This window comes from Patella vulgata, chromosome 4, assembly GCF_932274485.2.
Source record: "Patella vulgata chromosome 4, xgPatVulg1.2, whole genome shotgun sequence".
NCBI classification, from domain to species: domain Eukaryota; kingdom Metazoa; phylum Mollusca; class Gastropoda; family Patellidae; genus Patella; species Patella vulgata.
Genome location: NC_065882.2, coordinates 80537960 through 80610048, shown reverse-complemented (window position 1 = coordinate 80610048; position 72089 = coordinate 80537960). Strand labels below are relative to the sequence as shown.

The 72089-nt window shown below is 35.5% G+C and overlaps 1 protein-coding gene and 1 long non-coding RNA gene across 6 annotated transcripts; one reads left to right on the top strand and one right to left on the bottom strand.

Annotated features, from left to right (window-relative positions):
* The first annotated feature begins 19642 nt into the window (after positions 1 to 19642).
* On the top strand, positions 19643 to 25369 carry LOC126817126 (uncharacterized). The gene is made up of 3 exons (XR_007678797.2): positions 19643 to 22696; positions 24202 to 24280; positions 24671 to 25369. It is a non-coding gene; the product is annotated as an uncharacterized LOC126817126 (long non-coding RNA).
* Positions 25370 to 33466: 8097 nt separating this feature from the next.
* Positions 33467 to 69999, bottom strand: LOC126817097 (uncharacterized). Of its 5 annotated transcripts, XM_050543905.2 has the most exons (5): positions 69881 to 69999; positions 64865 to 65040; positions 40352 to 42710; positions 39407 to 39556; positions 33467 to 35342 (listed from the first exon to the last, which is right to left on the bottom strand). In XM_050543905.2, exons 3-5 carry the CDS (start codon positions 42675 to 42677, stop codon positions 35311 to 35313), a joined length of 2508 nt encoding a protein of 835 aa, XP_050399862.2. In that variant the 5' UTR covers positions 42678 to 42710; positions 64865 to 65040; positions 69881 to 69999; the 3' UTR covers positions 33467 to 35310. The 5 variants fall into 5 exon arrangements, with proteins under 5 accessions (XP_050399862.2, XP_050399864.2, XP_050399863.2 ...); XM_050543907.2 differs by lacking the exons at positions 64865 to 65040; positions 69881 to 69999 and adding an exon at positions 58797 to 58977; XM_050543906.2 differs by lacking the exons at positions 64865 to 65040; positions 69881 to 69999 and adding an exon at positions 58801 to 58977.
* Positions 70000 to 72089: the final 2090 nt, after the last annotated feature.

The window sequence follows — 72089 nt, the reverse complement described above, 5'->3', positions numbered from 1 at the left end:
TTCTCTGCATTGAAAGTGATTTACTTCATAAAATTGACTTTAAAAAACTAACTGACGAATTTGCAGTCACAAAAGCACGCAAAGTCGTAATCTAGCTAGGCAGTGAATGGGAATATGTAGGCTACTTATAGTAAATACAGTACTGTCAATGTTCTGAATTTGTTTGTATAAATTTTCTGTTGCTAAATTTAACTTAATTCCTTTTGTCAATGAGCCCAACATATCTGTATTTTCAGACCACCTATCAAAATGTGCCTTAGGGCCAGCAGAGCCTTAATCCGGCACTGGTGCAATAACTTGCATACGACGATGCTCCATTCAGAAAGGCAAACCTAAGAGATGACTTTACAGATGTTAACATCAATTGGTAGCCATCCATTCCTCCCAAGCGTTCCGATAAGCTCAAGGCAAAAATCTCATCACAGTGCTGCATCAGTCCTATGTGTAATTGAAAAGTAACATTATTTTCAGAACCTGTTACTAGAAAGCTTTTATATTCTGCTTCACAATTGTCTTCTGCTTTATTTTCAGCCATATCTTCTGAAAACTTGGTTTTCTGCTCAGGTGGCAAGGTTTCTACAAATTTTACAAGAAGAGCTGTATGTAAAGCGAGTGATAATCTTTTTATATATCTACTAGCCTTTTCTATATGCTCAGCTGATAAGAGTTTCTGCCAATCTTGATATTCTTCATCTCGCATGTACTTAAGGATCTCAATCAGGCCAGCATTTTTATAGGCACCCACACAGAGTATCTTTGACTTTCTGAGATGAAGAATTGGAAACTCTGGTATAAATATTCCATAACGGGGATCAGATGCAATTAATTTCATCAAACTTTTACCAATCTTATTATCTGGACCAAACAATATTTTTAATTTTCGATTCCAATTGCTGTATCGGTCAGTTTTTATTAAAATATCATCAAGTATTTCTTTAAGTTTTAAAATATCACGTCCGGTGGACGGTGGTGGGTGTCGGGTTATTGAAGGGGGTGGTTTGTATTGCTCGAATCCATATTTCTCACTTACAAATGTTTACCAGTGTTATTAGGTATAACAGAATCACAATAACTGGAGAAAATTTGATCCAAAACATTATCTTCATCATCCGTTTTTTCATTTTCTTCATCCTTATCAACAGCATTTAAATTCATTTCTTCGTCAGTTTCATCCACATCAGAAAGATCTATGAAATCATTACCAGCAACATAGGGATGAATAAAAGAATTTAATTCTGCATCCTCGTTACTTATTTCAGACTGAAAAATAAGTTTACTTAGAATTAATACTGTACTAATTTGTCAATGGCACTTTTTAAATATCTGACATTATTCTTATAGCTCTGTAACTTAGATTAAAATGAATTTATTCAAAAGGGTGCAAACTAAGGGTTGAGATAAGCTTGTCTAAACTATTTGGTTCTTCGCAACAAGTAACAATACACTATACATGACTAATCATAAGGATTATTAAAATAAATATAGGTATTAATCGAAATATAAGCTTGCTAGACTCTTATTATCACACCTCATTATCAATTGTCAAATTTAAAAGCGACTCTTCTATTTCTTTTGTTAAATCATGATCACCCTTTAAATCATCACGAGTAGTTGAGGGACTTTGGAACCAATCATCTGAAGGAAAAAAGGCACGGTACCTCAAAATGGATAATGTACAATTAAAACAGCGAAATATGTTTTTTAGATACAAAATCTATCCTGATCAGCCAATTATAAACCTATTTTATAGAAGCAAATTGCATTACCTTTTCTGATAGATTTCCAAATCTCTGCAAAACCCCATGTTATCATTCTTTCAAATCGATTATACATCTCATATTCATCTGGTAAAAGATTCAGAAGTTTGGTTTCAGCATCATCTTTGGTAAGTTAACAGAACACAGTTTTTATGGGATACAATCACTAGTTTATTCTAAAAGCACGACGTTTCGACAAGTATCCTCTTATCGTTATCAAGCACAAATGACAATTTAGTAAACTTGTGGACAATATATATGAAATTAATAAGAAACCATCTGCATGGATTAAGAATAACAGTAATACAATTTCACTGTCTCTACATCTCATGAGAAAGGTTAAGTTATTACACACTCTTATATATTTATCTTCAAGTTTACTAATCTGGCGAACACACTTAGTTGCCACATCCCCATATTGACGTTGAACATATTCTTTAAGTGGCATTTAGCGATCAGGGAACAAATTAACAGAACACAGTTTTTATGGGATACAATCACTAGTTTATTCTAAAAGCACGACGTTTCGACAAGTATCCTCTTATCGTTATCAAGCACAAATGACAATTTAGTAAACTTGTGGACAATATATATGAAATTAATAAGAAACCATCTGCATGGATTAAGAATAACAGTAATACAATTTCACTGTCTCTACATCTCATGAGAAAGGTTAAGTTATTACACGCTCTTATATATTTATCTTCAAGTTTACTAATCTGGCGAACACACTTAGTTGCCACATCCCCATATTGACGTTGAACATATTCTTTAAGTGGCATTTAGCGATCAGGGAACAAATTAACAGAACACAGTTTTTATGGGATACAATCACTAGTTTATTCTAAAAGCACGACGTTTCGACAAGTATCCTCTTATCGTTATCAAGCACAAATGACAATTTAGTAAACTTGTGGACAATATATATGAAATTAATAAGAAACCATCTGCATGGATTAAGAATAACAGTAATACAATTTCACTGTCTCTACATCTCATGAGAAAGGTTAAGTTATTACACACTCTTATATATTTATCTTCAAGTTTACTAATCTGGCGAACACACTTAGTTGCCACATCCCCATATTGACGTTGAACATATTCTTTAAGTGGCATTTAGCGATCAAGTAACAAATTACTAATCTGTGTTCGCCAGATTAGTAAACTTGAAGATAAATATATAAGAGTGTGTAATAACTTAACCTTTCTCATGAGATGTAGAGACAGTGAAATTGTATTACTGTTATTCTTAATCCATGCAGATGGTTTCTTATTAATTTCATATATATTGTCCACAAGTTTACTAAATTGTCATTTGTGCTTGATAACGATAAGAGGATACTTGTCGAAACGTCGTGCTTTTAGAATAAACTAGTGATTGTATCCCATAAAAACTGTGTTCTGTTAATTTGTTCCCTGATCGCTAAATGCCACTTAAAGAATATGTTCAACGTCAATATGGGGATGTGGCAACTAAGTGTGTTCGCCAGATTAGTAAACTTGAAGATAAATATATAAGAGTGTGTAATAACTTAACCTTTCTCATGAGATGTAGAGACAGTGAAATTGTATTACTGTTATTCTTAATCCATGCAGATGGTTTCTTATTAATTTCATATATATTGTCCACAAGTTTACTAAATTGTCATTTGTGCTTGATAACGATAAGAGGATACTTGTCGAAACGTCGTGCTTTTAGAATAAACTAGTGATTGTATCCCATAAAAACTGTGTTCTGTTAATTTGTTCCCTGATCGCTAAATGCCACTTAAAGAATATCTTTGGTAAGGTATATATTATTCATGCAACGACAAACTTCTGATCCGTTACATATATTAGCATTATGCCAGGACAAAACTTCAATGCTGTCAACTGGAACTCCACTAACCGTTATAGGTAGCGTACATATTTGCATTGATCTGCTCTCACCAGAATTGGGATCATTGTGATATTTTAACCTAACAAGATTGTCCAATTTCAGTATGACAAGAGATTTTCGTAGAGTCACTGGATATGTTCCAAATCCATGAATCGATTCATATGCCAGAGGATATTGCTTTAGGTACATGTATGTGTTATAATAGCATTTATCTGATGTTGAATGTTTTGTCAGTTGTCTGTCTGCCGTTTTTAAACAAGATGTAGCACCCATTCCAGCTGTCACCGAAAATACAGTTTGGGCTGAGTCAAAATTCATTGACAGCTGGTGGGTATGCTGATCTTGAAGAACTCCAGAGTATTTCCGATTTCGGATATTCATCAAAAAATCATATACTGCATAAAGCTTAAACCATTTTGTTCTGAGATAACCGTCCTTATCATTGCTTCTATTAAAACATTCTTGGTTAATGAAGCTTGTCAGTATTATTTGCATACACAAAGGTGTGTGCAGAGACCATTCTGTAGCTAAATTAAATGTTCTCCAGTGCAGAGGATCCATTAAAATGTCACTAAAGCATTTAGTACAATCTTTTGATTCAGGTTTTTGGGGGATTTCGATATTGGAAAGTTCAATGTATTCGTGACATTTTATATTTTCCAATCTCTTCAGATTCACTTGATCACGCAATTCAAATCTCGATACATTATTCCACTTATCAACATAAGCACTAACAGTTTCTGGCATAAAAAAACATTATGTGGTAACATGAAATATTGTGTTCAATTAAACAACTTTGCACATATATAATTCTACATATACTCAGCCAAATTAAAAACTTGACACTCGGGAATTTTGGGACTAGATTTTTAATATTTGGTTTAAGGCAACTATTTTAGTGTTATGTTGTGCACAGACGACCTTGACATCAACAGAAAGCAAGAATACGTCTCGCCGAAAGTCCTTGACATTGATAACGTTCGTGATGTCACAGTACCCCCAAAATGAAATTCACAGACTTGAAGAACAATCGGAATAAAGTGTTTAGTAACGGTTGTGGCCTCCTCTAGCGTCTCGTACTGCCACACAACGTCTTCTCATGGATCTCAGAACATTAGTAAACACGACCCGAGGAAGACGTCGCCAATGCTCAGCAAGAGCATGTTGAAGGTCCTGCAACGTCAGTGGTGGATTCATTTGCTGACGAACACGTCGACCCAGTTCGTCCCAGATGTGTTCAATAGGATTAAGGTCGGGGCTAAGCGACGGCCAATCCAGGACTTGGACACCGGCATTTCTTAAAAAATTCTGGGTAGCAATTGCTGTATGGGGTCGAGCATTGTCTTGTTAAAATTGGATTAAGGTCGGGGCTAAGCGACGGCCAATCCAGGACTTGGACACCGGCATTTCTTAAAAAATTCTGGGTAGCAATTGCTGTATGGGGTCGAGCATTGTCTTGTTAAAACGTTAGTCCAGGCCCATGTCTCTGCATAAACGGAAGAAGAACAGGTTGCAAAATCTGATCCCTGTACTGGACAGCATTTAAGTTCCCTTGGACAACAACAAGAGGAGAAAGTCCATATGCACAAAAAGAACCCCAAATCGTGACGCTGCCGCCACCAAATCGGTGAAGTTCTCTGACGAATACTTGAGCGTAACGTTCACCTCGTCTGCGGTACACTCGGACCCTGCCATCGGCAAATCTCAAAGTGAATCGAGATTCGTCACTAAAGACAACCGAATTCCACTGTCTTTGAGTAAATCTTATGTGTCTTGTGGCCCACACAAGTCGGTTACGGCGATGAAGAGGTGTCAATATTGGTCCATTATAGGGCCTCCGAGTTCGAAAACCAGCAGCCCGCAAGCGATTTCGAACAGTTTGTGCAGTTACCCTTCCACCAAACATCTCTCTACTTGTGGAGGTTGCAGTGACAAATCTGTTTCTAAGATGACGTAATCGTATTGCTTGATCTTCCTGGAGTGACGTCTCCCGCCCTTCCAGTTTGAAGCACTCTCATTCTAAGATTAATTATTGTCTGGCGTGAACAATTAAAGGCTCTTGCAACAGTGACCACAGACTGACCAGCATAAAGCTTACCAATAGCACGTAGACGTTCTACATTTGAAAGGCGCGGCATTTTCTAACAAAGATGAAAATAACAATTTTAATTTGTTTTTCCAGTTCAAGTTACGTGTGCGTGTTCAGTTTTAGCAAACTTGCATCGATTGACCTCACGAGTTTGTGTTTGCACGTGTTTTTCATCTTTATATGCTGAAAAGTCACGTGATCCACGTGACTTTACAATTTTATGAAATTAAAGGCTTCTTACTACTTACTATCGTTAGAAACACTTTAAAATTTATTTGACTTAAATAAATTGTTGAAATTCATCAGTGTCAAGTTTTTAATTTGGCTGAGTATATATATGTATAGACGGTGGATGCTGGCATGTTGAAAAGCAGTCTACACATACTAACCTATTTGCAATGTCACCAACTTCTTCAAAAATGCTACAGTCTATCAAATGAGGATTATGTAGAAATACTTCTTCCTCTGAAGAAGCTGTAATTTTCCGCTTTTGTCGACTTTCCATGCAGGCTACGGATTCCTTTCTGATTATTTTGGATATGCTAATAACACTCTTCCATTTATTTGACAGATCAGATTCATAATCTGATAATCACCCATTGAAATTTCTACAATAATGGTATTCAAAATGGCATATTCTTATCGATTCCATTGCGTTAAATTTGTCTTTGTAATGTTCTTGGAAAGTAGTAATTGTGTCTGTTTGACCAAGTTCATCAGAAATCACACTAAGATTTGTCAATTGCAATTTACATGAAATTTCCACATACAAATCGTATAAAGAAGTATTATTTTTATGTTGAATACCTTTGTCAATAAGTTTATTGTTTATTTCAACAGATACTTTCTGGCAGAAATTTATGCGATCACTATATGAAAAAATATAGTTTAACATAAATCTTCTTGTCAATTTCCTTCACGTTTTGATCAGTTCTTTTAAATGCACTTAAGACATTGTGTTTCTTCAGTTTAATGTTATCTGTTTTCATACTGTTTGCTTTTAGTAGAAAAAAGAAATCTTCAAAATAAACCCATTCATCTTCAAAGGCAGGTTGAATATTTTCGAAGACAGGCACTTTAAAAACCATTTTATCCTGGGGGAAAAATATAACAATGTTTTAATTATAGTACTATAAACCAGGGCCCTTATTCACGAAAACTTAAACTAAGTTACAACCGAAATTTGAAGAAATACTGCAACTTCATTGGATATATGCAAATTGATTTTACTAGTCAGCCAATCGAATTGCAGTATTTCTTAAAATTTCGATTGTATCTTAGTTTAAGTTTGAGTTCCAATGTTGTAATTATTAGTATAATTTATTCAAGTCAATATCAAAATATAAAATAAAAGTGTAAATATATTATATACGGGTGGTGTAAATAAACAAATATAATCAATTATGGGTGGGTGTAATATGAGAAATATCTGATGTCTGAAATCATTTTAAATATAGACGATCCTTCAACCTTTGCACTGAATCAAGTATTAATTTGATTATTATAAATTCGTACTTTTCAGTTCACTTAAATCTAATATATATATATATAGTCAAATATATTGTTAAATTTGATTTCATCTAGAGAAAACATACATAAATCATGATATAATAATTTGAAGTCGCGGTGGTTAAGTGAGTAAGACGCTGGTTGGCTAGCCTAGAGGTCCCAGACCTTAAACCCCATTTCATTTCCTAATTTGATATTTGACATAAATCGACGAGTATTTTAAATCGCTATTATTTTACTAAACAAGTATTTACTAGATATTTTAAATAAAATAAAACCAAGTACGAACAATCCAAACCATTAGACAAAATTCGAAGTCCTAAACAAACGGTATATTGGCTTAGTAGAATTGTGATATAAATCAATGAAATTAAAAGAAAGGGTTATTTTACTGAAATAGCTAGTATAAAGTAGAAATATACCTTCTATTAAATCATATCACCGATGCTATAATAACTATCTAATCAATATCAAATCTTGTTCTTACACTTACACAATTCATACAATATAAAAACATAAAATCGGATGATAACTTTGTCGTTCAAACAATCACAAGGTTCAGCAAATAACTCTAGAAGTAATTGACGCATATAAATTTGATACAGGTCGGATGATAACTCTTGTCGATTGAGCATTCAAAAGGTCCAAAGTGGAACAAAGGTCGTAACTCTAGAAATAATTAACGGAGATTGTTGAAATTCCACAGGCTTCTTTGTTTCGCCTATTTAAATGATGCAGTGATACCTTTTTCGTTAGGGCGTTCACAAGGTACAACAAAGTGAAACAAGGACCATAACTCCAGGCGATATTAACTGAAATTAAATAGACTGCTTTATCTCACTAATGTAAACAACATATATCAATTACAAAACAATCAGAATATGGAGATAGTCTGTAGAGTGTTGTTACACTATTGGTTCTTCAAGACTAATGTAAACAACATGACATATATCAATTACAAAACAATCAGAATATGGAGATAGTCTGTGGAGTGTTGTTACACTATTGGTTCTTCAGGTTCTCCAAGACACAACTCTTTGTTAGCTCCATATAATACTTTTATTATTCTTCCAAATATATAGGCTAATGGACAAGACTCTTTAAAAATTATGTCTGAGTTAGCGTGTGCTAAGAGAGCTCTAGCTTGGCCGCCCGCTGACCCGGATTGAAAACATATTGTAATAGTCACCAGAACCAGTCGGCCAGCGTATGTGAGCCGTGTGTAGACTTGATCTAGGAATGTTATTATTATAGGCCTTCATTCAGTCGGTCAACGTATGTGAGCCGTGTGTAGACTTGATCCATGGATGTTATTATTATAGGCCTTCATTCAGCCGGCCAACGTATGTGAGCCGTGTGTAGACTTGATCCATGGATGTTATTATTATAGGCCTTCATTCAGTCGGCCAACGTATGTAAGCCGCGTGTAGACTTGATCCAGGAATGTTATTATTATTCTGGATGGTACAACGACAGCAAGCCCAGCAGCGAAGTCAACGACGTACAGTGTGATGTCGATGTTACAGTACCATTACCACGCGTAACGCGAATAGAAACAATAATTACTTACTTTAATTGAAATGATGTCCATTCCTACTTCCGAATTAGCACATATCCTTTATTCATTGTAACAGTTAAAGTCATAAAATGTAAATTGTATGTCCATATTATTAGTAGAACACAGGTTAAACGAAGTAACTTTATCCAACTCATGATTCGTCGTCACCTGTCGTCGTACTCGTACTTCTTCTAGTACTAGGCCTAGTCGTAGAAGGCAAATACACCAAACTTCGCCATTGTTCGGCTGAACAAAATGTTCTGCGCATGTCTCGTTTATGTGAAAAACAAACCATTTTGCGCATGTCTGTTGGAGGAAACTAACACGTGCCATTTTGACCCTTTCTAATTTCTGGTCGCTTTTACTTTTATCTAGGCCTAGATTCAAGCCATTTCTTGGTTGTGACGAAGATTTCTAAACATCTTGGGCCTGTTCTGTTGCACCCGCCTCAATTTTAACCTGAACTGTGTGAAGCCGAAGGGTGAGATTTTACTTTCTTTTACGGTTTCCAAACATACAGATTTTTCCTCCATCTCACTCTATTTTGGACTTTTTACTTCATTCCATTTCTTCTTCTCCTTCTTCCATTTAATTGACCAACTTCCATTTTTTTATGTCACAGTTACTATATTATTAATAACAGAGATTATCTCATTAATCTTATGTCAATTATCATACGTTTTATGCAATTTAAACAGACCATTTTTATTTTATTTTATAAACTTAATAGCTTGTTTCGGAATCCATTATAGCCTATATATTGTGTGTAATTATACGTAGAAATACTGTTTAAACCAATTCATGCTAATTTCAATAAGTCATACAAATTTGAAAACTAATACTAGCAGTACAGTAGCATAACGGAAATCCGAATCCATTATACTTATAATTGCGTGTAATTATGTTATAGAAATAATGTTTAAACCATACAAATTTGAAAATTAATACCAGCAATACAGTAGCAACGGTAATCGGTTATTTCAAATATGATGTATATAAAAGCAGTCAAAATGTTTATCCTACCTTGTACTTGTACAGAAAAAAATATAATAGATTTAACTTATAGACTCAATTTTAACACAAGTAAACAGGTAGGTGATATCTAGGAAAGTGTACCATACTACATGAAAATTATATTACTCAGATCTTACTGACAGTCACAACGTCAACAGGGAATTTGTGTGATTGGATCTGATCGTTATGGGATTGTTGTTGTTGTTAGTTAGTTGTATTTTACGTCCGCTTCCACCGTGGTGATATCGCAGACAAAATTTTTATGGGATTACTAGGCTTGTCATTAATTAACAATAAATGGTGTGATTAAGGTCTTGTATATTGCTACCAGAGTTTTATACTATAAAGTGTGATTTAATTAACTTTGATTAATGTGTATTACTAAGAAAGTTTTACACATTTGTCAACCAATTTAGTGTATTGCATTCAACACTTGTCTAGATCAGGAAGGTTCCTGTATCGATTTGTTACAAAGCGAGCAGACCGTCTTTGTACTATTTCAAGTCTTTTAATGTCATTTTTGTCATGGGGGTCCCAGACGGTACTAGCATATTCAACATTTGGTCGTACGTAGGTCTGGTATGCTTCGGTTTTTACTTTCACAGATCCAATATTAAGATTCCTTCTGAGAAATTCTAATGTCGAGCTTGCCTTATTGGTTATGGTGTTGATGTGCTGCCCAAAATCCATTTCAGAGTTAAATGTGACTCCCAAGATATTTAGCGGAAGTCACATGCTGGAGGACCTGGTTGTGGACTGTTCTTTTTACTACATTCCATTTCTTTGAGTCTTGTTCTTTTCCATCGGGTGTTCGATCCCTGCATTGGCTGAAAAAGTTTGGTCCTGTTCTGTTGCACCCGTTTCAATATTGTTCGACTGTGTGCTTAGCCATTTTTAAAATTCTTCTTTACTTTCTCTTACTCTTTCTAAAAATGCAGATTTTTTTCCTCCCTCTCACTCTATTTTCGGCGTGTTCTTTTTACTTCATTCCAGTTCTAGTTCTTTTTCAGCTATGAACTGGACGCCCTTGTCTTCTGTGCCCTTGTGGGTTCCAGTCCAAGGCACTCTCATGATACTGTTTGGTGGTTTCCTCCAGGTGTGACCAATCCATTGCCATGCTCGTCTTAAGCTGTTGTGCTTTTTCTTGTTTTTATGGGCAAATTTTTGTAAATATGTTTTTTGGCTCCACTTTAAAGTTGTTATCGGACCGGGACTGTGTGCTTAGCCATTTAAAATTCTTCATTACTTTCTTCTACTGTTTCCAAAAATGCATATTTTATTTGCGATTCCGACTCAATTTTAACCTGAACTATGTGAAGGGGTTCTTTATCTGGCTACGTAGTCAGATTTTACTTTCTTTTACTGTTTCAAAAAATGCATATTTTTTTTGCGATTCCGGCTCAATTTTAACCTGAACTATGTATGTGAAGGGGTTCTTTATCTGGCTAGGAAGTCAGATTTTACTTTCTTTTACTGTTTCCAAAAATTTGGTATCCAATCCATGATGGTAGCGCCTGAGACCACAGAAAATTGTGCTTTCCCTTCATTTTTGGTACATATTCCGGATATGAGCCAGAAAATCACTTCATACAATTGAAAGAGTGTACTAAAAACATTATGGTCCACTCTTTAGCACATGACATGGCAATAAGTGATGTGAGAACCGAATGGGTGCTGATTTCTTGACGAAGTGGAAATTTTGATCTTAACCCTTTCCCTTGCAACATATTTCATACCTGATCCCTGACAACTGGGTGTAACACACCCGTCCATATACTAATTATATAGGAATAGTATTTTATACCTGATCCCTGACAAAACAGCCGATTTGATGATTTATCGGGAACTTATTTTTAGTGCACAATGTGAGTGATTTGGCTAAATACATGAAATTTCTGAAGAAATGCAAGTTTGAGTCGCCATCTTGGATCTTTGTTAACCCTATCTCTGACAACTGGGTGTAATCCACCCGGGAGCTCCTTATTTTTGTAATTACTCACTTTTTGTTTTTTGGATTTGAACGAAACTCTATCTAATTTTTGTCTGAAATTAAATTGCCTCTAGCATCTGTTTGTAAAAAAAGGATTTACTTACTACTTTTGTTCAATGTAATATCTATTAAAAGATAGACGGGTGTGATACACCCAGTTGTCAGAGACTGTAGAAAAAAAAATTGAACCCCCCAGATTCCACCAAAATACAAATACGATAAATTGAACCAATCCGCCGGCAATGTTTAGAATTTGTTTATTTTATTCTAGGTACATGCCGGAAATGAGGAAATGGAACGTCAAAAAGAACCAGGTTAGTTCTTCAAAATAATATGGCATAGGGTCCAAAATTCAACTTCATCATATGATCATTTTCAGAGCCCAAAATGGATTTTGTCTATTTGGGATTACGGCAGGCACATTAGCCTAACTGTGCGCGGACAATTTGCTCATTGTTTATCAAGAGATAAAAAAAATACCAGGGATTAGGGGCCTATATATTCTATTATTGGGAGATTGCTTAGGGATTTTTTTTATTGTCATGGTTACCATGCAAAATCCAATATGGTCACCAAAAAGGCCATTTTATGTAATTTCAATGACAAATGAACCAAAAATTAGAATAATCAGATTAACCCAGGCCCAGGGCCATTTCTTGCGTGAGCCAACGTCACACCCCTAGACCCCAAAATAAACAAACAAAATATTTTTTTTTATCATGTATTTATTAGGATATTAAAGATTTTACAGAAAAATACAAGAATTTATTTGGCAAATATTTACAATCAAGTCAGCTATATCTCTTTGTTCATTATTTACAAAGCTTCAGTAAATTAGTGGTTAGGTATTCAGCAAGAACCATAAAGACCATAATCACAAAAGCGGCAGTAGTTGTCATAAACTGGACCGCCAGCAGTAATGTGGTTGTGGCCTTTACGTTCACAAACCCAAACACTGCCACTTGAACGTAAAGACCATACTGGAATACACTCCAAGATCCTGATAGTAAAAATTCTACTTATTCATTGAAATTCTGAGGAGTCAAAGAAGTGCATTTCAGTATAAATCCTGAAATAAAAAAGTCTGTGCTGAAACATTAAAAGTTAATAAACAGGAAACTAAGCTAATAAAAAAAATTATATGCTGAAACATAAAAAGGTATAAACCCTGAAAAAGAAAAGAAACAGGAAACTAAGCTAAAAAATTTATATGCTGAAACATAAAAAGTTATAAACACTGAAAAAGAAATGAAACAGGAATCTAAGCTAAAAAAAAACCCTATATACTGAAACATAAAAAGTTATAAATACTGAAAAAGAAATGAAACGGGAAACTAAGCCAAAAAAAAAACAAACTATATACTGAAACATAAAAAGTTATAAAAACTGAAAAAGAAATCAAACAGGAAACTAAGCTAAAAGAAAATTATATGCTGAAACTAAAAATATATACTAGGGTGACCCATGTACTCACAGAAATACAGTCCACCGCTGAAAGTTCGAGACTACCACTGAAGCGTGCACATTCGCCGTGCCGAGACCAACTTTCTGACAGTATGATACTATAAATAGCCATGGCACGTGCAATTCTCTACAAATCTATCAACTATTACAGCCGTAAAAAATTTATTTGTTGACGATTTTGAATAGCAGTAAAATTAAGCTTCTTGGTTATTACAGCAGATTTAGAAATTACGTTCGTTTCATTTTTTAAATCGCTTTATCATTTACTGTACTGTTAAGAGCGGCATCTTTTGGTTTAGTACAAATAATATCTCTGAATCACTCGGGTTAGACAGGAACATGATACTAGTAGTAGTTTCATTTTACTTTTACAAGCTTCTTAAAACGATTGTTGAGCTACCTAACGTGCTTATTTCTAAATTCAATTTCTTGTTCTAGCTTTCTGTTATGTTTCGTAAAAAAGTAGTCTTGATTATCCCGACCTGTCAATCAGACGTAGAATGGTCGATAGACTGGTTAAGCGAGACTAATTTCAAAACAAGGGCACGTAACCTATCTTTTACTCATAAGTGTCTGGATGTTATGGACGCCTCTTGGAACCAGTTTTCAGTCTATTATTTATACGTGATTAATGGTCATAGCTTATTAAGTACAACATGATCGTTTATTTAGTGACTATAATTGTGTGAAACTGATTTGAGGCTTGGTATATATATAAATATTGTGGCGTAATTGTCGAGATATATGGAGATATTTATTTATGGTGGGTCACCCTATAATTATTATATACCTGTAAACGCTGAAAAAGAAATCAAACAGGAAACTAAGCTAGAAAAAAATTATATGCTGAAACACAAAAAGTTATAAACCCTGAAAAAGAAATGAAACAGGAAACTAAGCTAAAAAAAAACCCCAACTATATGCTGAAACATAAAAAGTTATAAACACTGAAAAAGAAATGAAACATTAATGATCTGCATTCTGTATAGAGAAAAGAGCAGTAATAAAGCATTATTTGAAATCGTAATATTGGGTTAATGACTTACGAAAACGGAATTAGAAAACAAGACATATTAAAAGTACCGGTACATGTATTTTTAATTTTTGCAAGATTTGCAGAACCACTCCCCTGAAATGTTTCGCTTAATTTGGACGCATGGCCAGTGAAACCATTTTAAACAGTTGTGACATTCTATAGTCGGTGGATCAAAATCGGCCAATTTGTGGCATACTGGACAAAAAAAGGTGTCCGATTGCTTTGTTTCAAAAGATTTAAAAATTTTATCGCGGATTATTTTTATCCTAGGCTTTGATTTTGTTAAATGTTTTATTTTATTTTTTTTGGAAATGGCAAGGTTGGCTAATCCTGGATGTCCTTTCTTTTTTGCAGCTATATTTAATTCGGCAATATTTCTGTCTTCTAATGAATTTGAAATTGTTTTGGAAAAGTTTTGGATTTCATTGGAAATGTCTTCACTGGAAATGTCTTCATCAAACAAAGGTAATAACGGTTTCGGCGAGCATATACTTTCATCAAAAGATTCAGTGTCTTCAGATATTTTATCTACCGTTGCTGAACTATGATTCAGAAGTATATGCTGATCGAAAGTGTTTTTACTGGCAAATCTTACGCATGCTCCACTGGCCTGAAAACAAAGGTAACAAACAAATGGTTCATGTACAGATTTAATATGGTGATTTAACATGGACAATGTGGAACATCTAAAAACTGGTTTTATGTTGTTATCTAAGCAAATTCCACACATTACGTTTTTTTGAATTTCCTTCTTTTTTAAAATACGTGGAATTCCGTTATCATGTTTTACGTTATTATTAGAATTGATGTTTTTTATTGAAATTTTAGTTTCGTCAATACAGTCGTCGATAACATCGTCATTGTTACAATTGTCTTCTAAAGTAGAAAGAGTGACATGTTTTCCCAACTGTAAGTAGGCTTCATCAACAATTTTATTAAATTTCCGACCTCTATTCCTAGATTTTATTCGTTTCCTCCCACCATGGCGCTCATGTGCATTTTCAGGAAATTTTACCTGTGGACGGTATGGATCATTTTGAATTTCTTCAGGCTCAATTAACGAATAACGATCTGGTTTAATTGGTCCATCCTTGCGTCGGTTTCCCATGTTATGTGGCTGTTTCTGAGCCAGTGGGCCACTATAATTTGTACATTTAATTTTTGAATTATGTAAAATGTTTAATAATTTTCCTTTTCTCAGTTTTTCAGTGTCCAATATAGTTACAGGATGGACCATGTCTTCTAATAAATTAACGTGATCTAAGACTGGAGGCCGTGGCTGTATAACTTTTCCAACTCCTAATGTGTCTAAATAAGAAGGTATTGTGGGAACAGTGTTCAGATATAATTCTAATAATTTGTCCAGATCGTTCACACCATAATGGAAAGAGAGACATGCATAAAGATGCTTGCAGAAATATGGCTGACCACGAATAATAAAATAGAGACATGTACAGGTACATAATTTGATATTGCATATATATTTATTATTATTATTATTAACTGAATTTATTAAATGGGACGGTATGAATTTTATTGTCTCAGTTCTAAAATGTGAACATATCAAGTCAGTTAATAGTTTAATTAGGTTTTTACATTTAAGATGAGTGTCCCCTGCTTTTGCATTCAAGACTTCTGTCTGTTTTCTTATATTATCATGTATAACAGGTTGAGTTTCAGAATAATCATGATCAATGAGGAAATGTTCACCATGTTTTCTATTTAACAAAACAAAATCATCATGTATAATTGAATCATCTTTACTATTTGGTTCTACTAAAAACCAGCCATCTTCTGCAGCACCTATAGCTTCAACCCTAGGAACTAGGTTTATCCCAACGGTGGCCAATTTACTTTCTTTAGTCCTGTCTTTAATTGAGGGTTTAAATGTGTCTGGTATATCTTTTACGTATTCAGCCTCACGATGAAGAACACTACCTATGATTGTGACAACAAAATTTGATAATTTTTTATTAAGTTTATTATTCAAATCAGCATTTTCTATTGATCTAAAGAGCCTCTCTGTAATATTATCTGTCATGAGTAAACAATTTCTTCGATATTCTATAGGAACCGAAAAGAGGACTTCTGATGTAAATGTTGATTGCCACATATTACTCTGAAACCAGTGGTCTTGTAAGTATTTTATTAAGTTATTTTTAGTTTCTGTATTGAACAGAAGGGTGGGCAGTGACTCACGAATAAATGTAATAAATCGAAGAGCCATGCCCTTTCTCATAGATTCACACCAACTACGCATAACACATTTAAACCCTGTTTCTAATGGTAAAATAAACATCAATAAAATTTTGTCCGAATGAATTTTCTCTTGAAATGCATTTAATGCGTGAAAATTACACAGAGAAGAATTGAAATTTTGGTAAATGGCACAATTTCTAATTTGGTTGGCTTTGTCATGACCTAATATTGGAAAAAACATGTCACTGCGTTTTGAACATGGTCTTGTATAGTACCACCCTTCATAATCATTATAAATCTGTAACTCTTTAGGGTGATTACAATTTTCTCCACATGGCATATTTGCTAGAAGAATCTGCATGTGTAAGGTGTGGGTCATCTCAGTCTCATTATTGGAGATGGCAAAGGCAGCAACACGACCTGTGTTGTAGGAATCACAAAAAGTATACATGAATGTTTTGAAACGTACAGACATAAAGTTATGATTAACGTCTAAACCCATAACATGCTTTCCCCATTGGAATAATGCTTTTAGATTCGATTCATTTGAAATTACAATGTGATAGTCCCTATTTCGTTTAGAATAGCCTCTTTGAAAAAATAACACAGATTCAATATTGTTTTCTAAAATTTTTTCAGTACTGCGCCAATCTGAAGTAATTTTGACATCGTCCTCTTTGCCAACTCCAATATGCTGATCGATAGAGTGTTTATCGGATGTCACTATTCGTTTTTGAATTTTTTTCATGACTTTCCTTGGATCTAAATGAAATATTTCAGGAGTACTCAAATTTCCTGTATATATGGGTATCTTTCTTATATGACCTGCCAAAATTTGCTGAGGTGTGGTTTTATATGTGCTTCTAGCTCCATCAACTTTATCCCTGAAACTTAAAGACAGACCCCTTTTATTAATCTGTTGTACCTCACTGGTGTGACAACTTTCAGAAAACTGAAAGATATCCCACTGTGATTGATTCTGTTGTGAATTTACAAACTTTAGGGCAAAATTGCAACCAAAATGAAAATCATGACGCATTATTGATTCTTTATTTTTATTGTCCAAATCATAAAGTTGTTCAGGTCTGTTAGTTTTATTAATTTTGAAATATTTGTGGCATGCACTGCACATGTCTCCATTGGTTTCTTGATTTTTATACCACTCATGGCTATATTCAACGCAACAATTCGTACAAATCTTTGAAAGCAGTTTAGTATTGCATTTATTACAATGATTAATTGAAGGGGATCTGTCAATTTCTGATAACAAATTACCGCACCTTGCTTTGCAAAATGAGGTTTTGCCAGAACAACGGATGTAAAATTTTGATAAAACTTGTTGGCTTCCCATATAATGATCTAAAAGTTGGTAACACTCGTCAGGTCTATGTGTTTCACCCCATGCTGGATTAATAGTCAATGACACCTTTGGTGTGTCTTCATCAAAAATTTTTTCAGTACTATTTTTGTTATTTTTATATTCAATTCTAAAATCAAAGTCTAACAAATCCATGTATCGTTTCGTTTCAATACCAGTTTGAACAGATTTGATAAAAGTCCATTTTAAGTTATTTTTCCCTGTTACTTTATTGGTTAGCCAATTTAAACAATTATTTTCATTTATTAAAAAATCATTTATTTTATCATAACTTTGGATTTCAGTGTTGGCGACTTCAAAGAATTTACATTTAGTTGTCCCAAACTTCAACTTACAATCAAGACGGTACTGACATCTTTTTTTCAGAAAAGATACAGATGGATCAGTAGAAAGTAGATTTTTAATACTTGTGGGTAATTCAAATAATCTTTTAATTTTATTTTCCTGAATGCCATCATTTGTCCAAGCTGCACCTTTTGTACTTAATAAAAATGTTTTTATCTTTTGTTGACAAATTTTGTCCTGAAATCCCAAATCATTGCATTTGAAAGAAGTGTCATGGCGCTTGCCCTTCAAAGACCTATATACTAAACGAAATTTTTTCTGTTGCATATTAAAATATATCTTTAAATCACCTTTATCCTGAAAACGATTCCTAATTTCATTATCCTTAAACAGCCATAGTTTAAACTGTTCAGTATCTGTGATTAGAGATTTTTCATTCAAAATAAAATTATCATAGGTACGATTCAATATTTTTTCATTAGATTCTTTTGTTTTTGGAACATTAACTTGTTTTGTTTCAAGTGTTACAGATTTGGCTAAAACGTTATGACACTTCTTTAATGAAAGTCGCGGAAATGAAGCATTTCTTCTTAGTTTAATAATATTCAATGAAATGGTATCAGATAACATCCAGTGAATTAAAACTAACCTTAAAAAATCGGACCATTTGGAAATGTCACGCAGATAAGTATATTCATTATTTGCACTATTTGGAAAAAATCTTTTAAAATTGTCATAGTCATAAACAGCAATGGCTGAACAAATTATATTTGACACCCCACAAATTGAACTGCAAGTTTGATATGGAAATGTTGATGAACATTCTTTTTGGCAGATATGTTTATCCACCAAAGAGTTGGGCACGTGCATATATTTGTATGAAATATTGCATTTATCAAAATAATTGAGAATCTGCTCTATCTTCAAATCTAAATCATATGGTCGGGAATATCCTAAAGTATCACAGTAAAAAAGAGTTTTCATATCAAAATCATAAATAGCAAAAGAGAAATGGTTTGCTTGATAAATTTTATTTTCGATTTCTATTTCTGGACCTAAATATGTCAGTCCATCAACATTTCCAACATGTAATCCTATTATTAATATTTTATTCTGAAAATTATTATTGAAATGCTGTGCAATGTGGCTTGCTAGATGATTATATCTTTGATTATTAATTTGATTTAAAAAAAAGGCATAGGAAGTTGGACTATTATTAAAACAATTAAAAAAGTATGATATGACTGAATCTGATAGCCATCCTGTAGATGGAATTGTTTGTAAGTCACAGACTTCTAATGAACCGTATGTTAGCCTGTGAATGTAATTATTTTTGTATTTATATGCCAATATTTTAAAATTTTCTATTTTTGTTTGTGAAATGGTTTCTAGAGTTACTGGCAAATTCATGGTTTTACTGAACCAAGAAAAATGATTTCGATACTTAAGTATAGTTTCCTTTTCTTTCAATTTTGATAATAAATATTTTATGCCAGAAATATCGTAAATTCCAAAATCTAACTGAACAACTTTATTTTTATTATGACTTAATGTTTTTAAAATTTGGTTAATTTGATTGTAGGGCAGCATATATCTGGATTCTTTCGCGCAGTTTGTAGCCACAGAATGGATATCAATGTATTCTATGCTACTGTTTTTTACTTCAGGAATGAATATTTTATCAGACAGCTGTATCTTATCATACTCCCCTACACATATTAAATTCGAAATACAATTCAATTTTATGTCATCAATCACACACACTTCCTTATTTTCATTCAATTTCATATCATCAATCACACACACTTCCTTATTTTCATTCAATTTTATATCATCAATCACACACACTCGATTCACACACTTGCTCATTTCCACATTGCTCTTCACACATGGTTCTTTCACACACCCTTTGCCCTTTACCACATTGCTCTCCTGATTCACACATTGTCCATTCACACACCCTTTGTTCATACATGTACAGTCATTCTTTTCCTTATTCACTATTTCTTTATCGTTTTCTCCCATAATTACCTGTCCTCCTCCAGTAAACCTGACAAAAGAATAAAAAAAAAATTCAATGATTATTTTATTACAGTAATTATAAATAGGTAATGCTGTCTTTGTATTTCTGTGAGAAAATTAATAGTTTTGAAATAAAGCTTTTCTATGAGTAATTAAAAGTTATGTAGACTTAAGGGTCTTTTTATTTTTTATATAGGACATAAACAATTAGTTGGGTAAGAAAATGAATAGTCCACTTATGGTTTTGAAATAATGGTTTTGTGGACCCATTTCTATGGGTACTATGTCGACTATGGGTACTTTTAAAATCTGTATATTGTACATAAACTAAAGAAGTTGAGTTAAAATAAGGCACATCTAATAGTATTTGTTGCACACCTTGCAACATAATGTTAAAAATAAAATAAAGTACATTTAATGTTATTTGTTGCACACCTGGCAACATAATGTTAAAACTAAACTAAAGTATATTCTAATGCTATTTGTTGCACACCTGGCAACAGAGTTTAAATAAAGCATACTACTATAAAACAAAAAATTAATGCGACTTGAAGGAGATGGACATAAATATTTAATGTGACCTGTATTCTAATAAAACAATAAATTACGTATCAGTTAATTACACAGTTAATGCCAGCAACTATGACTTTTACTTTTGATCACTTTGCTGATTCACTGTTTCAACAGCATACTTTATTTTGTTGGATCCCAGAATAGGAATGTGTATTGAGATTAATAGATTGGTGGAAGGTCACATTTTATGCATTAATTTTTGGCTCGCATTAATTTCTTGCTTTACACTAAAATAACTGTGCGCAGTGCTAGAAAAGCCAAAAGTAGGAAGTGTTTGTGGTGTTGATTTAACAAACTTTTTTGCAGTGAAGTTTGTTTGCATTCTCATGCATATGAGTACCATTACCTAATCTTGATCACATTGGTCATGAAAAAGAAAATAATAAACCACAAAGTATCGTGCAATACAGGATATTAGATGTTTCTCACCCAAAAATCATGTGAGATATTAAATTTTTATACTTATTGAAATAAAGTTATACTGTTGAAATAAACACTGGGTAAAACATCTTCTTTTTAATATGCTGTGATTTACATAGCAGTTGTTACTGAAAATTTATATACTTTCAATCATAAATACCGAAAAAAACGATATAAAACATCTGTAAAAGTAATAAGTAACATAAGCGTTCTAACCTAATGGTATCCTCAATTAGTTCACTGGAGAATATAAATTTTCTTCTTGTCTTACGTTGTTTTCTGTCCACAGAATATATAGTTCCTACACTTAAGACAAAAAAAAAAACATGCATAAATCAAGAATCCAGATATACCAATGTTCTCTTGAAAGATTTCTATTCTGAGGTAAAAGATAAAATGACAAAATTTGAATAGTTATACAAATATTTGGCTACCAACCTATTAGATGTATTGTCTGATGTAATTATCACCTCATCATCAGGAATAAATGTACCTTTAAAGGTACCAGATACATTATGCCTGAAAAATTTACAGCCATTTTAAAGTTAAATCATTCAAAATTCTTCATTATTGTCATGACAAATTAAATTTTTATCATTTTGATTTACGTTTTACTATACATTGTACTTATCGTGGGAATCCGATATTCAAATATATTTGTTTTCCTTATAAACTGATATGTATTAAACTTATGTTAAAAGATAACTTACCAATTAAAATCTCCACTTCTCCCACTGGAACTCTGTATGTGGCCTACACCAACATCATTATCTGTTGTGTTATGAAAAAAAGAGCATTATTGTTCTGTAATGTTTTTATCATCTTAAGACTCACATTATTACTGTTTTAGTTTGATTTTGTGGGATTTGAATTGAAATATAACTAAATTCACCCCAAAGTTCATAAGATTAAATAAACTACTCACCACCACGAAACTTTTTCAAATTTCCTTGTAGATGTAGATCTTTTGGAGGACAAGGACTTGCAATGGGTTCAGCTATAAATGAAAAAACAACATATGATCACCTTCCAAGTATTGCTAATCTGTTTCATGACCTTTATTACACATACTGTTATATCAATAAAATACACAGAACATTACAATGACATGATAGTTTTATTATTTATAATTCAATAATTTACCATAATACAAATTATTGAATTATGATATAACTGAACTTACTTTCAAATAGTCCATCCTTGACCGGTTGGTGATTTTTGATAATTCCAGACCTGAAGCATCAATATGTTGCATTATTATATTTTGTTTTTGCTTGTAGAGACTGCATCAAGTTGCAAAAATTGTTTTTATTTTTATTTAGAGATCTGTGTTGTCTTTTTACTTTATCTATTTTTATAACTATACATGTAATACTTTTTGGATGTTTTAGCTTTTAGGATGGATATGCTCATGTGTGGGTTTAATAAATCATAATGTCTTACACAACAGCCACTGGACACTCTCTATGTACAACATTTCTTACAAGTGGATCATCATATTCTGTGTCTGAAATATAATAATTGTAAGTTAAATTTTGTTGTTGGGAATAGTAGAAGGGTTAGGATGCCCTAGTGGTCTAGTCATGCGCTTTATGGCTTTACTCCGGGTACTCCGGTTTGCCCCAACACGAAAGACTCCAGTAAGAAACTCTGATTGTCTCATCCTTTGAAGTCCTGTTTGTTGCGTGGTCTTATGAAATGGTTGAATAGTATACCACTTAGAGAATGAGTGAAGCAGTATCAGGGAGAGCCAGATAATATCTGAAATACACATGTATTAATTTATGAAGAAACTTCTACCACCTTTTTTCTACCTCCCTGATTTGTTATGTATTTACTTCAAGACAATATCACATTAAAATTTGTTATGATTTGTAAAACAATTGATTACCTTCCACAGATTCCAGTATGTTGCTTACTGAAAAAAAACATTGTCAAAAGCTATAAATTAGACATTAAAGCGGGAAGATTATTTAAAGAGCTGACAGTTATCGTTATAATAGTTGAAAAATTGATAATGTAAAGAGAAAATACTGAAAATTTCAGTCAAATTACCATTGTTACCGGGAGTAGGACAATTGCCGGCGAAGACAACTGCCGGTGATATCTTTAATTTTTTTATGAGTATATATTCAATGAATCTCGATCATATAATTTAAAACAGAAACATATAATAATGGTTGGCTAAAAAGATATCTAATATTTTATGAAAGTATATAAAATTATGTTGAACGTTTAATATAAGTTTTACGTACATAGATTTCTGAAAAATACCCTGTAAGTTGCATCTGTGAAGTGTACGTCATCTCTGTATAGGGGTTTGTAAATGAACTCCTCTACAGAGATGAAGTTCACTTCCAGGTCTTCACAATTTTTTTTTATTATTTGACAGTAGGCTTTATATACAGTTGAACTGGTTTTTTTGTCCGGCAAAGGAGCACATATAAACTGAAATAAAGACACTTGACAGTTATGTTAAAGTATCATACAGTAAACAATTGGCATTAGCTTTGAACCTCAAAAAATTTCAATACAAATTAAGGATATTCAATAATAATTTGTTTTTCATCCCAGTGATTAGGCCGACAAAGCCAAGGAACAAGAAACATAGCACTGTATACTTACAATGTATTCAAACCGTTTTTTACACTCTTTTATTAAACGCCTTAACAGGCCTTCTTTAGGAACTGAAAATAATTACATTGCAGTTTTAGAGATAACATTTTCATGCATTGTAAATTTGAAAAATCACATACCCAAAAGGTTACAGCCTATTGCATTGAATATTGTAAATAACCCACCCCAGTCTCCTTCATAACACTCCATCAATTGAAAATAACAATAGTAATATTTAGTGTCATTACTACGGTAATATATTTTTAGAATGTAACTAAAAATTAAAACTTGGATAATCACCTTTATCGCGCCGCATATCGTTCCCTAGGGAAAAAATGATACCAACCTTGGCCTGTAATGATACATTTTTAAATATTATATCTGAACTGTATGTGCATTTCTTTTATTACAGTCTGGAGATTTTGTAAAACATAACTTTAGAGAAGGTTCAAAATAATGGAAATGATTTCAAAAAGGTCTTCAATTACCAGGTTGGTTATTACTGAGTAATAGGAACTCTAATGAATTGTTTTATTTATACATATACAATCCATTTATTCACTCAGTTTAGAGATCTTCGCATTTATTACGATTGACTTGATTTTAACCAAAAGAAGACTTTAAAACTTACCTTTCTCAGTGTTTGGACAGCTTCAATGGCATGTGTTACGTAGCCGCCCGGGACGGAGGTAACACAGCCATTGAGGTTTGCCAAGCTTGAGTTCAAAGAGCGGGTGAGGATTCTCACGTGGGAATTTCCAATAATTGAAAAGTCCTTCGAAGAAAAAATAAATATACATGTATAATGAAAAGCATAGATGTATTATTTGAAATTACTCAGAACATGTACTAATCACATGGTTGTATTTCTTTTCTTTCAGGGATGGACAAAAATATTATCAGTTCATAAATCTGCATATCCGGTCACAGATAGACAAGAATATGTTAACCGGTTGACATAAATAATAAAAGTAACTTGGTACTAGGCACAAAGAATTTCTACCATATTTGGATGGCTTATCATTTGGCCTTGCAAACTGTTTTTTCTTGAAAATGGAATTTACAGTTTCATAAATCTCAATTAAATTTGCCCAGAAAAAATATATCAAAACTGTCATAAAATGTGCAGCATTGTTTTCAGTTTGACTTCGAAATAAAACAAGTCCAGACAAAATTTCTCTCATAGCACACTGCATCTGCATGGTCATGCTGGACCTGACGTTAAACCCCAGTTCTTTTAAAAATTCTCCAAGTATAATATAAATATAATCTGTACAATGCATCATCAACTACTTACATGCACAGCACCAGAATCCACGGTCGTTTGGTAGAAACCGGCCTGAAAGCCCTGTTTAGACTTAAAACCTGTAATTGTCATTATGAACAAATTGAGTACAAGTTACAACATAGATTTACTGAAAGAACCTAATTATAATCAGAAATTAAAACGACTTATTTGCGATCCTATCGAAATAGACCATCTACAGATTTTGATATTACAGATTTTGATAATACAGATTTTGATATAATTGGAAATTGTAAGTTGTGTAATAATTTGAATAAACGTCTGCAAGAATCTATGTTAATATTTATATTTCTGATATTATGTTGATGATGACACCCATATTATACAGTCCCTAAAAAAAGCCGATCGGTATTCAAAAATAGAAACAAGTACGAAGTAGCGGGTGGCCGATAAAGTTCCCAGAGATTTTTTTGGGGCGTTGTCCTTTTTTATTTTTACTTAGAATAGGTTTAGGACTCAGTAGTGTGTAGAAATGGGAATTGGCATACCGGTATGGGATGTTATTAGGCCTAACTCACTCATTAAGGTGCCATATATCTATCGGTATCGTATTCTGACTTGTCACGCCTGATAGTCACAGGGGGTTTGCCAGGATCCTGTTACTTCAATACTTGTACTCAGCGCCGGATTAACCATGGGGGGCCCTGATCACCGACCGCGGAGCTGTAGCCGGCGACACCGAGAGTGTCGAAGGCGCGAAGCCCCGCAAGGGGGTGGGGGGGAATTTTCAGAAATTTGAGGCCGGAAACGTGATTTCCTGGCATTTCAGGCACTTATGTGGAGCCATTTAGAAGTACCTCCCCCAAGAAAAAAATAAAATTCTGCCACGAAATTAGCGCATTCTGGCGTTATTTCCGTGGACCAATCCATGCGAGTGTTATGAAATGATATCATTTTTAGAGGAGGGGGCTGGACGCAACTGAGATTTTTGTGGGGGGTCCTCTAGTGGGGGTGGGGGGGGCTGGGGCATATGCCCCATGGTTAATCCGGCCCTGCTTGTACTTGTAGGATTAATTGTCCCCCGCCTTTCGAAGAAAGCAGGGGACTATTAAAATGGGTTCGTCCGTCTGTCTGTCCGTCCGTCTGTCTGTCCGTCACACTTTTTGGGACACAATAACTCTCTTCCTAATTGAGCTAGAATGTCCAAACTTGGTGTATGTGTTTATTAGGTCAATGCCTTGATGGAGTTCGAAGATGAGCATTTTCCGCTTAGGGTAAGCAGAGATAAGCAATTTGATTGGTTGATGCTTTGGGACACGATAACTCTCTTCCTAATTGGGCTAGAATGTTCAAACTTGGTGTATGTGTTGATTAGGTCAATGCCTTGATGGAGTTCGAAGATGAGCATTTTCCGCTTAGGGTAAGCAGAGATAAGCAATTTGATTGGTTGATGCTTTGGGACACGATAACTTTAGTTCTAATTAAGTGAGATTGATGAAACTTGGTGTATAGTTTCATTACAGTAATACCTTGACTAAGTTTGATAATGAGCATTTTCTGCTCAGGGTAAGCAGAGCGATACGCAATTTGATTTTTATATGTGTCCTCTAATTATTTTCCTATTTCGGCGGGGGACATCAGCCTCACTGTTGGCTTGTTTAAATTAGGCCTAGGCCTAGCCGGCTAACCTTTTGACACGGAAAATAGCTATTTTACTTGTATTGTATGCGCTCTGGGGTTGGGTTCGGGAAAGTGTTTGAGTAAAAGGTCAGAACATTATGGATATAATATATAAATATAAATATATCGCTTGGAGTAGACCAGTTCCACGCTTAGTGATTCAGTGACTGGGGTAGGTAGTGTAGCCGTTGTAGTTGTAACTAGTACTAGGCCTAGTACTTCGGAATTCAAATTTTAGTGTTCGGCAATTCCTATTTCTGAATTCAGGCCTGACGATTAAATCTACACAAGGATTCGGAAAAATACCGAGCAAATTTTATTTGATTGCTTGTTTACAGGATTATTTTCGCCCTTTCGCCTTGAACATCTATCTAAATAGGCCTATTTATTTGTTGTAATGTAGGCCTATGTATGTATGCGCTTTGCTTTGGTGTTGTTAGAACTTAGATTTCTAGAAAGATTCGGGAAAGTTCTCTGGGAAAAAGTAATAAGTATAAATATTAAATATATAATAATTATTATTATATCGCCTTTATTAAACAAATCTAACACAGAGTGAGTGGCCAGTGGGGTAGGTAGGCATAGGCCTGAAGTAGATAAACAAAGGCGACACTAACACTTACACTGTGTGTAGTGTTAGGCCAACGTTTTCTTAAGGACTTTCACTTAAGTCTTAAGCCTTAAGGCCTAGATCCTAATCCTATTCCTAAATAGGCCTTTTAATGGTCAAATTGAATCTAGACAAGGGTGTTAATAAAACAGTTTGTGGTACAATACCTTCACTCCCAGCCTGGTACGAAATAAGCTCACGGAAAACCATTATAATATAATAAATTTAACTTTTCAAGCACTAAGAAATATTTCAAGCATCAGAATTTAAAATTCCCGCTAGAAAGGATCAAACGTGAGTTTCCACCAACGGACATGCGCAAAATGTTTTGTTATACATATAAGGAGACAAGAAACGGTCAAGGTCATATTAATCGCTTCACTGGATGGACATGCGCAGAACATTTTGTTCAGCCGAACAATGGCGAAGTTTGGTGTATTTGCTCGTAGAAGTGTCAACATATCGTATTCATGAACCATGATTATAGTTCATGTGGCTAAGATGCTTATTTAATTAATTGATGTGTTAGGAATAACTTGATAAATCATTGTACATCGTATTTTTCTAATACGTAATTTTATATAACTTGAGATACGGATTGGCCGGATTGGCATAGGGACTATATTGCACCACGTCACTTAGCGATTGTTCCGCATGACGCGTTGTTGTGCATTTTTGTTGATGTTTTTATTTGTTTCATAATTTGTTTAATACTTGTTCGAATTTCATATGCTTGGTCGCAAAATGTACATAATAGTAAATAATGTAAAAGGGCAACAGAAGGGCAAGTTAATAGTGGGGGAATAATGTTTTATGTACAAATTAAAATATTGCTGCGAACAGGCCTTAAAAAGGGCAAGTAATTATTGGTCACGACGTTCACGTGACACTCTGGTAAGGCTTATAAATAGAGCCTCGCAACGGCAGTATGGGGGGAGGAAGTGGACGTAAAACCCCAGAAACGAACGAACGGCAGTATGGCAGATAACGTTTCAGCGTCTTACGCGAAAGACTTGTCTCCGTAAGCAGTCTTAAGAAGTTGAAAGCAATTTTCATAATCTATTCTGTTTAAATAGCGATTTACTCTGAACCTGAAGGTGAGGTAACAGGTTCCTAACAAGTTGATAATAATAATAATATTTATTTTATGATCAGTAGTGGAATACCGCGTTTTATCAGTGAAATAAAAGTGTTATTCCACTGGCTAGCAGTAGTCCATGTTGTTTTTACCTAAAATGATTGTAAAATCATAAAATAAATAGAACATTTGTCTTTTTGTCGTGAATAACATATTTTATTTCATCTCTAAGCAAGAAAACGTTTATATTTTCACTCATGCTACGCATTCGTGAAAATATAAGTTTTCTTGCTTCTCGATGCAATAAAATATGTTATTTACTCTAAAACGACAAATATCCTCTATATATAATTAGTAATTTCATAGATCAGTATGTAGGCTATGACGATCTTGGACTGTCGTATCTTTACTGGGTACCGTTCGTTTGTCGCTGCGCGTTGCGCTAGTATGGAAGACCCTTAGGGACAATGTAAGACGTTATCTCCCACCACGCCGGACGCCATTTCACTATTTTTATAGATTTTCTCTTATTTTCAATTACGTTGTTATATTGATAATGTTTTAATGAATCGAGATTTATTAAAAGTCATTCCGTAATTGGAGCAGAAAACCTACAAACTTGTATTGTTGTAATATGTTCATACGAGGAGGAGCACTAGAGAGTTCGAAGTGTGGCTCCCTGGGGAACACAGAGGTTGAAGCTGAAATGAAATGGGAGGGGGAAACAACGAGATTTGAATGTGTTACGACTTTATTAAATCGGCCTGACAAAATGAGGAATCCCGTAAACCAACCGGCATTGACAGGGTGCTTGGGGTGGCTTACAATATTCCCAACTTAAGCTGCATTTCCTTTAGTACGGATCCGGTCCGGCTCCGGTCCGGGAGTAGACATAGCACACGGCAGGTTGTGTATCCTTATATGCGGTTATTTAAACGGAAGGGCCCTCTTTTCAACATGGCACCGGCATTGGCATGGTTCGTAAAGGAAGAAAAAACATTGTTAATATTGGCTGCAGCATAGAAACTGTGTTTCCTTATGTGCGTTTACGGACACGGTTCCGCATGCGTTTCCGTACCGAACGCTACATGGTCCGTTTCGAAAAACCGTACCGGACGCCGCATACAGAACCGTATCCGCACCCGCACATAAGGAAACACTCCTACTAAAGGAAATGCGGCTTAACTCATGTTGTCGGAGCTCTGGTCTTAACTTGTTACCTGGTCCCAACTTAACTTCTAACTATCTTCCTGATCCCTTCTTTAAACCATTGATTGGCCGAGAAAGTTCATCCAGATTTTCCGGCGTGGTTCTCCCTTGTCAGTGATGCAGGACGGAGGGGCTGACAAGGAAAGCTGTCTAGTCGTTCGGATGGGACGAAAAACCGAGGTCCCGTGTACACATTGGCGTGCACGTAAAAGATCCCTTGGCAGTTGGAATTCGATATAAGAGTAGGCCGTAGTGCCGCTGTCCGGGCAAAATTTCCCTCATAGCACACTGTATGGCGTATGCCCGTCTTCATTAGCCCAGGTTAGGAGCAGAACAGTAGGACGTTAAACCCCATTTCATTTCATTTCATTTCTTTAAACCATTGGTCCCTTGTCAGATGCCAAGATAATTACACAGCTGGGTTGTTACTTAATGCCAGATTAAGTTTTCTGTACAAATTACTTTACAAGACAATGGACATTGCATAACACAGGTCGACCATCTATATGTCATGAGTGACAGCTGATATGATAAGGATATTTAATTAATCCCGCTCTGTGTCAAAGATGTCAGTGTCCACAAGAAATTGTGGACGACGGGTGGGCGTACTGGCGGGGGCGACGACAATATACGACCACATTTCCATGTGGGCTTATCACATAAAGAGCGAAGCAAAATAGGAAGTGTTTTAATCAGATTGGCGATACCGCAGACAATTCCTGGACATACCCCTATACATTTATTATGATGTTCAATCAATCGTGCCGGCTGGCGATCCCCTCGATGTGTATAATGTGTTTACTAAGTGATTGATGCTTCCCACAAGGGAAGGACTATTTTGTCACTGTAGTCTACCTGCTTTAATACCAAGGATTTCATACATGACAATGTCCACAGGGCTTCGTGTGATATTAAAACTATTATAAATATATAATCAATGATTTTCATAAAGCGAAAACAGTTGTGACAGTTATGTTTAGGTGCTATAAATCATATTTAACCGATCGACCATTTGTCGGGTTAGACATCGCTACCGATTGTAGATACAGTGTCTGTCTTCATTAGCCCAACCGGAGCAGAACAGTAGGGCGTTAAACCCCATTTCATTTGTAGATACAGTGGGTTATACACTGTTTTATTTGTTTTTGGGGCTGTAGTGCAATGGAATAAACATGAACTTTCTTTAAAAAGAGGAAAATGTATGTCAGGGTGTATATGTGTCAACTGAAGTCAGGGGCGGATCCAGGGGGGGGGGGGGCGTTGTAAATCAACACTTTTTATGAGAAAGGTTTCTCGGCCGTGTACTTTATCCTTTATCGTCAAATTTGGGACAGGATGGGCACTCAAAGCACGAGATAATGATATAGACATTATGTGATATCACAATTAATGCTTTGCATCAATAAAATTGAATCACAATGTCATTGTCTTAATTCATAATAAAAATTGACGTCAAACGAGGTATTGAATTTCTCTGTTTAAAAAGCTCAATGTGTATGTATATACGCCAAAATGACGATAGAGACCATGCGGGAGGGGGGTTGGGAGATACATTGTCTCAGGAACATGGCAAACCCCCTCCTGCAAAAATTCCTGGATCCGCCCCTGGAAGTGTGTTGTTGGAGATTTAGATAAAGAGCTGGACGTTTTCGCTTTGATATCTTAAAAATAGATAATGCAAAATGAATTACTTTATTTTGAGCGAATACCAAACATTAGATCCTATGCAAAATACCTGGATGAAAACAATTATGACGGTTGATTTAGTTAGGGCAGCCATTTTGACAGAACTGTCCAAGCTCGCGGGAAAATGTTAAAGGTTAATTCAGCGCATGCGCAGTAATCCTCACCGAGAACCGTTCTCAGACATGATAGAGTGTAGCTGTTGTCTTTATGGTTTGTTGAGCAAACACTAAACCGCCTCGAGATATGTTTACAGTTTCTTACCTAGAAAATGGAGTAAATTTTGTTTTAATTGTGAGTCTTCATCCCATTGTGAAGCGTTTGTGTATAATTTGAGAGGCCTACGCCTGTCTTTAAGTCATTTACCCTGTGTATATTGTATCAGCCAATTTGTATACACTTCCCTCCTGAAACTTAAATGTGTAAAAAATATTGCATCCAGTTAATGTCTTGTTTAAAAATTCTGCACATTACCATTAAGTATGGTTTAAGTAGTAGTTATTAGCACACTTTCCGAGGTGTATCGGTGAATATCAGGACAGTTTTGGTCGAGGGGTCCAAAAAGGAACCATGCGATGGCATGAAGAGTTGGTCATGGTGCGATCTGGGTCGGACTAAACGTCCGCTACTTATTGCTTGATAGATATCTAAAACGGTATAAAAGTATCCGTGTATCAGAAATGAACAGTACTCTTTTTGTACATTTCTGATACACGGATACTTTTAAGCATGTATTGAGAATAAACAGGACAGTTTTATCAAAGGTTGCCAGTGGCAACGAGTAGAAGTGGGATGTAATGGTTGATTGCCAGACATTAAATAATATCATTATTTTAATTATACTAAAATAACATGCAATAAAGTACTGTTCTGATATCTCTTTAATACGTCAAAATTCTTCTATGACAACGTTAAATGTTATCTATCAACATCACCGTTGAGTTATCAATAAGTTAATTCACCATACATTTACTTTCATTTTAAAATAAAACACGCAATTTAAATTTTACTGCATTAAAAATGTATGCAAATTCTATATAAAATTTCACACAACTACAACAAATAGTCGCTGATTACGATCAAGTGAAGGATGTTAAACACTATGCATTTGGCTCGAGGACACTTGTATGACAAATGTATCAAGCGGTATATAGCAATTATAGGAGATTGCATAATTATATCTTTAGACGACATAATTAAAGCTTTAGACGACAATGCTTTCATTAAACAGCATCACGGTTTATATTATTGTACATGTCATTCGGCGTTTACAATTCAGATTATACAAGACACTGGACACTTTACCTCTATCGGTGGCCATGTGTTTAATTAAGACAAACATATCATGTGTTTAATTAAATTTATATAATTACTATCGTTGGTGCGTTTATTAACTACGTCGAGTTGTATTTAATGGATCTGCATGCTCACACGGTTGAGTTTAGATTCTGAATTTACCTCAAGTGATTACACTCTGAACCGATTCTAGTACCGGGTACATTATCATTAAAGGTTGTATTGGACGCTGGTGTGTCATTAAAGGTTCTGTTGCACACGGTAACTCGAGTTAATGATTTTATAAAATATGATATGATTTCGAACATTATTCAGCTTGGTGAAAGAAACATGTGTCATTAAAGGTTGTATTTCACTGATAACATTACAAAATATGATACTATTTGTATTTCAAACGTCATTTAGCTTAATTAAGCGAATGTATGAAGGATCGTTAAGAGATGACAGATGCTCAGGTGTCAATAAAGATAGACTTAGCCGCCGTGTCTCGAATTACACAGCCGTTTATGATACTTAGAATTAGTTTGTTTCTTGTAACTGGCATGAATACAAATCATATTCCTGGTGTAAATATTTACAACGCTGATAATGTTAAGACTTGTTGGTACCACATATTCAAATTTCGTCCTGGCATTCATTGGCTTTAAAAGGCATTCTTGCCGAATGTTAAGACTTGTTGGTACCGCATATTCAAAATTTCGTCCTGGCATCTATTGGCTTTAAAAAGAAGACATTCTTGCCGAATTTCTTTTGCCTGAAATATTGACTGTTTTATGTGTCAACAGAATTTTGTGATTCCCAGCTTAGGTTTCCGTCATGGTCTGTTGATTTGTTCCCAAGCAAAACATCCCAAATAAATAAACGAAAAACGCGCGAAGAATTTAACATTTTTATTGCAAAATGTACAAAAAATAATGTAAAATAAAACTTAACAATAATATCGTATTTGGCAGTTTGGATTTAGTTTATGCTTTGAACGATCAACCATTTATGTTTATCTACCATCAAAAACAAATATAGGATATCACTCATTACTGCATTTGAGAATTCCACATAGCTGACTATCTTTGTTACATTTCAGTTAAACATTGTATTATGGGTTTAGGGAGGGGGGGGGGTGCTAATAGATCAAAATATACCAATTATATTCAAAAGCAAACAGAAGAAGTCAACAAAAGGGTGATGGACGAATACTCTTTGATCGGGTGAGATAACCTATCTAAATCTCAATTATGTCCAAGAGGGTGAACACAATTTATCAACAGATGATATAGCAAGTCTTATAAACCAAGTAAGCCTGGCAACATTCCCCTCATAGCACACTGTATGGCGTATGTCCGTCTTCCTTATCCCAGTCGGAGCAGAACAGTGGGACGTTAAACCCCATTTCATTTTATTTTAAACCAAGTAAGATGGCGATGAGTTAATTCGTTGGTCAACACAGATAATATACACCACTTTGTTTTAACTCTTTGATCGTTAACAAAAGATCTTTTGTTTTCATACAAAATTTACACAACTGACTTATTCATTGTCAAACCTGGTGTGTTAATTGAGTTATATAACCCTGTCATTGTTTATGACCACGGGGAAGCACTTCTGATTCTTCTGGCTAATGCAATTTTCTTTGTATCCAAATATCGAGGAGGTAACGACCTATTGTACCTGCACCTGGTACATGTACGATCATAAAATACGAATTATAAATAAACTTCAACAAACATTTCCAAATAAGGTAATAAAATACTTACTTATAAATAAACTTTAACAAAAATTTTTCCAAACATTGGCCCATTATTAAATATATCTATAAAAAGCATCAAATTTTGGAAGACTAAACGGCTAACAATTTTCGAAAAAATTTGTTAGCAACAAACCTCGGGTTTTAACAATATTGTACATGCGTTTACAGCATTTTCAGACCGGGTAACCGTTAGATAAATGGTTTTTGATACATTAAAAAAAACCAACGTTTGTCTAGATTTTGTGCATTTGGTAAAACCAGCATTCGATGTAAATAAAACCAGTTAAATAAATAATACTACAGAAATCTGTTAAGGATACATATATATATACTCTTCAAAAAAAGAAACGCATAGTGATATTGGGTGTTTACATGTGCAACTGACTTTGAAACCGAGAATCCCGGAATTTTAAAGGCCTTAGATTTGGGTTTCATGCGAAAAGCTTGCGACTCAAATGTTTTGGTGCAATCAAGCGAAAACAAGCGAAAACAAATATCGGCAAAAAGTATGACCAGTCACAATTAGTGACCCTACATTTAAAACAAATAATGAATTTATTTTATCCTTACATACTGACATTAAAAACATGTAAGATTTATGGCAACAACGATCCTGTTCAAATTTTAAAAAAATGAAAAATGGGCTGTGCGTTTCTTACTGTATTATTTGATCTATATATTTCCAATTTCATTTTAAGTTAGAAACGACAATATGAAAAGTAAGTATGTTTCACATAAAGGACAAGATTCGTACATTTATCTTAAATATCTGATCTTAAATAACACAATGCCAATATGGAAGGATGGCGTCGAATCTGTATTTAAATCTTTTTTTTATTATGCAACAGAATTGTGATTGCTGTGTTTTACTGATTTTAATACGCCTCAAAAACTAAATGTAATTCAAATTTGTTTCCATGGAAACTCAACAATTAATAATTCGGAGAAATCTTCATGTCAAGGCTCTGTTTTGTTTTACATCAACGTTGATACTTTCTCTAACATATCTGAAAGAAATTAAAATATAATTTAAATGCACAATGTTTCAGATTAAAAATGTAAATATAGACTTTCATATCATACGCAATATTCCAGATTATGGGTAATATAGACTTTCATATGATACACAATATTCCAGACTAAAGGTAAATACAAACTTTTAGTTTCAGACCATACACCATATTCCAGACTTTCAGTTTCATATCATACACAATATTCCAGACTTTCAGTTTCATATCATACACAATATTTCAAGGTAAAATGTAAATACAAACTTTCAGTTTTAGACCATACACAACATTTCAGACTTTCAGTTTCATATCATACACAATATTCCAAGGTAAAATGTAAATATAGACTTTCAGTTTCAGACCATACACAATCTTTCAGACCCAAGACAAATATGAATTTTAAAAGTCCCTGTGGTGCGCCCTTCGGCGTTATAGGCATCGCTTGCACAATACAATACTATGAAAATTGAATCTCTAATTGAAATATCAGTCTATAAGTAGTTCAATTCCGTTCAATGTTTACAAAGATAAAGTAAATTGAAATTTCATGGATCTATGGTGCTCGAGCGTAACAAGACACCGTATCTTCAATTTCAATTATCTTTGTAAATATTAGACGGTGTCATTTTTATCATTTGATACTTGATCGACTGTCCATAGTACATTTCAGTTTTAGACGAACATGGTATTGGTATCTTAAAGCCTACATTGGTTATATTTCTCGTCTATTATAGTAAATAAAACTTCCCATGACGTATTATATTACATTCTCAACAAAGCCGTAGATATAGGGCTTTGATTTGCAAGTCAGAAAAGGAGTGACGTAGAAGTGAGTCTGACGTATTAGAGCAGGTTGTCCAGTCATTCCCCCCAGATCTTGTGAATTGGTTGTTTACGATGTGTGTATATTCTGAACTGTCAGTGGATTTGTCTTGTGGAATTGTGTGCGTGTGGTGCGCCCCCCCCCTCCACTTACTATTAAATAAGGAATTGTTACAATGAAATTTAGTAACATAGTAAACCCCGGGTGAAAAGATTGTCGACCATAAAAACAATAGAAATACACTGTCCGCCAATTTCACAGCACCCCCGAGAACCCCCCCCCCCCCGCTTCATTGCTCTGAGCTAGTTACGACCCTGTGTTATCACCATATTTGTGTTGAATATACGAGTCTATATTGGCCAGGTCGGTCAACCCTATCAAAGTAGGTTGAGAAAGAATACTAAGCGCTTTACATTGTTATTTTTACATGAAATTGAATATGTTCCCATATCTTTACTACCAACCGCAGGTCAACATTAATACCATTTCAACCTTGTTTAAATAGAAACATTGTATAAAACACGTGGTAGATAGATATCAATAACATATCATGTGACAATGTGACAAAGTGCTCCATGACTTCTATTAACACTATATTTTATACATGTAATAGATTTATTCAGATGCTTCAAACTAATTTGAAACCCAACAGTGCGAACCCATTCAAACCCACGTTACGGCTCAACGATATAATTTAAACTGTCTACTACATATATATGTACATGTATTTAATTACGGACCTAATATTTTTCAGGTGTAGTAACAATGCTCTTTTTTTATATTGAATTCGCACGGTCAGCTGTACGAAGTTAAGACCCCGAGGGGACCAGGGATGAGCGTATGGGCCCGAGTTCAGCCGCTGCCGTGGCAGAATAGTTGTAATGATGTGATGTGCGGTGTTGATGTTATAGTTTATGTTCCTGATGTCTTAAAAGTAGTGGTGTACCGTGTTTATATTCTTGTCTATGTTGTATTTATATAGCCGTTTTATGTTCTGTTCCCGATGTAAATAAACTGATCTTCTGTTATCACTAACAGTGTTACAAACACGTGGTTAATTATTGATTTGAAACATTAATTAATGTACGTGCTCTTTTTGCTTTTAGTGGCATGTTTAAATGCCGCTTTAAAATTAATGTCAATCTCTAATTGAGGGTGCTAGTGCAGTAAGGTGAATTGAACAATTAAGATTTTCAAAAGCAGTTTGTTGCGTTATCACGCTTGACAAGTGAAACCAACGAAACTGTTGCCATAGTTTGGGTTATAGTTAATTACCCACGCGTACATGTATCCTACTTGAAACGGCACATTTCCACAAAAAATCCCGAAATTTTAAGTCGACCCAAGGGGGACACAATAAATCTGTTCCGATAAATTAAGAAACCTTCTCAAAACGGTTGTAATGAGCTTGGGTTTTGGTTTAAAGACGACAATTGTTATCTTTAGTTCCTGAAGAAGTCCTTTCTTGGTTATTTGAACCGATTTGCTTAAAATTGCCGACCTCAGCCATCACAAAACCATGCTCATTAATTTGTGGAAATTTGCGGTTTCAAACATGATACACGAGTACGTAATTAACAGTCACGCTGGTCATCTAAAAATTATATAGCATGTTCGTCTGAAAAGCATATTTGAAATGAAATATAGGGTTCAACATATCTACACCGACTGGGTTAATGAAGACGGACGTACACAAACAGTTTACGGTAATAATATCAGAGACACGTTCAGTTTTAATAAATTCAGCCAGACTTTTATTATTAATAAACCGCCTGACATAACCATGTTCTTGTCAACAGTGAGTTAGGTTAGTATCGTTGTTACAGGGATTAAATTGTTGAGATTCTTGTTACAGGTGAATCATCATGACATCATCATACTGATGATCCCTTTTATCAACACCTGAAGATTTGGTTCAATTTTATATCAATAATTCGCTTCCGAATAGCGGTCTTTACCTGGAGAAAACCCACGAGGTTGGACCAACACCTGGAATTATTTTCACATTACCACTACTTGTTGGCTTCAGGAAGGGTCCTTATTAGTATAGATATAGCGTTTGGCCTCCTACTTGTCTGCGATATCACCTCGGTGGAAGCGGGCGTAAAATACAACTTAACTAACAACAACTTGGCCTCCTACATTTCTGCACCGACTGGGCTAATGAAGACTGACATACGCCATGCTGTGTGTTGTGAAGGAACACTGATTTTGTCCCATCCGAACGACTAGTTAGCCGTCCTGTCGGGCCCTATTATTTAGAACCGGATTGTACATCTACACAGAACAAGAATTCCCTTGAATAATATGTGGAAAAACTGTAACATCTTAGAAACTCATTGTACCTTGCTCTAATTTTGACAATACTATATACCGGAAAACAACATGTTATACTGAATACCGAAAAACTCCGGAAAAAAACTGAATAACGGTTAACACACTAAATAGGTAACCCGGAGCCTGGTCCTCTGTATGTGGGGTGTGTGTGAGAGGTTAGGGTTAGGTTTTTCCGGTATTCAGTACAACGGTGTTTTCCGGAAGTTTTCTGGTGTTTTTCCGGTATGTCGTAACCTAAACAGAACAAAGACTTCACCAAGTCAATGTTTTATTAGGCAGGTGGGAGTATTTTATCTCTATTTATGTCAACACTGTGAAACTTATACCGTTCACGTGAACCACGATGTTTACTACATCGGTTCTATTCTAAACAAAGCGATGATAAGTGTGTATAGAATATGCTTTAAAATTATAATATATAACAGAGTGAGAGAGAAAGAGATGGGGTTTTCACTCGACACAAACTAGGTTCAATTCGGGACTAACATATGGTTTTAATCTTATTTCAATGATTCGCTTGCGAGTAGGGGTCTTTAGCAGTGGGAGGAAACTGGAAGACCCGGGGAAAACCGTAGTGGTTGGACCAGCGACCCTACTCCTTGTCAAGTACAACCAGGGAATTGAAACCCCGTCAGTTGACTCCAATGACAGACCTTATAATACAGCACGCACCACGTGCTATCCATTCGCCCCCCCCCCCCCCTCCAATGTTTAATAAGCAGATATAGAACTGTTTCATTACTATGAATACGCAAACTCAAACAATAGTGTATTACTGAAAGAGTTTGGATCTACACAACAAGACCTAGATTTTTAAATAGATACAAACCCTTAATTATGGGGGTAAAATATGAAATTGTTAATATAATCAATTTATTTGATTTTATTCTTCTGATTTTACCTTCTAATAAATTATTTTGTTTTGTCTTTGTATCTAGGTTTTCCCTTAATGAACTATTGTCTGCTCTCAACTGGTCACATTCCTTCTTGAGATTTGTGAAGGCTCTTCTAATAACCTCTTGAGATATGGCCGATAACTTCTCTAATTCTTCTGTACAGTTAAATTATAAGATAAAATACATTAATACACGTCTTTTATTTATAGGCGCCTGCATCAATGACAAGGAGGGTGGGTTGCATAAGAAGTAAATCAGGGTTCCCGCGGTCCTTGAAAATCCTTGAATATCCTTAAATTTAAAATTTCATTTTCAAGGTCTTGAATATCTTTGAATTTCGCAGAAATAGGAAAATATCCTTGAATTTCAGTGGAGATCCTTAATTTTGTTTCAAATTGGTAATAATAGTAAGTTGATATGAAAATCCTGTTTAGATTAGAAGTTTTATAACGATAGTTGGTAATGTTTTGGTTATTTTTAAGATGAAAAATTGTAACTTTAGGCTAAAAAATGTCCTTGAATTTGCCGTATATTTAACCTTGAATATCCTTGAAAAAATGTTTGACAAGCCGCGGGAACCCTGTAAATGCAATGGGGTTTAACGTCCTACTGTTCTGCTCAGAGAGAGAGAAAAATGGGGTTTAACGTCCACTTGACAAAAACTAGGTCATTTCAGGACTAACATATGGTTTAATTTTTTTATTTCTATAATTCTTTTGCGCGTAGGGATCTTTAGCAGTGGGAGGAAACCAGAGGACTAGAAGAAAACTCACGAGGTTCGACAGGCGACCCTACTCCTCGTCACGTACAACCGGGGATTCGAATCCACGCCAGTTGACTCAATGACGTGCCTTATGATACAGCACGCACGTGCCAACCTTTCGGCCATCCAACTACATGTATTAATGAAGGATTATTCAAAAGAATAACCATTTGTGCATTGTACTAACCTTTTAGAGTTCTACTATTACAAGTATTATCACTAAAAGCACTATTGGTTTCAACTGTACAACTGTTGGTTTCTTCTAGCCACGAATTTAACAACACAGAATTATCCTTATGTTCACTCGTATTGTCATTATGTACACTTAAACTGTCTTCGGTTAAATTTGAAACCTTATCACAATTACTTTCTAATTCATTAACAATTCCCGGTTCTTGAAAAATCTCTGGTTCTTGTTTAAAATTCACAAGTTTAGCACCTTCCGATAGTGGTGAGAGTTTATGATAGGCTTGACAAAGGGCTAAAGATTCTGCTTCCGTAGACAATCTAACCTCCGCATAGTTAGAATCCTGAAGCTCTTTGTGCTTTGTGATGAATCTGCTAAAATCATTTAACAAATAATATATTTTATTTTCCGAAACACAATATCGAACATTAGTATCTTTTAATGAAACACAGCCTGTTACAGAGCTTACTGAATTTTGCCTCAAGGGAGTCAATCGATCTAGACTATTCGATTTTACAGCTTCATCCAGAAGTTCATTAGTTGAATCACATTCAGTTCCGGAGCCCAATAAAAATCTCCTTCGTTTTCTAATACTCTCGTCGCATTCATTGTATATTCCCTTCAAGGTACTAACATGGTGACTGACGCTTGAATCAATATTATCGATTTTCGATGTTGGGTTATCATCCCAATCTTGTCCATCACAATATGCAATTGTTGTATCACTACAAGGAGACATGGAGATCTGTTCATATAGAGGATCATATGGTTCTAAAGGTGATTTCGTTGGTGAAGTAAGTTTATCCTGGATTCTATCTGGTAGAAATGTTGAATCAGGAGAGGCACATATCCTTGTTTGAGGTTTTTCTGGTGATGTAGATTTTGACCGTTCAGAACTCCTTCGCCTCTTACGATGTTTATCTTTGGGTTTCCTAAAAAGATTTCCCTCTGAATTTCCATTCGATAATAAGTCATTATTCTGCAATTGTTGGAAGGCAGTCCCTTGCGTCTTTCCATCCGCAGGACTCAAAGATTGTTGGGACTGCGAACACACACTGGATATGATGACAACATTTCGATCAGGAGATTTGTCAAAACAATTTGCTGTTTGATCATTCAATTCTTGAGAAAGATGAGAATTGGTATCCATCATACTCACCGAGTTTACTTGTTGTTTTTCTGGCAAAATCATCTTTGTGTGTCCAACATTTTCAGGAGAAATGGAGTTACTAAAAGGGATGTTTTCAAGATTACATATAGTATTATCAGACTGTTTCTTTTCTTGTTTAATCCTTTTTAAAGCTGAAGCTGTATCACTGGATGACTTTTCTAACGATTCCCTTTTTGGTCTTCGTAATACTGGTAGTTGTAAATGTGGTTCAGAAAATACTTGATCTGAAGCCGAGCTGCGAGACAAGCTGTTAGACGTTTGGTTTGGAGAAGTTTGTTTTGGAGGTGGAGGATTTCTTACTGATGGTTGTTCTGAAGCAACTGGAAGACGGTACCAACTTCTACTAGCAGGTGGTTCTGGTTCTGGTTCCATTGCCTGTGGGTAATTCCTTACCTGCTTTGGGATAGTATTTAGACCAACACCATCTACTAACGCGCTTAATTGATATTGGCTGTCCCAGGCTTGTGGAGATGTAGTGGCTGCAGCCTTTAATGTCTTGAAATGTGAAGAGCTGTATTGTTGGTTAGAGATACCAGGAAGAAGGTTGGGGATACTTGGATAAAGGTTAGAAACACTTGGATAAAGGTTGGCACTACTTGGAGGTTGGCTGGGAATACTTGAATGTTGGCTTGGGGCACTCAAATGATGGCTTGGGACACTTGAATGTTGGCTTGGGACACTTGAATGTTTACTTGGGACACTTGAATGTTGACTTGGGACACTTGAATGTTGACTTTGGACACTCGATTGCTGGATGGGGATACCCAGATGCTGGTTTTGTTGCTGATTTGGATAAGCTTGTCGCGGATTTGGTATACTTCGTTGATTTGGATTAATATGCTGTTTAACATGATCATACTGAGCAATAAAGGACTGTTCCTGAAATACAGGATACAGAGACGCACTTTGCTGGTACTGGGCATTTAGGGAATTTACTCCTCCTCCACTCCAATTCTGAGCTGTTTGTTGACGTGCATTGTTTTGAAATTGTTGTTGTTGGGGATATCCATGATTTACTGGCCGCATCATGTACCGATTGCTTTTATAATTTTGGGGTGGATAACTCCCTTGGTATCTGTTCCCATCATTAATGCTGCCAGGATAGGCAGCTGGTGGCGGGTTTGGATACACCGAGTTTGAAGTTTGTTGATACATGCTGACCGGTTAAAACCATGGAGTGAATTGACACTGAAAAACAAAAATATAGAATTAATTTACCATCTTTTGATTACTGAGGTTGCCTACACAATTAACTTGTTTTTACACCATTACCTCTCACTGGGATCCTCTGTGAGAGAGAGTTTAACGTCCACTCGTCAAAAATAAGGTCATTTCGGGACTAACACATAGTTCAATTTTATTTCAATAATTCGCTCGCGCATATGGGTCTTTAGCAGTGGGAGGAAGGGATGGGAATCAAAACCAGCCAGTGCCACTAATAATTTCTGAAAAGATTGTCTACTGTTGAGGTTTTTTTTTTCTTAAAAGATACATTATATCAGACTTAGATAAAGAGCTGGTCGTTCTCACTATAATAGTTCACAACTAGATAATGAAATGAAATAAGTTTAACGTTCTACTGTTCTGCTCCTGACTGAGCTAATGAAGACAGGCATATGTAGGCCATACAGTGTCCTATTAAGGAAATTTTGCCCAGGCAGCGGTACTTTGGCCTCTCTTTAACATGCACGCCAATGTATACACAGGGCCTTGGTTTTTCGTCCCATCCGCACAACTAAACAGCTGTCCTTATCAGGCCCTACGTCCTGCATCACTGACAAGGGGGAACCATGCCTGTAATACGGGAGAGGGTAAGAATAATAAACCAAAGTTCTTTTTATAACATAGGATATACTTTTAATAGCATCCTTTACATTAATAATGTCTTTTATAACAATAGTACTTCACGTTGTTTTTATTACGGCCGTCAGACCTCTTATTCATCCTTTCTCGTATTTGTCTCTGGTTGCCTGCTGTAAGTGAATACCTTGGTCTGCAGCTCGGTACTGCAGGACAATGGTTTGACCGACATTGACTTATCTTAAATATAAAGTACAGACGTACAACTATTTTACACCATTCCAAATCCTTTTCTACAATGCTCACATTCAACCACAAGTAGATTATTATTCTCCAATATGGGACCGTTGTGATGCTAAATCTCTTGACAGTCTTTCTCGGAAAATAATGGCCTTATAATTAATCTTAATGTACTGCCAACGTTTACCCTGAACTACAATAGTTAATCAACATCCCTAATCCATGTATATTTATCTATAAAATGCTGCTAAAACAATGCCCCGATTACTTGTTTCACCTCTTACCTTATTAATCAAACTCCTTAACTATGATCATCTTAACAATAAACTTACTACTCTCAAGTCAAATAATATTATTAATATAGTTAAAAGCAGTATAAGCGTTAGAGGTCCCAAACTCTGGAATTCATTGCCAACCTCTTAAAAACCTTTAAATAACTTGAATCTTTTCAGGAAAAAACCTCTTTACCATACCTAAACCTACTTCAAATATCTTATCTTAAAAATGTTTTTTGTTTTCTCTTTTATAAGCTTATCTCTTATGACATGTATTCTGTGTATCTCCATACTATATGAGCATGTACATATTGTATATTTGTTAATACATGTTATCTATATGTATTCAAATCTTCCATGACTTGCATATACATTACATAATCAGATTAATCTTTTAACTGATTCATATATTTTGGGGGGCTGTTGTAAATTATTGTGGTGTGTTACTACAGCTATATCTTTTGTATTATATTTTCTAGGAAGGGCAGGATATTAGAAAGGCTATTATAGCCTAATCTTCAACCCTTCTCAAATAGTCATTAATATTCTCATCATTACTATATCTAGCTAATAAATTCTGTATAAATAAAGATTAGTGGATTGTTACCTCCATTCTCTATGGAAAGATTGTAAATATCTACTGATTTAGAAACAAACAAAAAAATCAATAGAAAGCCAATACTAGAGAACCCTGATACATCAGTTACAGTTCAGTCTTGGTTCAGATAACAAAGAGCACAATTCAAGAGGGATAAAACAAATACACCCAAGTATGGTATAAATAATACCCAAGTATGGAATAAATAATATTAAGTACTGGGGAATTAGGTCAGCTCTGGAAACCATCAGGATTGGACTAGTTGATTTTTATTTATGGGTGTACAGCAGGGTTCTTTATCCATTTTGAGGGGAGGTGTGGATGGCTGAATGGTTAGCACGTGCGCGCTGTATCTTAAAGTCTGTCATTGAGTCAACAGGCGTGGTTTCGATTCCCTGGTTGTATGTGACAAGGAGTAGGGTTGCCTGTCCAATCCTCGTGGGTTGTCTCCAGGTCCCCCGGTTTCCTCCCACTGCTAAAGACTCCTACGTGCAAGCGAATTATGAAAATAAAATTGAACCATGTTAGTCCCGAAGTGACCTAGTTTGTGTCGGAGTGGACGTTAAACACCATTAGGGCTGCAACGATTCACAACTACCTCGATTCGGTTCGATTATCGATTTTAACCATTCGATTCGATTATTTTCGATTCGATTATCAGCTACAATAACCAGTAATTTTTTCTATATATATGTCAGTGAAGCATACTCTACAAGTTGCCACATCTTTAGAGTTTTTTCTTACACCAAAATGATCCCAAACTTTAGATTTCAAATGACCAGGTGGTCGAGAAAGTCATCGTCTGCCATAATTTTACCTTCCAGTGTTTGCTTGACTATGGGTAATAATCGCTAAACACGAAAATATCCGAAGATAATGACCGGAATTATCAGCTAATGAGATAGTTTAGAATTTATATAAAGATTACCGAAGCTATTGACCTAAATTAACATCCAATGAACATTCGGTACGTCACCAATTTTAAATAAATTAACTTTCGTCAGCATACAGAAATTGTTTTAAAGGAAGGTCACTCTGTTTTAGTTATGTTTTCGAGTGACATTCGTGTTTTGTTAAATAACGTAAATTAAAAGTTACGTAAAAACAAAGTTTTTTTTTAAATTTTAAGTGGACTTAATTGCTACAGGTCTTTCATTTTTTTTTCATATGGTAAGGTGTACGTTGTTTTTATTTGAAATTTAATTTGCAATTGAACTGAATCGAAATTTGAACGTTGTAGATCGTGGATCGAACCGAGACGGCTAGTGTCGGTTATCGGTGCACCGAATTGAATCGTTGCAGCTCTAAACCCCATTTCTCTCTTATCCATTTTGAAACCAACCTGCCAGAATTGGGTCAAATGAGGTTCTGGTAGGAACTGGATTTTAAAATCTTAAGCTTCCATTCCCTTTAATATAATCATACTTCAACAAAAATAATTCTTGGTAATTTGTTACGAGAAATATCGTATTCTACTGTATGTAATTAGCACAAAAATAACGACAAATCGGTACACCATGCGGAAAATTTTCCATATCTAATTTACATACCGGTTTGAAATTCATGTCAGTAATATTCCTGAATAAATTACTGTATTCGTTTTTCTTTGTAGGGTTTTTTTTTTCTATCACTTAAACCGCGCAATGACTCACATTAAAGGATCAAGTCATTTTTACACTATCATGCAATATCTTTTTTCTAAATTTTATTTTTAGACTGACTACATGTATGATGCAGAGGTCTCGATAACTTTTCAAATTTAATTAGCAATGTCCAGTTTTTATTAGTAGTGTATGAATATATGTAACAAGACTACAATTTCGGAAAAATGTGATTGAAGTAAAAGTCAAGCTGTTGAATTTTACAATATTATGTAAAGTTTTTTTTTTTCAGTCATATTATTTCAAAATTATTGTTATAAATATTACATGGTCTGGTAACTGCTGTGTATACTCTCTCATATGTTAATTGGTAGAAACGCTGTACGTCTATCTAAATAATTTCGATATTTTAAGGTCGATTTGTATTTTGAACAATCAATATTCACAACCGCGTCATTTGTTGATGTAACAGGTAATGAATCAAGTAATTTTTTTACGCAGCAATGCATTGGGAACAAACATCGACATCTGCAATGCATTGATGACACATCGGAAAATTTGACAGACATTACAACACAGATCAATATCCTCGATTGAAGATTTCCTGTCTTGAATCTGTTATAAATGCAAATGAGAGAGATAGAGAGAAATGGGGTTTAACGTCCACTCAACACAAACTAGGTCATTTCGGACTAACATATGGTTCAATTTTATTTCCATAATTCGCTTGTGCGTAGGGGTCTTTAGCAGTGGGAGGAAACCGGAGGACCCGGAGAAAACCCACGAGGTTGGACAGGCGACCCTACTCCTTGTCACGTACAACCGGGGATTCGAACCACGCCAGTTGACTCAATAACAGACTTTATGATACAGCACGCACGTGCTAACCATTCAGCCATCAAACCCCTCAAATGCAAATGAAATGGGGTTTTGACATCCTACTGGGATAACAAAGTCGGGCATTTGCCAAACAGTGACATATGAGGAAAATTTTTTCTACGACAGTGACTTAATTTTAATCCCAGACTTCAAGGGTTCTTTTACGTGCACACCAACGTCTACACCAGGCCTCCGTTTTTTCATCCCATCTGAACATCTATATGCTGTCCCTTTCCAGGCCCCCCGTCCTGCACCAGTGTGGCTGGCAAGCGATAATGTGTAGTTGTTCAGATGGAATGAAAACCCTGTATCCTAGCAGCACGATCACAAGATCTACAACTGCATCAGAACAAAATGTAGAACTTTGTATTACAACTATTTTGCTTTACTTATTGGGTATTTATTCAGTAAACAACTGTTTTTAACAAGTTGGTCATTGAACCATAATCACAGGGCAATCAATCATACTTTATGAACATTAATAAGTGGAATTATACAATTATTGGGTATTTATTTAGTAAACAACTGTTTTTAACAAGTTGGTCATTGAACCATAATCACAGGGCAATCAATCATACTTTATGAACATTAATAAGTGGAATTATATACAATTATTGAGTATTTATTTAATAAACAATGTTTTATAATTACTTTATGAGAGAGAGAGAGAGAGAGAGAGAGATGGGTTTAATGTCCACTGACATGGTTCAATTTTACTTCAATAATTCACTTGTGCGTAGGGGTCTTTATCAGTGGAGGGAAAATGGCGGACACGGAGAAAACCCACGAGGTTGGAACCCAACCCTACTCCTCGTTCCAACCCTACTCCTCACGTACAACCGGGGATTCAAAACCACAGCAGTTGACTCAATGACAGGCCTTATGATTCAGGGTGCACATGCTAACCATTCGGCCATCCACCCCCATTACTTTATTAACATTAGTAAGTGGAATTATATACAATTATCTAGTAATTAAATCATTATGAACATTAATAAGTGGATATATACAATTATTTAGTAATTACATCATTAACATTTAGAAATTATATAAAATTACGAGACCCAATCGCCATGGAGTGGCCTACTTTCTACACCAACTGTCATGCAGTGTGCCTAGAAGAAACATTTTGCCTACATTTTAGAAAAAATAAATTAATAGCTGTCGAAACAATAATATGGAAGTTTATATTTACACATCACCAATGATCCATGGATGTCTAAAAATATTCAAGAATTGGATTATTGTGTCTGTAACATTGCACAAAACATGAATATATCTACCTTAATATTTCTCTAAAGCCATGGATAAAAAATTCATGAAATCTTCACCCCACTTGAATAAACTACGGTTGTACATTAATATTTCACTAAAGCCATGGATAATAAATTCCAGAAATCTTCACCACATTGGCTTATTAACAGCACTTAAATAAACTACTACTAATAAAAAACAGGAGTAACCTCCCAGCAAAACAAAGCTTGAAAATTTCATAGAAGCTTATTGGTTTGTGGGGGTGACGACAATCACTAGACTATTTAATTGGCCAATGGATTAAACAATGACAGGGATTAAAAGGGAAGCTGGATAAAAGATTAAGAGATTACTACAGGTGTTAAAAGTAATTAAAGTCTATACCAACTGTGAAAACTACTGAATACCCTAACCCTAACCCCAAGTTGTATATCTGCCTGTCACCCACCTTAAATACAATTAAAGAGAGATCAACCTTATTATGAATTGTATTCCATCTTACAGTGATTAATGAAAAACCTTTCAACACCACAATATTCTGGTTACCAAATATTTTGGTTTTCCAACTCTGTAATTTGTTGACAAGGTTTGGTCTTTAATGTTGACAAAGTTTGGTCTAATTAGTCTAAACTAATTAACACATTATTTTGTTGGGATAATTAAGGAAGCAAGTCAAAACTTTGTCTGCAAGATTATCAAAACATTATATAATCATTACTGATCTAACTATAATACATTAACTATGTCAGACAACAGAGCGGACCATTTTCACAACTGTAGAAGCCGACCTTAACCCATCATTTACAACCAACAAAGGGGCTGAACCTGACATTGTATTCTTCTGGTCTACGATATCACAACTGTGTTAGCAAACCTTAACCAATCAGACTAATACCAAAGGGGCTGAACCTAAAATTGTTCTGGTCTATGATATCACAACTGTGGAAGCAGAACTTAACCTATCAGTTACAAAAACCAAAGGGGTTGAACCGGACATTGTTCCGATCTGATGACATCACAACTGCAGAAGCAAACCATAACCAATCAGACTAATACCAAGGGGGCTTAACCGGACATTGCTCTGGACTATGATATCACAACTGTGGAAGCAGACCTTAACCCATCAGTTACAAAAACCAAAGGGGCTGAACCTGACATTGTTCTGGTCTATGATATCACAACCCATCAGTTACCACTACCAAAGGGGTTGAACCCGACATTGTTCTGATCTACCATATCATAACCCATCAGTTACAAAGGGGTAGAACCTGAGATTGTTCTGATCTGCAAATCTCAACCCATCAAGTTACCACCACCAAAGGGGCTGAATCTGACACAAACTAGGTCATTGTCATTTTATATGGTTCAATTTTATTTCAATAGTTTGCTTGCGTGTAGAGGTCTTCAGCAGTTGGAGGAAACTGGAGGACCCGGAGAAAACCCACGAGGTTGGACAGACGACCCAACTCCTTGTCATGTACAACCATGGAAATCGTAACCACGCGTTGACTCAACGACAGACCTTACGGTACAGCGCGCACACTCTAACCATTGGTCATACAAGGTTAGAGCACAAGCTATTGACTATTACACCCTGAGCTGAGAGTTAAACTAGGGAACATCATCAAAGTGAGGTCCTTGACCACATTGTTTTGAAGTTTCTTTGTATTGTCTATTACGAAGTGCTAATTGGATGGGTTATGCCCACTGTATAAATAGGTGTTAATTGGTTCTAATTATTAGTTTAGAATTAATTAGATATAATGCAGATCACAATTCTGTGTAATATAATTACTGCTTATCACTTATCCATGTTTCTGTCTTGACTTGTCTAGTCTTTATCAACGCTCATCAAACATAGAGAGAGAAATGGGGTTTAACGTCCACTCGACACAAACTAGGTCATTTCGGGACTAACATATGGTTTAATTTTATTTCAATAATTCGCTTGCGCATAGGGGTTTTTAGCAGTGGGAGGAAACCGGAGGACCCTGAGAAAACCCACGAGGTTGGACAGGCGACCCTACTCCTTGTCACGTACAACCGGGGATTCGAAACCACGCCAGTCGACTCAATGACAGGCTTTATGATACAGCGCGCACGCTAACCATTCAGCCATCCAACCCCCCACTCAAACATACATTATGCAAGAGGTAAATCTGCCTATTGCAGATCTTTCTTTAGGCCTTGTATGTGATATAAACTATTAATTAGATATTTATTAAAGGGACTATCCCGATTTGAACATATATCTCAAAAATAAAAGTCCAAGTACGTATGAAATTTAAGCGCCAAAATATAGAGGAATGGTGTATTTACCCGGTCTCAAAATTTCAGCTCAAAATATTGAGTTGTTTGGACGTGAACGACAAAACTGCTTATCCGGACACGTAACCCTTTTAAGATTTCGGGTCAATTTTTTCATGAGTGACATGATATTCGATTCCCATTCCTTTAGAGGTCTATACAATGAATGACCCATGTGCTGTACTTGATAACGAAAGGTAAATTTCACCTTCACATTATTTTTATTAAATAAAAGTCTGGTTTTATTCAGACATCGCATAATACAGCTTGGGACACCAGTCTCCATTTCCAGATGAAGACTGACAGGTTTAAGTTGTTTGAAAACCTATCACATATATTGAGTTAGTTGCTCGGCCCTAAGGTAGAGGATTTTAAGGGATTTTAACACAAAATTAAGCAGTTTTATTCTCCAAAATATTATCGGGATTGGCCATTTAATATGACATGGCCATACTCAACCCTCGATGTCATTGGATACTTCTGGTATTAAGTAGATTATTATTTTTTATTATTACAAAGATTTGTTATAGCCCCCCACCCCCTTTCACATATACATGTTCAGGGGTGCTTTACAAATGGAACAAATATAGAATTATGGAACCATAAAATTAAACAATACAATACAGTCAATACTTATGAATCAATATATATTTATCTAAAAATAGATTAGAATGGTTCAGCCATATTTTGATTTAATTTTTAATCTCAGAAGCAAAGGCTTACATGTAGCTTTGAACAACCAGTCTGGTGGTTGCAGTTAATGCACACAACTTTTTAGGCCAGAAATGGTACTCTGGGAAACATTCAGCAGCTTGGCTACATCTTTATTGTTGCGTTTGTCTTCGTTCTGATGTGGCATCACTTGAAACCGAGAACCCCAGGATTTTAAAGTTGTTAACTCATGTGTCTTGGGAGCAATCATGCGGAAACAAAAATCGACAAAAAGCATGACCAGTCACAATTAGTGACTCATTTAAAACCAATAATGAATTTCTTTTATCCTTACATAATGACATTAAAAACAAGTAAGATTGATGGAAAAAACGATGCCATTCAAATGAAAACAATGAAAAATGGGGTGTGCGTTTCTTTTTTTTTTGTGAAGAATATATACCTTTAATAAACATTGCCGTTCGATCCCAGGGGTTATGGTGGTTGCAGTCACTCCAGAGCTATGAAAAACGTTTTCGGACTGATGCGACAACAATATCTGACCACATTTCAATGTGGGTGTATAAAAATGTCTTGAGTAGTAAGTCCTACCTTTGTTTCTTGAGTGTATGAACCGTTATCAGTAACTGATAATATAAGTCTGTTATTTATAAATTGTCAGTTCAGGTGTATGAACTGTTATCAATAAATGTTTATACATCACATGAGCATTAATTAATAGTTTAGATAATATTAATTAATATCTTAAATTAATGATAAAAGTTATATAGAATATAATTGGCAAGGCAACCAGTTATCAGTTCTGTTTCTATTTGAACTCTTCAGAATGATAATACCCAGATAGAGAGGTTCTATATAATTCTATATAAATGATAAAGTTAATGAAAGACACGAGATTAGATAAAGAGCGTTGAGCAGAAGATCGGATTATAATCTAGTAAATACATGTATCGTAGGCTAGTGATGACATCGAGAGTTGATTATGGTATGGATAAGTTAATGAATGCCTTTAAATTAATAATTTAAAAAACATTTCAGGCCTAAAGCAAGACCTGCAATTTTAATAATTACTAGTTATCTCTATTTACAGTAACTCGTTAGACCAAGAATGTAAATGTCTAACCGGTCACACAAGTAAACCGGTTGAGAGAGAGAGAAATGGGGTTTAACATCCACTTGGCACAATCCAGGTCATTTCCGGACTAAAATATGGTTCAATTATATTTCAATAATTCGCTCGCACATAGGGGTCTTTAGCAGTGGGAGGAAACCAGAGGACCAGGAGAAAACCCACAAGGTTAGACAGATTTCCCTACTCTTTGTCATGTACAACCGGAGAATTGAAACCTTGCCAGTTGACTCAATGTCAGACCTTATGATACAACATGCACATGCTAACCATTCGGCCGTCCAACACCCCTGAACCAGTTCAAAAATATACAAACCGATAATCATTTTCATATTATATCTGACCTCCAAACCCAGGAGTGCTAGCCACAACATTGTTTTCTTTCACTAAAGACCACATAAGTACTTTATACATAGTACACTTGTCATTTGTAATATATCACTTGAAGTTAACGCCTTTAAATTCCTGCTCAAAGCATTGTATACGTTATTAGCACTCGCTGCCAATTCCGAGACTTAAAAGCTACAATACCAATAATTTAAACATGTATCACCAAGTCTTCATGTGCCCTAACAAATATTTTAGTAGAAATTTTTTTTATTAAATGTGAATAAATCGTTTAAAACATACAATAATTTTTGAACCGTTACATCCTTACTTCCGGCCGATTCTACTCTCATAGTGAGTTAATTAAATGTTTCTAATTTTACTAGGTTGCCAGGCAACAAAACATATAGGCCCACGGCAGTTAAGTGTCCCGAGCAGTCAACAAGGGTTGTTATATTTTTTCTTTTGTTAATGAAAGCATTTACATATTATTCAGTTACAAGAGTGGTATTGAGCCTTTAATGAAAGCATTTACATGACACTTAAAACTGATTATGAGTAAATGAAATGAAATGAGAATTTATTGCATATAAAAATGATTTTGTCTTTCATCTGTCCATTTATCATGAGTATTGAAGCACAAGTAAATTCGCGGATATTCCCCTGCTCACGTCTTTTCCAGAAACTGTTGTACGGTTCATTTAAGTCTGATTTCTTCCACGTCCACTCGCAATTAAGTTTATCAACATATACATCAAGCGCTCCCTCATGCAAAGAGGTCAGACCAAGAAACCTTAAAACATGTATTATGAAAAAGGTAAATTTGCCCATTGCAGGTCTTTCTTTAGGCCTGAAATATTACCTAAACTGTGAGACATTTTTTAACATGATTTTAAAATAATTTTCTCGGCTTAGAGTGAAGCAATCTTACCTGAAAATAAAATCAAACGACTTCAGAAACCAAACAAAATGAACATATGACACCAATTCTCAAACATCTCCATTTGCTTCCAGTCCGTCAACGTATCAATTTTAAAATACTGTCTATTACGTATTCTGCTCTAAATCACGATTCTTCACCTCAATACCTTAGAGACCTTCTCAACACCAATAAACCTTACAGAACCCTTCAATCACAATCAAGACAACCTCTTAATTAAGCCTCTTTCAAGAACCAAATCTGGTGTTAGATCTTTCGCCGTCGGTGCTCCGAAGTTATGGAATTCAATATCAAACGAAATCAAAAGCGTAAATTCTATTAAAGGTTTTAAAAAAAGTATCTCAAAACGGAATTTTTTAATCAAATATACAACTGATCAAATTCGAATACGATCTAGCTGTGTTTAAGTCAAACTTTTACCATGTGTACTAAATAATGTTCTTCATTTTTTGTTTAGGTCTTTCTTTTATGGATTAATGTGTTGTGATTGTTGTAATTTTATATTAGTTGTACTAATGTAAAGCTCGCTGAAATGAATTGTTGGCGCTATATAATTATTATTATCATTATTACACAGGACCTCTGTTTTTCGTCCCATCAAGCATAAACCAATTTAATGGATGTTAAAATTGTAATAAGCAACGAATAATCGCCGTCTAAATTTATATACAAGTATATACATGTACGTTTTTATCTTTTTCATACCTACTTCATGTAAACAATCTATGTCAAACAAATGAAATGAAATGAGGTTTAACGTCCTACTGTTCTGCTCCTATACTGGGCTAATGAAGATGGGTAAACATTAAGTACCTACATGTATCAGATATCATTAGAATTAAGCTTTTGTCTCTGGAGCATCAACAAGAATTTTCAATGTGAACAGGGGTCATAACTCTAGCTTCTTCATCCCACGGTCTTAAAGTCTTAATAAACTTAATTCAAAGTGAATCACATGAAGACTAGCTTCCACAGTGAACACTGGACAGACTGGGGCAACAACATTATAAAAATCTTGTATTAAGTTTATATTTAGCTTTGGTTTCTGTGTAGGGGATCACGTGGCTAGGTGGGTAAGACGCTGGCTCGCTAGCCTGGAGGTCGGGTGTTCGATCCCTGCATTGGCCGAGAAAGTTCATCCGGATTTTCCGGCCTGGTTTCCCCTTGTCAGTGATGCAGGACGGAGGGCCTGACAAGGACAGCTGTCTAGTCCTTTGGATGATACGAAAAACCAAGGTCCTGCGTATATATTGGAATGCACGTAAAAGATCCCCTGGCAGTTGGAATTCGATATAAGAGTAGGCGATAGTGCCGCTGCCCGGGCAAAGTTTCCCTCATAGCACACTGTATGCCCGTCTTCATTAGCCCAGTATAGGTGCAGAACAGTAGGACGTTAAACCTCATTTCATTTCATTTTTTCTGTGTAGTCAACCCATTGCATAATCTGAACAGTGAATAGAATTCAAATGTTTGGCTACTTGCCAATATAAATGTTAACATTTATTGGATTGATGGTAAATGTGGTGCAAGTCTCCTGAACCATTGACATTTCTTAACTGGCTGCAAGATCTGTTAACAGATTTCAAATGTTTGGCTACCTGCTAATATAAACTTAACATTTATTGGATAGATGCCAAATTGGAATCTTGCCAATTGGTTAAATGGTACAATTCTCCTGAACCACTGACATTTCTTAATTGGCTGCAAGATTTGAAATGTTTGGCTACTTGCCAATTGAACATTTGTTGGATAGATGCCAAATTGGAATCTTGCCAACATCCTAAAGGGGCAACCCTCTGAGCCTTTCATATTTTTGGCAACTTGCCAATGAAAATATGAATGTGACAATGCCAAATTGGCGACTTGCCAAGAAGTGATTTGAACTTTTGAACTCATGACACATTTGGCTACTTTCCAGTAGAAATATAAATGATATCATTTGTTGTACCAAGGTGAATTCAACACTAACCAAGATTTGTAAGCAGATATGAACTCTTGAAATTCTTGGCTACATGCCAGTGAAAATATAAATGGTTAACATTTGGTGAATTAATGGCAAATTGGACACTAGTCAGCAGGAGGTAACCTAAAGGGCTGGTCAGAACCATTCAAAATATTGTGCCCAATAATTGTAAATTGCTACTAAACTGCTGCCATTGTTACAGTATTGGTTCTTCGATTTGGGTTCTTCATGACAACACTGGTTTAACTTCATACTTTTATCATTCATCCAAACATGTAATGTACAAGGCTGCTTGGTCTTAACTTGGGGACCGGCATGGTCCCAACTTACTTCCTAACTAACTTTCTGATCTCTTCTTTATACCCTTGGCCCTTGTCAGATGTCCCGATGATTACACCGCTGGCTATTACATAATGCTAGATTAGCTTTCTGTACTAATTGCTTTACAAGACAAGAAACTTAAACAAATGAACTATCTTATCTTAAGTACCAGCTGACATGATAAGGATTTAATTAATCATCCCGCCATGTGTCAAAGATGGCATAATACTGTTTTTATTCTCCTATATAGTGTCACACCATCAAATTATCATAAATGAATTAAAGATACCTTCCCGCATACAAATTGGGTGATTTGATGATATATTTGTACTAAAAATAATCTATGAAAATTTTCCTTCAAATCCCTCTCAAAACATTGGATTCACAAGGGAATACCCTAAGCTATAAAAAATATATTAAAATACGTAACGGTTTAGTCATAGTAACTAGCAACGGCTGCAAAGCCGGAGGAGAATTCATTGCATATAAAAACGATTTTGTCTTTCATCTGTCCATTTATCATGAGTATTGAAGCACAAGTAAATTCACGGATTATCCCCTGCTCACGTCTTTTCCAGAAACTGTTGTACGGTTCGTTTAAGTCTGATTTCTTCCACGTCCACTCGCAATTAAGTTTATCAACATATACATCAAGCGCTCCCTCATGCAAAGAGGTCAGACCAAGAAACCTATTATGAAAAAGGTAAATTTGCCCATTGCAGGTCTTTCTTTAGGCCTGAAATATTACCTAAACTGTGAAACATTTATTAACATGATTTTAAAATAATTTTCTCGGCTTAGAGTGAAGCAATCTACCTGAAAATAAAATCAAACGACTTCAGAAACCAAACAAAATGAACATATGACACTAATTCTCAAACATCTCCATTTGCTTCCAGTCCGTCAACGTATCAATTTTAAAATAATGTCTATTACGTATTCTGCTCTAAAGACGATTCTTCACCTCAATACCTTAGAGACCTTCTCAACACCAATAAACCTTACAGAACCCTTCAATCACAATCAGACAACCTCTTAATTAAGCCTCTTTCAAGAACCAAATCTGGTTATAGATCTTTCGCCGTTGGTGCTCCGAAGTTATGGAATTCAATATCAAACGAAATCAAAAGCGCAAATTCTATTAAAGGTTTTAAAAAAGTATCTCAAAACGGAACTTTTTAATCAAATATACAACTGATCAAAATACGGTTCTAGCTGTGTTTGTGTCAAACTTTTACCATGTGTAATAAATAATGTTCCCCGTTTTTTGTTTAGGTCTTTCTTTTATGGATTAATGTGTTGTGATTGTTGTAATTTTATATTAGTTGTACTTATGTTAAGCTCGCTGAGTTGAATTGTTGGCACTATATTATTATTATTATTACATGGGACCTCGGTTTTTTTGTCCCATCAAGCATATCGAATTCCAACTGCCAAGGGATCTTTTACGTGCACGCCAATGTGTACACGGGACCTCGGTTTTCCGTCCCATCCGAACAACTAGACAGCTGTCCTTGTCAGGCCCTCCGTCCTGCATCACTGAGAGGAAACCACGCCGGAAAATCTGGATCGAACACCCGACCTCCAGGCTAGCGAGGCCAGTGTCTTACCCACTTAGCCAACGTGATCCCCCTATGTCAAACAAATCAACCTGTCCATAATGTCATAACACAATATAAGCGATGTTGAAATTGTGATCTGCTAAAGACCCCTAAGCGCAAGCTGATTATTGAAATAACTACTGCAGGTCGGTAAAAAAATACAGTAATTGTTATCCATAGAATTGCTGTGTTTAATTTCTATAAATCTTTATGTGTAATTATCTTCACCATCTTTTATTATCGAAGCCCTGATCTAGCTCAGTGCCACTCGCTAACCTGGAGGTTTAGAGTTCGATCTCGGTGTTGACTGAGCAAGTTCATCACGATTTTCCTGCATGATGTATGTCTTCTGGTTCCCGTTTTTATGGCAGTAGGTCGGTGCTATGACTTTACAAGTGACATTTTGCCAACTGCCAAGGGGTCTCTTCTGCGTGCGCCAACGAATAACTATACAAAGTGTCCCTTACCAGTCATACACCCAACGACAGTGACAAGGTGAACAACGTCAAATATCACAGGGACTGAGCACAGGACTGAGTCCATCTTTGCTAGCCAATGTCTTATTCACTTCATCCAACATCTTACTACACTGTGGTTGTTCGATTCCTGCATTGGCCGAAAAAGGTCATTGTGATTTTTTGGTTTCCCCTTGTCACTGGTGCAGGACGGAGGGCCCGACAAGGACAGTTGTCTAGTTATTTGGATGGGACAAAAAAAAAACAAATCGAGTACTGTGTAAAGGCCTACATTGGCGTGCACATAAAAGATCCCTTGGCAGTTGGAATTTGATATAAAACTTCATAGTGCCATTGCAGCAAAATTTCCTTCATCATTCATCATAGCACACTGTAGTGTCTAGGCTAGGCCTATGGCGTTTGCCCGTCTTCATTACCCCAGTCGGAGCAGAACAGTTACTTAACTTAGCCGTTAAATCCCATTTCATTTTACTCCACCGTAGCCCTACCTGTTAACAAGAAAACCTTGGTATGAATGAGAATGGCGACATTAATATCCATTAAACACTTGTGACTTGAACAGTTCAATCATTAAAATCGTTCAACCATGAAGGACCGTCTTCATGTTCATTCATACACTAGATCTACTCGTTGTTTAATTATCAACCACGGGAATAACAAAACAAACATGAAACAATTAACGAATCCATGGATGCATGACAGCCAGTTCTTACCACGTGTATCAAATTTCAAACGGCCAAAACATTCCGTTGATAATATAACTATCAGGCTTCAGAATCACTACACTGCTCTATTGTGGCATCGATTTTCCATTTGCAGAAAGTAGACTAGAAAGGCGAAAACACGAGTTTCTGACTATATAGTATAATATAGTTACATATCTATACTCACTCACACTGTAAAATATCCGTTCTCTGTATGTTGCCCTAAACAATGTCCTTCAAGATATATCTGCAGTTGCCTTCACCTTCGTAGAAAAGCAGTTTCCATCTTAAATCTAATCATACTTTCATTTTCTATTCAATAAAGAGCTTCGTTCATCGTTAACCACATCTTACTTCCCATTCGCAGTCTGGCCTCAACTCGTATCAGACTAAACTTAACTTACAACAGAGCTATTTATAAATAACGCGCTGTGTGACGTAGTACCAGATGTCCAATTCGCGTTTGTCCAGTTCATGTGTTGGCTCATCGTTCAAAATACCGCCTGGGTAACAAAGTCGTCGACAGTCCAGATTGTGGCGGGAAAAGCTCACCGTGACACCAACAATTTGACTTGCACGTGCGACACGGACACTTGTCGCTCCAGTGCACGTGGTGTTATCATATTTCTATGGGTGTTATAAACTTACAATACGGGAACAGCTCTAGCCTATCTTATTTAATTTATGTGTCTATTGGTCGTAACAAATAAGTAGGCTAGCCCTAGAAGTTTGGTTCAATTTACCTGTCTAAGCGAATAAGAAAGGGAGAGGAGATCTTTGAGTGATTAAAATCACCTATTTTAACATTGATATGAGTTCAAGCATTGGTAAAGGTAAGGGGGAATTCCCATCTCGTGCTCTTTTCGGTTAGTGATGGGAGACTTGAGTGCGGGTTTGCTAGTGATTGGAGTCGGCGGGGGGGGGGGGGGGGGGGGGGGGGGGTCATATGTATACTGGCCGAGCCGCATGAATTTTGATCTCTGAGCTAGCTGAGCATGTGTGAGTGTGTGGGTGGGGGGTTCGGGGAGGGGGGGATAAATCTATTTGTTAAGGCCAGCTCAATTTTTGTCAAGGTCGCTGAGATATAAATAAGGTTAGGGCACGTGATTGTTGGCGAGATTTTAGGTTAAAGTTAGGGAAGCCTAAGCACTGGGACTAGGTCCGTGTTTAGGGTTGGGGTTGGGATTAGCGCTAGCCCTGTTTACATCTCGTGACGTATGACGAAAAATTGAGCTGACCTTATCATTTAGCACTAACCGTGTGTGGGGATGGTCTCCATGCTTAAACCGAAATGAAAGTAAGTTTCGATTTCCCCAAAGTTATTTTTGAAGATTTCTATCGGTTTGACCGGGTCAGAAGATTCTGAAGATGTAGGGTACTGGAATCTGCTGAGGTTTGCCGAGTGGAAGTGGTGAAGCTTTATTCAAAACCACGGTGTTTACGAATAAAGATTACCCCATAAACACTGTGTCGCATTTCTGGGTCTCTGACTTCAACGTTGTGGTTACCTCCGTGATCAAACTACCAACTATAGTTTAGGGGCCTGTTTTACGAAATTTTAACTAAGATAAAAAAAAACAAACAAATTTTAGTAATTTGACTGGATAGCCTAATATTAGATTTATTTTAGTGCTTATCTAAACAAAATTGAAGTTGAAGTATATACTAAAATTTGGATTTTATTTTTAGTTAAAATTTCGAGAAACACGGCACAGGTTCTTTTTCTTATCTTTATTTCTATAAGCATAGAAATAAAATGAAAATGAAATGGGGTTTAGCGTCCTACTGTTTCGCTCCTATGCTGGGCTAATGAAGACGGGCATACGCCATACAGTGTGCTATGAGGGAGATTTTGCCCGGGCAGCGGCACTATCGCCTACTCTTATATCGAATTCCAACTGCCAAGGGATGTTTTACATGCATTCCAATATATACACGGGACCTCGGTTTTTCGTCTCATCCGAAGGACTAGCCAGCTGTCCTATAAGCATAGAAGCATTTTGTTAATCACATATCCCCCTCGTTCTCAAAGAAGTACATATTATATGGTTTGATATGGCAGTTAGGATAGTCTGCATATGTTCTACCGAATCCCACCCACACTCTCTTTTATAGGTGCCTACACCCTAATCACTTACGTCATAGACAGGCCCGTACCCCCCCCCCCCGTGAAAAAATTATCGACCATAAAAGAACCCTAGATATACAGTGTCCGTCAATTTAACAGCACCCATGAGAACACCCCCCCCCCCCTCGTTGCTATGAGCTAGTTACGGCCCTGGTCATAGACTAACCACAGTACTATATTCCCAAATATGGAATAGACATCCCTCATACCTTGCACACCAGCGGGGATTATTACCGTATTTACAGTTTAATAAACAAGAGAGGAGGTGATATATTTTGACAATTAAGAAGACACAATATGATAGATGTGTTTATTAACCTATAGTTCATTTAATGTATCAGCTTATCACCAATTTACGTTGGTCTACGTGATATATGATATGCCTTCTTTATGAATTTCGAACCAATAATTGGTCAAGGACATAATATGGTCGCAGTGACGATATTGTTATACCAGTGTTTACGAATAAAAATTAACTCGTAACCATGTGCACAATGTCTATTGTAGTACTATCAGATCTCCAATCTTCACGCTGTGTTTTCTTCCGTGACGAAGTTACAACTACAGTTCAGGTTCTTTTCTTAAATACTTTATTTCTATAAACTGAAAGCGTTATACACAATTCTTCCTTGTCTCAAATAACTAAATATATGGCTGGTACGACCGGCGGGGTGAGCTCCCTCGAATGCTATTTCCCCACCTTCTTTTATAGGTGCCTATTCATTTGAGGTGTTAATCTAAAGACTGATAACAACTAAGTTCTAAATATGGAATGGACATGCACCCCAATCTGAATATCGGAAGGGATTGTTACCTAATTTGGTCAACAAATATGATATATGTTTTATAACAAAGAAAAATGTATATGACCAACATGCTGATTAATGTATGGCTCAGTTATCGTATGAAAATAACCAGCATATACTTTCTATATTTATGGTTATGAACTTAGAATCAATTATATGAAACATTACGCTATTGTTCCAGCCATCATATTTCTCCATTTCTATATTTATGGTTATGAACTTAGAATCAATTATATGAAACATTACGCTATTGTTCCAGCCATCATATTTCTCCATTCTTTGTCTTTAGACCCCATGTTCTGATATTGTCACAATATTTCATAAACAATTTTAATTTGCGTTTCAGAATTAACTTATAGCATAGCTAATATTTTGGCAATGGAGAATAATTAATCAAAACCATAATATTATTTTACATAGATGTTCCTTAGCACAAATTCCTGACCTCTATATTACTAAAATATGCGACGAAAGATTAACTCGTAACCATGTACACAGTGTCTATACGACTAAAGATTAACTCATAACCACAATATTTACAAATATAGGTTACATCGTAACCACAGTGTTTACGAATAAAAATTAACTCGTAATCACAGTGTTTACAAATAAAGATTACCTCGTAACCACGGTGTTAACGAATAAACATTAACTCGTAACCACAGTGTTTACCAATAAAGATTAACTCGTAATCACAGTGTTTACAAATAAAGATTACCTCGTAACCACGGTGTTTACAAATAAAGATTAACTCGTAACCTCAGTGTTTACGGATAAACATTAACTCGTAACCACAGTGTTAACGAATAAACATTAACTCGTAATCACAGTGTTTACGAATAAATATTAACTCGCAACCACAGTGTTTACGAATAAAGATTACATCGTAATCACAGTGTTTACGAATAAAGATTAACTCGTAATCACAGTGTTTACGAATAAAGATTAACTCGTAATCACAGTGTTTACTAATAAACATTAACTCGTAACCACAGTGTTAACGAATAAACATTAACCCGTAATCGCAGTGTTTACATCTTGATAATCGACAACACTGTGTAGCAGTAAACGGAATCTCCCCGAACCCCATTGGGCATTCCCGATGGTGTCCACCAGGTCAGTGTATTGGTGCCATTAATTTTTTTTATCATATATCAATGACATTGTGAATAATATAAAATGAAACTACTTGCTGCTGATACCTCTCTGTACTTAAAAATAAGTGATCCAGAGGCATGCGCAGTTACGCTAACAATCAATACATGGACGGAAACATGGCTAATGACCTTTAACCGCCTCAAGACAGAATTTGTTTTGCCCCCCCCCCTTCTCTATTGTTCTCAAGTCAAGCATGTAATTATCAAATAAAAAAGGATTAAAACTTTAATCCGCTTCACAGCAATGTGGTTTACCAGAAAAGTGAAATTCGACAAAATACAACTTTATATATGTTACAGTCAATGACTACAATCAGGCAATGTGTACAATGCCTTTGTAACCCTAACCCTAACCCCCACCACAACCCTAACCCTAACCCGGCAATGTACACATCGACTGGTATATTTCAGGCATTGTACACATTGCCTGATTGTAGACATTGACTGTCACGTATATAGTTTACTACATTAAACATAATCTGATCAAAATATTAAAAACAAATCATAAACCTACAAAATGTGAAATAGCGTCGGCGCACGTCGGCGCACGTCGGCGCAATTTTTATTACATTTAAAGATACTCATTAACCGATGACACGTGAATTTGTCTCATATATTTTAATCATTAAACATACATTATGCAATAGCTAAATCCGCCTATTGTAGGTCTATCTTTAGGCCTGCAATGTTATATAAACTGTTAATTAGACATTTATTAACATGACCTTAATAAACCCTCGATGCTATCGTATGAGTCGGATTTTCATTGGATTTGGACTCTATCTGCAGCTCCCCACTCATTAACGATTAAATCAAAAAAAAAATGGATAACCGAGACTATGATCGAGACTAGGCCCAAAATTCAATCGCTAATATCTCGGTTCAGAGTGGAGCAGTTTGATAGAAATTTTCAGCATATTCAATTTAAACATATTTTATTGCACCAACAAAAATAATTTTGATACAATTGGATTGGGCAAAAGTTATTAAAACTTACAAACGTCCTTTCCATATTCAAAATATTCCCTTTGCATTATCTAGTTTTTAACTATTATACTGAGTTAACTGACAGCTCTTTATCTAATCTTCCATAATGTATCTTTAACATATAGCCCGTTCAGACGCTTATTTTTAAACAAGTTCATAATCGCAGGGGGTTTTAATCGTGTTGAGTTCACACGTACTATAAGCCAAACCAGTTTAACAATTCTGACCTCTTCGGTCGGAGGTTAGAGTTAACTACGCATGGGTAGCTTCATATTTATTCTTTATTCGGTTCTCGCACGCTTTCGATAACATTGGCACTTTCGGACCCCGATATTTTCACAGGAATGTAACTTGCTGCGTACTGCGCAAGCTCAAAGCAAGCTGGAGCTGGGGTGTTTAAGCCAACCCGTTCAGACGGCTAAGATGAATCAGTTTAAAATAAAAAAAGCCTTCTCGAAGACAGGGTTTTTTAAACTGCTTTATTTGCCCCACATTTGTGTTCAGACGCTTAAGTTAAACTGGTTTAACGATCTCCGGGGTTTTTAAACCAGTTCAACTTAAGCGTCTGAACGGGCTATAGAGTTCGGAGCAGAACAGTAGGACGTTAAACCCCATTTCATTTCATTTCATATCTCAAGAATGTAAAATCAAACTATTACCGTTCCCAGTCACTACATCAATTATTTGCTCAACCGGAGCTGTATGGAAAATTGTTAAACTTTTTAAAAGAGACAAACTTTTATTACAAATTTTAGTTGTATATATATATATCTGTATTTTTGTTTTTAATTATTTATATACATAAAGGACTTATATTTATTTGTATTTATTTTTAACAACATTGACTGTGATACTTGTTTTTATTTATGTATATAAATATATTTATGTGACATTGATTTAATTTGTCTCGTCAAAGTCACCATGTGTTTGGCACCATAATTCCCGGTTGGAGCTGACGTGCCATAAAACTCCATTTCATTTCATTTCATTTTACTAGATGAACAATAATAATAATGATATAGTCTATAAGCCTTTGTTTACTTAAGTTTCACATCTCTCCGCCATAACACCCTCTTGTTGGGGGCATTGTGGGTTTAAACCACTTTAGGTTTACTACAACTTTCAGTGAACTCAGTAAGAATATCGGAAGTAACTGACACAAACACCGTGAACTTACCTTTCAAAACAACTGTAAATGGAACAGCCACGCTGATAGTATTATTAGTAAAGATTCAAGCTTAGTAAACTTTCTTCGCTCCTTTTATTATGCCGATGTTATTTAGGACGGGTGCACTGGCTACTATTGTGGCCTATTGTTGTCAGTCCAGAAGTTTGCAAAATTTATTTAAAAACCTAAATAAAACGAAATGAAAGTCAAAATCAAAAGTAATATAGAAACAAAAGTCAAAATAAAAGCAAAAGTAAAATCAAAAGCAATGGCTAAATCAAAAGCAAAAGTTCAGTAAAAGTTAAATCAAAAGTCATATGAAATGGAGTTTAACGTCCTACTGTTCTGCTCCGAACTGGACTAATGAAGACGGTCATACGCCATATAGTGTGCTCTGAGGGAAATTTTGCCCGGAGAGCGGCACTATGGTCTACTCTTTATATCGAATTCCAACTGCCAAGGGATCTTTTACGTGCACGCCAATGTGAACACGGGGACCTCGGTTTTTCGTACCATTTTAAATTCGCAGTATAATATATTTGTGTTACTTTTTGTCATGTTGTTCGCAAAATTAGTTCCATCTTTAGTAAGCAGGTTCATTTCTGTCTGTTATTCATTTCACAACTTGTTGTGATCGCCACAACAATACTGTTTTTCATCAGGAAAGGACACTGGGCAAAAAATGCAGAAATGATCCTGTGTTACTGTCGGTCCTAATGATACCCCAGGGGCTCCATGGGGGCTTCCCACTCTATGAGGGCGGGGGTTTGGTGGGGTTCTCTCCGAACAGGCGCAGAGACCGTATATTATGGTGCTTTATGGTGATTTTTCTAGCTTAGCACATATTTAACGTGCGGCCGGCAACCTTAGCAATTCATCAAAATCGACGCAAATTCATGACTAAAAGGGGACTCCAAACTACGCAAAAACATTAACTAGTTTCGGGACCCCCTGAAACTACCATACTCCTTGACAGCCCATCCCTGAAAATGGAGAGGAAGGATAGGGTGTTAAAACGTTTTGCAAATTTCTGCATTACTTGATTAGATTAATCATAAGTAGAAACACGCCATATAAAATGACAATTCGTATATTATTTTACCAGCTACAAAACACACAAAAAGAATACATTTCCATTTTACCCAATAAACAATTTATTGTCATGCATTTCATGTAGAAAGATATGATGTTAAAAAATTGTTGCACATTTCTGTATTACATGGTAGACATTAAATTATCATAACAATTAACTCATGAATAATTCCCTTCTCAGATAGAGAGCTGTTTCAATAAACAATTTATTGTCATTTCATGTAGAAAGATATCGTGTTACAAATTGTTGCACATTTCCGAATTACGTGGTAGATATTAAATTATCATATAAATTAACTCATAAATAACTCCCTTCTCAGATAGAGAGTTGTTCCAATAAAAAAATTATTGTCAGTAGAAATACGCTATATAAAATGATAGTTCGTATATTATTTCACTGCTACACAATAGGAAATGAAATATGTTTCCGTTTTATCCAAAAAACAATTTATTGTCATTTCATGCAGAAAGAGGTCTTAAATTATCATAACAATTAACTCTTGGTATTTTGATCGAGTATTTTACAGCAACAAGAACGTTTTCGTTTAATCGAAAATTCCAAGAAACAATTTATTGTTAGTTCGAGTGGAAAGTGCTACAGGTGGTAGACAATATTTAAATGTTGTTCAATAGGTATTTTCAAAAACGTATTAGCCTATGCAGATAGATGTTTATATGTAAGGTCCACTTTTTGTATGAAATAGGCGTCCTAAATTAATGCAACATAGGCGGCTTATGAAATTTTGCATTCTCAGTTTATTCATCCCTTAATTCTGTGAAATAAAAAAAACAACATTTTGCCACCAAAGCTGGTTTGAATACTGTTTGATGCAACGTGAACGTACCTTTTCCTGCGTGCCCAGTTTGTGATATTTTAGTATGTTTACGGTAATAATATGTCTTAAAATGTTATTTACTATTATAAAGGTAACAACTATTATCGTGATACACGTGATATACATATATAGGTTTCATTGACGCTGGATATATGTTTGCTTATTTCATTTTGAATCCGTGTGAGAGATTCCGCTCGGTGTATTTCTTCATAGTCAGAAGATACTCCATCTTGTGGTAACTATGTATTGTGACACCACATCTTGCGGTAACTATCCCTGACATTATAAATTAGTATGCACAGATAGTTCTTTATATAAAAAGACAAAATGTCTTCTTTTTTTTAGTGTTATTAAAGTATTCTTATTGTTATAGCATTGCAAATGGGCTAATTATTTTATATTTTCGAAATTTTCCCATGTTTTCACTTAAAAATGTGGTATGTGTTTTCTTAAAAGTGAATATAAAAATATATCAAAAAATATGTTCTTCAAATAAGTTCCCATAAACAGCTTCATTCTGTCATTTATTTCATAGAAATTGACAGAAAATTAGAGCAGGTAGGATAAAATTGATATAACGTCGGCGGCCATATTTGATGACGTCATAGTGAAATTACCTATAACGTGGTGAGTGTCCACCCAAGTTCAAATTATATTGTTCGGCACCCACTAAACATTTCTTCAAAAAAATCCAGCGGCTGCCAGGCAGGATACGCCCACATTTTCGAGAGATGGATAGAGAACAAGATAACAAGAAAGTGATTTTTCCTACTTTCAAGGGCCATAATTCAGGAAATTACAATTCAATATGCGCGAATATCGAAAGGAACTGAGATCTTTGTGTTATAAACTTACATTTCAAGTTTCAACAAAATCGGATAAAAATTGTGACCTCTATAGGGTCCACAACCTTGATATACCATATTTTTACGCTATTTGAGAACGAACGGCGGCCATTTTGTCTGTCAATTTTGGGTTGATTTTCACGAAATTTGAATTCAGTCGTCCTTAGGGTGTAACAGTGATATAATAATATATTTTTTTTAAATCGGATAAAAATTATGACCTCTATAGGGTCCACAAGCTAAAAACGCGATTTTTCGTACAATCAGGGGCCATAATTCAGGAAGTTATGGTCACACCCCACACGGTCACACCCCAGTTACGCCCACATTTTCGAGAGATGGATAGAGAACAAGATAACAAGAAAGTGATTTTTCCTACTATCAAGGGCCATAATTCAGGAAATTACAATTCAATATGCGCGAATATCGAAAGGAACTGAGATCTTTGTGTTATAAACTTACATTTCAAGTTTCAACAAAATCGGATAAAAATTGTGACCTCTATAGGGTCCACAACCTTGATATACCATATTTTTACGCTATTTGAGAACGAACGGCGGCCATTTTGTCTGTCAATTTTGGGTTGATTTTCACGAAATTTGGATTCAGTCGTCCTTAGGGTGTAACAGTGATATAATAATATAGTTTTTTTTAAATCGGATAAAAATTATGACCTCTATAGGGTCCACAAGCTAAAAACGCGATTTTTCGTACAATCAGGGGCCATAATTCAGGAAGTTACGGTCCGATATGCGCGAATATCGGATACAAATTATGACCTCTATAGGGTCCACAAGCTAAAAACGCGATTTTTCGTACAATCAGGGGCCATAATTCAGGAAGTTACGGTCTGATATGCGCGAATATCGAAAGGATCCGAGATCTTTGGGTTATAAACTTACATTTCAAGTTTCAACAAAATCGGATAAAAATTGTGACCTCTATAGGGTCCACAACCTTGATATACCATATTCTTACGCTATTTGAGAACGAACGGCGGCCATTGTGTCTGTCAATTTTGGGCCGATTTTCACGAAATTTGAAATCATAGTCCTTAGGGTGTAACGGTGATATAATAATACAGGTTTTTAAATTGGATAAAAATTATGACTTCTATAGGGTCCACAAGCTAAAAACGCGATTTGTCGTACAATCAGGGGCCATAATTCAGGAAGTTATGGTCCGATATGCGCGAATATCAAAAAGAACCAAGATCTTTGGGTTATAAACTTACATTTCAAGTTTCAACAAAATCGGATAAAAATTGTGACCTCTATAGGGTCCACAAGCTAAAAACGTAATTTTTCGTACAAACGGGGGCCATAATCCATGAAGTTTCGATCCGATACATGCCAATATCGAAAGCAGCCAATATCTCTTGGAGATAAACCTATATTTCAAGTTTCGTCAAAATCGGATAAGAATTGTGACCTCTAGAGTGTCCACAAACAAATTGTGGACGGACGGACGGACGTCCGGACGGACAGGGGCGACGGAATAATACGTCCACATGAAAATGTGGGCGTATAAAAATTCTCCCTACCCAAACTTTCCTACAGAGCCATAGTCAGATTCTGGATTAACAGTACCCTTAATTAGAATGAATTAATGAAATGGGGTTTAACGTCCTACTGCTCCTATACTGGGCTAATGAAGGCGGGCATACGCCATACAGTGTGCTATGAGGGAAATTTTGTCCGGGCAGCGGCACTATCGCCTACTCTTATATCGAATTTCAACTGCCAAGGGATCTTTTACGTGCATTCCAATGTATACACGGGACCTCGGTTTTTCGTCTCATCCGAAGGACTAGACAGCTGTCCTTGTCAGGCCCTCCGTCCTGTATCACTGACAAGGGGGAACCACGCCGGAAAATCTGGATGAACTTTCTCGACCAATGCAGGAATCGAACACCCGACCTCCAGGGTAGCGAGCCAGTGTCTTACCCACTTAGTCACGTGATCCCCCACCCTTAATTGGATTAAACAATATTATATCAAATATAACATGATAATTTTTAAAGATATGATACAAAAACAAGGTAACAGATTATATAAATTTGCCTTATATATGGCTATGTTACACGATAAGCACACGCCCGTAACTGGGCGGGGGGCTGCAAAGCGTTTCGCTTTACATTATCTAGTCTTTAACTATTATAGTGAGAACTACCATCTCGCTATCTAATCTCCCATAATGTATCTTTAATAATAATAGGGAATTTAAAGATACAGCTTTTTGTGTGTACATACCAAAATCTTTACAAATACTACAAAGATGACTTGTTTTCTTACGATGCTTCACTTTGTGTAAATTGTCCTGGTTCTCCTCTAGATGTTAACGTCATCAGCGGGTGTGAATACCTTGGCTGGCAGTCCGATAATGATTTCATTGCAAAATGTCTGTCCTTATAAAGGGAACTGAAACATTCCAATATAATCAGTCTCCATTAGTTTAATTAATAAGACAATATCTAACTCGGTCAGTATTTTTTATCAGTCAACTATAGAGACATTATTTCTGTTAATCTCCTAATTACTCTAAATAGATTAATATGGCCGCATCTAACTCAGTTAATAGTTTTAACATTCAATTACTGATATCTCTTTAACGACCAAGGATATTATATTACATACTTGGTCTAAGGTGACTCAGGTCTAACAGTACTCGGTTTTTAACCGAGATTTAAATATAGCTACCAAGGGTCACTATATTACACTATTTGCTCGGCCGTTAAGGGTACTAGCCATGCATTCTACTACACAGAAACTTGGTTTATTCCAATCAAAGAAAGACGAAATAGACACAAAACTATTAATAATCTAACTCCTCCTTATCTTAATAACCTCATCAATCTTTAACCAACAAATACATACTTCCTTCGAAACGAAGATAAAGTTAAAGAAATTCGATGCCGTACTAAACTTTGTTCTAAATCATTTATCCCATCCAGTATAAGAGAGTGGACTAACGACAGTACCCCTTCAAGAAACCCCCAAACTCTCAAAATATCTTCCGACCGTCTCCCCAGATCAGATATTAAAGTTCCTTCGTTTTGCTATAACAATCAGCGTAAGTTCTAAATAATTCATAGAAGATGTTACATAATGTGAGCGACAGTAAAAGATTAGAATCATCATATGACAGCTTGTGTGATACAATCTCCGATGTCCTTTTATTGACCATTATAATTGTTTAATTTAACAAAGACCCAGCGGCTGGCATATCTATAGTGGACAAGTTAGAAAATTAAGTATAGTGGTCAATTGTTCTGTAACCTGCTATGTAATTATCGTAAGATAGTCTTAAGTTCCTTTTGTTCAGTATCATTAATGAATGTACCATTTTTAGTATACAGTCTTAAGACCAACTAGAAATCAGCCAGATTTCTTCAAGTTTAGGAATGTGACCTCAAAGATGTGTTGAAGAGAATCCTGTCATCATCCTCTCAAAGACAATAAATTGTAGCCCAATTATTATCTATTCAGATGGTGTATTGTATAAGTGTCATATTACTATTACACTGCTCTATATTTAGAATGTAAAACTAAAGCTAGATGGGTTTGGAATCAGATTAAATGAAATTTAATTGAACATGCTATTGTTTAATTTAACAAAGGCCCAGCGGCTGGCGTACCTATTGTGGGCTAGTTAGATAATCAAGATAATCTTAAGTTCTTTTGTTCAGTATCATTAATGAATGTACCATATTTAGTATAAATTGTCTTAGGTTTTTTGGATATAGACAGACGAGCTTTGGTTGCTTACCAGAGAAGGGTTTCTCATATATTTAGTATTCTGATACTATTGTATATGTTAGAATAAAATGTTGAATCCAGATCATCTTTTATTTCTGTTAACCCAAACTATGTTAAGTTATATTTATAGCACGGCTTTCATGAGTTAACAGGTTTAACCAGAGGCCGAAGGCCGAGGGGTTAAACACGTTAACTAATGAAGCGTGCTATAAATGACTTGTAACATTGACAGCTGCTCAACATGCTTATTGTTATTGCACAGAAACAGAAAACACACCCAGCTTCTCTATATGATTTCTACTAAAACTAGTGTAAACCAGAAAAAGTGTGCAATAACATTGAACATGTCTAGTTATTGCACGTTTAAGCTCCACCCAATCTACTAGAGGGAAAACAATCTGCTTATTCAACGAAAAGAACAAATGAAGATTTCCCATCCATGTTACAAAATCACTTAAGACTCCGATGCTGTGACCTGCAGGGTCACAAATTCATTAGTCATGTTCCTGAAAGTCCTGCATGCCTCTGCGGTCATATATTTGAAGATCCCGGTCACTGTTTTCTGCGATGTTCTGTGACAAAGTGTACCATAACTTTCATCAAATTTACAATATTATAAAATACGAACAATTATTTAGATGTATTGAACGTATTGACCTCCAGTTGGTTTTGATAATACATGTGTATGATATTATTTTTTCAA

Coding starts and splice junctions, on each gene's coding strand:
- LOC126817097 (XM_050543905.2), bottom strand. CDS start 42,677: ATGTATCAACAAACTTCAAACTCGGTGTATCCAAACCCGCCACCAGCT. Junction 39,557..40,351: donor TAATAGTAGAACTCTAAAAG/GTTAGTACAATG, acceptor TTAACTGTACAG/AAGAATTAGAGAAGTTATCG. Junction 35,343..39,406: donor ACAAAATAATTTATTAGAAG/GTAAAATCAGAA, acceptor AATTTCTTTCAG/ATATGTTAGAGAAAGTATCA.